This window comes from Bidens hawaiensis, unplaced genomic scaffold (genome assembly GCF_021521415.1).
Source record: "Bidens hawaiensis isolate Kalapana, Puna unplaced genomic scaffold, B.hawaiensis_p1.1 tig00006907_1, whole genome shotgun sequence".
NCBI classification, from domain to species: Eukaryota; Viridiplantae; Streptophyta; class Magnoliopsida; order Asterales; family Asteraceae; genus Bidens; species Bidens hawaiensis.
In genome coordinates this window covers 536,991-609,079 of record NW_027491473.1, presented here as the reverse complement: position 1 = coordinate 609,079, position 72,089 = coordinate 536,991, and the positions used below count along the sequence as shown (strand labels likewise).

The window sequence follows — 72,089 nt, the reverse complement described above, 5'->3', positions numbered from 1 at the left end:
CCCCCCCTAAACAGAAAGTTACCGCAAAATCACGGATGAGGAGGGGGTGTAAATGGCGACGTTGGGGCAATTTTCGTCCAAAATCACCCCATAATTTTATATTTACAATAAAAGTATAAAACCAATATCATTTTTAATTAAAAAAACAAACATTTTATTAACCAAAGTAAAATCAGCAAAAGACTGAAAGAGCGTGTTGAAGACACGTAATGTTTAATATGTGTGTCACGTGGCACTCTGTTTTGTTAACACGTGTAATATGTGTGCCACGTGGCGTGTTTATAAAGGAAGAGAGAGATTAAGCTATACATTCTCAATGCTTTGCTGGTGTCAGGGCTGTCACCGAGCAACTGACGGATCCTGACTTCTGAAGCACATCCGTTGCGAGCCAGCACTTTCAATATGGCTTCACACCGGCGGTGTAGATGAGCCGAGCTGTATAACAGATACGCCGGCGGCTTCAGCTTCTTCTTCTTCTGAGCTAACGACTTCTGCCTCCTCATCTTAGACATCCAGCTTCCCGAGCTGCTTGAGCCGACTGACAAGCACGACGAGTGTTCCGTCGTCAGTGACGAGCTTGATGAAGCCGTAACAAGCTTCTGTTCAGTGTTAGAGCTTCTACGGCTATCGGAGATCCATAACGTCTTCGATCTGCTCTTTCGCACCACCTGCAAATCGTATCGATCAAATCGATAGAAGGATAATAATATTAAGATGATTTTGCCGTGTGCGTGCGAGAAGTAATTACTAATTAGACATATTCAAGTAGATCTGAGATTGTAAATACATATCTGAATATAAACCTAGCATGTTATAGAAGAAGCTAAAGCAATCAATCGCATTAAAACATTGATTTAAACTCCGAATATCAAGTACGAACAGATCGAGAACGTAATTCATCAATAATGAATCGAATCGAACGAGAAAATCAAAGCATAACGCAATTTATATCTTAAAACAAGAATATAAGGCTTCGTATATCAACTAGAAATGGATCGAGAACGTAATCATCGATAATCAATCAAATTGAACGTGAAAATCAAAGCAGAACGCAAATATAAGGCTTCGTATAACAAATATAAACGGATCGAGAACGTAATTCATCAATAACAAATCGAATTCAACGTGAAAATTAAATTAGAACTATAATTTGATCCTAAATCTGTATATTCTATCAAATAAACAAATAACTGTACACGAGTAGACGGATACCTTAAGCTTCAATTCACGTTGAGAACGAGCAACAGCGTCAGCAACCATACGGAGACGACGTCCATGACCTTCATCAGACGACTCGTCATCGCTGCTGACAGTAGACGAAGCAGAAGATCTCGACAACGATTTACCGAACAGCAAACTCGGATCAACATTGCAGTAATTACCTGTAAACTCCTCAATGCTAAACACATCCAGAAACATCAAACGAATAAACTCTCAATTCAGCTTCAAATTGACGTGAAATTGATTATGATGATGATGATAGATTTAATTGAGTTAGTTACCTTGGAGAAGAAGAAAGCAGGAGAAGAGCTGAAGCAACTATACGTTCGTCGTAATTTGGAAAGCGTGATTCCATGTTATGTTACGTCTTAGTTTTTTTAAATCAATAGCAATAGGCGGGAGTATGAATTAATTTGAATTTATTGGAAGAGAGAGAAGACTTGATCTTAAATTCTGTTAGAAAACCACTTTGGTTGCTGTTTGGTAAGCGCGAGAGCGTGACCAATACAAGTATAGAACGATGGGGCTAAGTTTTGTGGACTCCCAGAGCCGCCGGGTGGGGCACAGGGTAACGTGGACGACCGACCGAGACACTTAATTTTTTAGGGCACTCCATTTTTTATATATATGCATAGTTTTATGAGTCAGCGTTATACTTTTTTTAATTTCAAACTATATAAAATAAACTCTATTTTATTCTTTAAAAATAAATAAAAATAGGCGACCAGCCGTTGACTTCTAAAACTAACAACGTTGGTAATAAGCAGGGGTGGACCTATGTATTAGGTTGGGGAGGGGGAGGGGGAGGGGGGCGCTCACATTAAAAAATAATTTAGTGTTATTTGTATGTGAAAATCCTGATCGTTCTCCTTAAAATTAGTGTTAAGTCCCGATGTCGCCTCCTAAGAAAATAATTTCTAGGCCCCCCACTTGTAATAAGTGGCACCGCTCAAAGAAACATGTTTATTAATCAATGTTAAAGTATTTTATTGTATGGTTTTATTATTTAAATTATGATGTTTACTGAAAAATAAATATTAAGTAAATAAGAAAATGATTGAGTATAACAATTATTTATTTTAAAACGTCAACTTTTTTGTATTTAGACTTCCGTACTCTTCGATTATGGAGAACCCTGATGTCCCACTCACCAGACTATGTTGTTTTATCCGGCCATATGTTAGCTTCAAAGTTTGGCTTGGACGTTTTTCAGAAATCCATTACACTTGATTTTAGAGAGGCTTTAGTGAATTCATATTTACTTATGTAACACTTACATGACATTTTAACGAAAAAATCAGTTAAAACCACTACACCTAGTCTAATAACGTTTTAATAATAGTTATAACTTTTATTTTTGTTGCTAATAATAAGCCCGCTTTAACTAAGAAATTAACTATGTAAGCCCCTAACTTTGAGTTTATAACGTTTAAAAGCCAACAAGTTCTCATGAGAAACATTCTGACCCTGATGACATGCACACACTCAGACCACCACACTCTGAAAAAATGCATAGCTCTGTTACACTCATGCGCCACTTCACTCCACAAACTCCACCAAATCCACGCCTTCTCCATCAGACATGGCGTCCCAGTCAGCAATCCCGACATGGGCAAACACCTTCTCTTCACTCTCGTGTCTCTATCCGCCGCACCCATGTCATACGCCCACAGTATCTTTACCCAAATCCACAACCCAAACATCTTCACATGGAACACAATAATCAGAGGCTACGCCGAGACCCAAAACCCAAAACCCGCCATGGATATTCACCGCCAAATGCGGCTGCTTTCGGTTGAACCGGATACACACACATACCCGTTTGTTTTGAAAGCAATTGCCAAATTGATTGATGTTAGAGAGGGTGAATTGGTCCATTCGGTTACTGTTAAAAATGGGTTTTCGTCGTTGTTGTTTGTGCAGAATGGGTTGGTTCATATGTATGCTGCGTGTGGTCGGGTCGAGTGTGCGCGTAAGGTGTTCGATGAAATGTCTGAGAGAAATCTTGTTACTTGGAATTCGGTGATTAATGGGTTTGTGTTGAATGGGAGGCCGGATGAGACTTTGACGCTTTATAGGGAGATGGTTGACGGCGGGATGGAGCCGGATGGGTTTACTTTGGTTAGCTTGCTTACGGCGTGTGCTGAGCTTGGTGCGTCGGCGTTAGGGAAACGGGTTCATTCGTACATGTTTAAAGTTGGATTGGCAGAGAATTTGCATGCTGCTAATGCCCTTTTGGATGTTTATGCGAAAACCGGAAACATTATTGAAGCGCAAAAGGTTTTTAGGGAGATGAAGGAGAATAGTGTTGTGTCGTGGACTGCGCTCATTGTTGGTTTGGCTATGAATGGATTTGGTGTCGAGGCGATTAATCTGTTTAAAGAACTTGAAAGTAAGCAACTAACACCGAGTGAAATCACGTTTGTAGGTGTACTGTATGCTTGTAGTCATTGTGGAATGGTGGATGAAGGGTTTGCTTATTTTAAACGAATGAAAGAAGAATATGGAATCGAGCCGAGAGTAGAACATCATGGATGTATGGTTGATTTGTTGGGGAGATCGGGCCTCGTGCAAAGAGCTTATGATTACATTCTCAACATGCCAATGCAGCCGAATGCAATAATATGGAGAACGTTACTTGGAGCATGCACGATTCATAAGCATTCAGATTTAGCAGAAGTTGCAAGAGCTCAACTGATTCAGCTAGAACCTAAACACAGTGGAAACTATGTGTTGCTATCAAATCTTTACGCTTCTGAAAGACGTTGGTTAGATGTGTCGAAAGTGAGAAACACAATGCAAGAACAAGGGGTGCAAAAGTCTCCTGGTCATAGTTTAGTTGAGTTAGGAAATCAGGTCTATCAGTTTACAATGGGAGATATGTCGCATCCAGAAAGTGAAGATATTTATGCGAAACTGATGGAGATTACAAGATTATTGAGGTTAGAAGGTTACGTGCCTCATGTGGCAAATGTGCTTGCGGATATAGAAGAAGAGGAAAAGGAGACTGCTTTATCGTTTCATAGTGAGAAGATCGCTATTGCGTTTATGCTTATTAAAGCGCCTTCTGGAGCACCTATAACGGTTGTGAAAAATTTGAGGGTTTGCGCGGACTGTCACCTTGCAATAAAGTTGATTTCAAAGGTTTATAAACGGGAAATTGTGGTGAGAGATCGAAGCCGGTTTCATCATTTTAAGGATGGGTTGTGTAGCTGTAAAGATTATTGGTGAGTAGAATGTATGAAACTTCAAGAAGTTGGTTGAGTTGATCAAGCTTCTGACTTTTGTCACAACTCACAAGTCTCATAGTTTCATGCATTAGTTTGATGATCTTTTGATAACTAGAACGACGATTGAGATTCTTTTGTTTGGTTGTAACAAATTTTGGACAGTGAACTCTGATTGTGAAGAACAGAAGTTTTAGACAGTTTCAAATTTGTTGGAAGTGTAAAGTCAGTTGCTTGACCATTTAATTATTTTGCAAGTATATGCAAGATATTAGAAGCTGCTATGATATCTAAAACATCTGCTGCTACTGCAAATTGCAATGACAAATGGTAATTTCTCTGTTGTTTTTACATCCAACTGTTATACAAGTGTGTCATGTTTTGCTGCATTTAACTTAGGTAGTTTTGGAAATATGGTAAAGAGTTGTTGATGTTAAAAATTATAGCAGTCTTTATTCAGCTTGTGCATTTGAGGTGTAGGGTTCAAGTGAACTAATAAGTACCAACTGAGATGAAAAATTATCATTTCGATCATATCGATTGAATAACTTTAGGGCATTAAGCCAGTTTTAACTATTTTAACTATTGCTTTCATTGTGTTTAGATAAATGAAACCTAACAACCTATTGACACTGGATTTGAACTTTTATTGAAAAAATAAGGAGTTAGCAAGAGAAATATATAGGTGTAAATATAAAATAACAACGTATCTCATACTATGTTGCACGGGAACTGGTACGGGAACGGGAAACGGGCATGGGTACGGGAACGGGAAACGGCAAAACTCAAAAAATCAAGAAACGGGTACAGCACGGGTACGACAATAAATACATATAAAAAATAAATATATATATATATATATACATAGGTAATTAATTACTAGTAATAAATACATAAATATATAATTTTTATTTATATATAACTAGTATTTTACCCCCCGTGTTGCGGGGTTGGGGGTAAAACCGTAACTGAAGGAATTATTTAGATGGCAGTATGGGGTTGACCGGTGTATGGATAATACCCATGAGTGAATCCTTCACCTCTTATAACCCAACTTGAAATTGACTTACCAACAACCACAAAATCCTATCATCTACGACTGCGACACCACCTCTAGCATCACAGGCAACCTTTCTTAGAACCAAATTTGAGACTATACAACTCAAGCCCAAATAAACTAATCTTTTTTAACAAAACCAACAGACTTCTCTCAGGCATTTCATCTAACACCTGGAGGGCAACACTACCACAAATGCAAATCCCCTTCAAAACCTTCCAAACACAACCTGTTACACAAATCAAAATTATGGGATTAACTCATATCAACCCGTTGCAAAGGGGTTTAACTCAGATTTTTATATTAAAATTACCTGATCGCCTGTTGCCTGAACCGTCTTCCCCAAAATCTTGATTGTTGGGTCTCTAACTTTCGACATTACTGTAACTTTACTCGATTATTGTGTCTTGATTGATTGATGAACGTTGAATGCTTTCTCATGGAATTGTAATTTTTAAACGAAGACAGTCGGTGAGTTCTTTTTCATATCTGGACCTCTACATATACATAAACAAAAAAAATACCAAAGATCCATTCTTTACAAAAGTGTAAAAATAAAATAATTGTGTGTTTGGGATTCCTTATTTCCACCTCCTTATGAGCTATGAATGTTTAATAAATTCCTTTTATGTTTATAAAGTGTTTGGAAACACGTAAGGACTTTTACTTTTCTTCTTATCAACAAGGCTAAAAAAAGGGGTTTCAATAAGTTGAGATTTGGTAACTTATCAACTTATAGGTTTGGAATTTCCATTCCACCCTTTCATTCCACCCATCCCTCTTTAACCATTACACTCTTACATCAATAAGCTAAACCAAACATTTTTTAAAAAACAACTTATTAACTTATTGATTTTTAAGTTAATCCAAACACTTTTTTGGAAACTCCTTTTTAAAAAGTCATAAGTCCTTTTCAACTTATCACAAATAGAACTTTTCAACTTAAATAAGGAATCCCAAACACACCCTAAACATATGAGAGAGATAATGGGGTACAACCACTAAAGGAAAGAATTACAAAAGAGTACTACACAATAAACTTGTTAGACCATTTCCAACAGTTTTTGCTTTAAACTAGCTACATCACTTCACGTCAGCTTTCTTAAAAACCACATTTTTTACTCCAACAATACACATCTCAAACCATCTTTACATTTCCACATCATCACTTACTTTTACATTTATTTTAAATAATAATTTCAAAATACTATAAGATATTTAATTGCTATTTAAATAAATAGCAATATAATAAAAAATTAGTACTCTTTACTTTAGTAGGCCATCTTGTAACTTTTTTTATATGACTTCTTGTAACGTTTTTTTAAGACTCTTTGTAATGTCTGTGACTTCTTGTAACGTTTTTTTTCTATGACTTCTTGTAATGTTTTTTTATTCGAATTAAGCGGCGTAAAATAAATAATAAAATCATTAAAAAATTAGCCATTAAAAAATTTAATCGTTAAACTTGCCATTACGTAAGACAAACAAAAAAAACATAATTTTTGAAATAAATATAAAAAAATATGTATATATGTATAATATTTTAATATGTTTATTAAATATAAATATTGGTATATATATATATATATGTGGGATGAAAGATGTAGTGATGGAGCCCATAATTGATGGTTTTTGATGGTTTGAAAAAACAAACTTGAAAATTGGTTTTTGGTTTAAACCAAGTTCTTCAATGGTTATTTGGTTTTTGAGTTGGTTTGAACCACACAAAAACCACCAATTGGAGATGGTCTTAAGCCGAAGGTACAATTGGTAATGCACACTTTTAATTGAAAATGTATATATATAAATGTCATTTAAACATTTTATGTATAAATTTATAAATTGATGATCAAATTTAAGCTAGTCTAGATAGTGAAAATTAAATGTTAAAATGCATAACCTAATTTAATACTATTTATGTAAATATTAACTAAATTTAGGGACTAAATACAAACAATTGAAAGATCAAGGGGGTTTGTTGGTTAAACCTAAACCTAATTTAATAAGAGCCGCCTCCTTCTTCTTCTTCCTTCATCCTCTTCATCCGTTTTCCGGCGCCGACGTTCAGGAAACGTTAAATAATGGTCCCCGACGTTCAGGAAACGTTTCTAAATAAGGTTTGAATTTTGGAAACGATCAATGTCCGTCCCCAACATCACGGAAACGGTCAAGAAACATTTTTAGGCGTCCTCGACCGCGTTTCCGTCCCCGGCGAGTTTCCGGGACGGGGTACGGGACCCTGGCGGCGTTTCCATGCCTCAGAGATCTCATAATTTAAATGTTTAATAATTTCGATAATTAAATCCATTTAAAAATTTTAACTAAGAACACAAACCAAATTTAGAACTATAATGCTAATTTTTTTTAAATAAATGCAATAACATATTTCTTTAATTCATTTTAAAATACCTTTCGTTCATACTCCATCGGTATTGGGGCCATCCTTCAATACTCAAGTTGGTACAATATTTAACGGGAATACATAGTGTCTGGGACCATCCTTCAATACTCAAGTTGGTTCAATATTTAACGGAAATACAGAATGCCAAGTATACTAATAACTACATGTTTTATATATATAGAGTGGATCAAAATACACAACATTTTGAGCTTAAGATGTGTTTGAAGCGATCTAAGTAGTTAATCAAATCAATTAAATGGTTTAAATTAACATGATAATAACTTTAATGCCTAGAAAGGGTTAAAAGATTTGAGTTGACATCCTTTTCATTTGATAGTAGTTTCACTAGGTTTTTAAACTCAAATAACTATTATACGGTTCATTGGTTTTTTAATTATAATATAAAATCAATAATTCTATAATCTTTAACATAATACGATATTGTAATATCTACTTCAAATGTGATTTTTTAAAGATGTAACGCAATACGAAATATAAGTGTGCAGTTATACCATTTACACATTTTGATTAATTTATTTTACATTATGTGTATATCTGCCTAACAAAATTATATGAACTAGATGTGTGTCTAGTAATGAAATGGACTTTGATGCAATTATGTTTTTGTTTTTTTGACCAATAAGACAAACAGCTATACACTCCCTATCCTATACAATAATCACCTGGTACAACTCAAGTGATCCCAATCTCAACAATTCAGATAATGTCCACTTTTAAATCCTTGTTAAACATGTGTTGATTAAAGATTTAAATCACCATTCAAATTCCATGTTATTATGTGTGTCGTAAACGTGTATACATTGTACATAAATGAACACCCGTTGCCATTTAAATCCACTCATGTACATCAAATGTACATGTGTCGTCTCCTCATTGCTTGTGAAGGAAAATACATATGTATATAGAGAGAGAAATTAAAGAAACCTCTTAAGATTAAAATTTTGTGTATGAAATATTTATGCGAGCCATACGAAGCACAACCGGTCGATTTTATCCTATTACCAGTTATTTGAATAATTATAAATATAAACTGTATTTAATGAAGTAAATATAAAATTTTAGTACTTTAAATGAGTATATTTATTTTTTCTTTTTCCGATCTAAATTGCATTTGAAATCTGAACTAGGCAGTTGGCGTATTATACTCGTTTAACTGTCAAAAGTCAAAACCCTAACGCCACCAGTCAATGGCTTGCAATGGCAGTGGCACGGGATGCCAATCAGGTTGCTACAAAGACGACACCGACGACAATTTAACCACGGAGAATAAGCTACCTGCAGATGTTAACGGCGATGATAATCACTGCCGCCACCGGACGAGGTGTCTCAAGTGTAAAGCAGTGGAAGCCACGGTGTTCACCGGCGGAGACGGTGGTGGCAGATTCTGTGCCGATTGCTTCCGGAGTAACCTCTATGGGAAGTTTAAACTTGCTGTCACTTCTAATGCTATGATTTCGCCCACTGATAAAGTCCTTGTGGCCTTCTCTGGTGGACCTTCATCTAGGTTAGTTTTCTTATTTTGATTAATATTATATATTATGTTTTTATGACAAAGTTATGCTGTTTTTGATTGTGTTATGATATGGAATTAGGTTTTTACTTCTGCTCACTTGAATTTGGTATGTAGATATTATTGGTAGTATGCAGTTAGATTGTTAAAAATTATTGAATTTGGGGGCTTTTAAATTTTAATATAGTTGAGATACTGTGTGGAAAACTATAAGAATATGTTCACTATGTGTTTCACACCTTGTGCAATTTAATTAAGAGAAAAGCATGAAAGTAGTCATATTTCTGACTCTGTTAAACCCTTATGGTCATTTCAGGCTAATTTCATGTATGTAGTATATTAGCATGAGATATGTGAATCTTTGGCCATGCATCTACTTTTACTCAAAACATGGCTATTCTATTAGCTGATAGTGATTCATATGCAAATCTATATGCGATATGGTGTCGTGTATCACATTAAGTCATTATTGACTGGAAAAAGTCTGATACTTGAGTAAAAGTCGATGCATGACTCTTAGTTGTGTATCTCATTCTCATGACTAAATGAGTGATTTGTTTTTGACAGGATATTTAGGTGTAACTTGTAAGTGTATAAGACATGAGACACCTAAGAAATGATTATTTTGTGATTTTGTTTTTAATTAATTGCTATTATTGTGCAACAAAACTGATATGTACCCAATTTTACCATATGCCATTTAACGGGTCAAGTGCCATGTCATCCATGGCATCTATACGTCCATGATATGCAAGCATAAAGAGAACGTGGGAGGCTATTGCATTAGTTATTATTTCTTTTATTTCCTCCATGTTTCAGTAGGTTAATTGTTAGTGTTTTAATGGCAGTAGTTACTTTATTTTAGTTACTCCTTTTTTGTTTTGCTATTTAAGCAGCCCTTAGTGTTTACTTATGATTAGGAATTGAATATGAATTGAGTCTTTTCTAAAATTCTCTGAATTCTCTTGTCTCCTTTATTTTTTTGTTCTAATCTGAACAATATTAGAAACGTAATGGCCAAGAAGGTAATTATATAAAACAATTGCTTTGTAGGGTGGCTCTTCAGTTTGTTTCTGAGATGCAACTCAAAGCCCAGAAAAACTATGATGCAACTGCAAACAGAGATAGATCTTTTCCAGTTTTTGGTGTTGGAGTTGCTTTCGTTGATGAGAGTGAAGTTCATTCAGTCATTTCTGCTGTTACTGACAAAGCAGTTGAGGACATTAAACAGATTGTGTCTAATTTACCACCACCAATAAAAGAATTGCATGTGGCTCCTATCAGTAACGTCTATTCAACAAAAACCAGTGATGGAAAAGAGATGTTAAAGAGTTTAATCAACGCGGTCGGTGATGCCACTGGAAAAGAAGACCTTTTGTCACATCTACGTATGCTTTCTTTGCAAAAGGTTTGATTTTTTTTTTGAATAACTATATATTGATCATCGTGTATAATCAATAATTTATATGTTGTATGTACTATGCAGATTGCTATTGATAATGGTTACACTAAACTTGTGTTGGGCTCATGCACGTCAAGAATAGCTTGTCATGTACTTGCTGCAACTGTTAAGGTTTGTTTCCTCTTCAATGGTTGTAGATTTTTGATTTTAGTTTTGACTGTTTTCTTTTATAAAAAATTTAGGGACAAGGGTACTCATTAGCAGCAGATATACAATATGCTGACGCAAGATGGGAAGTCCCGGTAGTACTTCCCCTACGTGATTGTCCATTGCAAGAACTTAGTATACTTTGTAATCTAGATAGGTTGGTACATTATTATTATTATTATTAATGTTATTATTATCATTTTTATTCATGGCTCAAACCATTTAAAGAAATAATATTATTTATTCCAAGTTGGACTAATTGTGTATTAGCATAACAGTTTAAAGACTGTGGAGACTTTCAATGAAACTAGTGCTGGGATTAACAGTCTGATCTCATCATTTGTGAAAATCTTGCAGGTAAATCAATTAACCATGTATTTTATTATTTAAATTTAAAATCCAAGTTTAAACTTTAATGGTCGTTGATTTTTCATTCAGGAAGAAAATCCTTCTCGAGAGTGTACAATTGTAAGGACTGCAGGGAAGCTTACCCCATTTCCTTTTAACAGGATTCCAGAAGCCAATGCAGATGATGCTGACCTGGCATCTCAACGCCGTCACAAGAAGTTTAATATAAAGCCTATTGAATCTCTTCCCCCCGAGTCATTTTGTCCAATTTGCAACAGCCCGATAAGCAGTTATAGTAATCCAGAATCAAGTCGTGAACTTTTTCGTGCTGCATGTTGTCCTAGTTGCCAATATCAGATTGTTCCAGATGAACCGTCATCTATGGACCAGTTTTATTCATATTTACCTGAATCTATCATTGCAAGAGCGAAACATGGGAACCAAAAATGGATAAGGTAAGAACTTTTAAAAAATAAAATGCTAATTCCTTGATACAAGTTTGTATTAATCACACAGTATATAAACGATCTTTTACAGGGAGAAGATACAAGATTGTCTGCTTTTGGACGATGAAGATGAAGTTTGAGTAGTTATAATTGCCCACTTTCAGAATATCATACAGAGTGCACCATTAGTAGCTGGTAATTTAATTTGTTTAAGAACCGGCATTTAGCTATGACAATGATTTTGTTCGACTTGTCAGAAGTGTCATTATACTCTTCATAGTTTCTTTTATACAAAACATAACAGCAGTGAAATTGTGACGTGTAACATTTTAATCAGATGAGCGAAAATATTGGTAGTGAACGGTAGATAGTCCTCTGGTAAGGATAGAGACAAAACACATCGAATGAGATACAATCATGTCATGTATAAAAAAATGTATTTCGTCTGTGCTGATAAAACACATGGTCGACAACAGGGTAGGTTTCCACTAAATGGCTCCACCATAAAGTGGTGAGCACAGAGCACCCAGCATGTATAGGAGGCTTGTGAAGATGAGATGAGTATTAAGTATTAACATTTAAGTGTTTGTGTCAAGGCATCATACTTTGCCAGTATTTTGGTCTTAGGTTGGTTCAAGTGTTTGATAGAACGTTGCTAAATGGTCATGTGGTTATTTAGAGCATGTTTGGGATTGAGTTTGAAAAGTGCTTATGGTTTTTCAAAAAGCCAAAGCCATTTTGAAAAGCCAGGACTTGGGGCTTTTGGAAAACTGTTTTTTAACCATTTTAAAAAGCTAAAATAAAAGGTTTTTTTGCGATTGCCAAACACTATTAAACTTATTGGCTTTTTGAAAAAGCCAATGACCTAATAAGATGTTTTCAAACTCAATCCCAAACATGCCCTTATTCTAAACCTTTTAACGTATTGTATGGTTTCGACCATGCTCATGTCAGGACCATTCATATTTTCTCATAAACTTTCTTGTGATATTGTTTGGTCAAATCTAGCTTTTAGCTTTCTGATATAAATACTGGACCAAAATCCATTGAAAATATCTAATCTTTCTTTAAAAAAAAACCCTTAGCTTAGATTGATAGATTTATTTGTTCAAAGCAAGAAAGATGTGTTCGGTGTTTTAAGTAGCTAGTCATTTACCCATATACGACACATTCTATAAGTTTGTCAAGTAGTTTAATATATCAAATCTCTTTAAAAAGGTTTTTTTAACATATCTCTACAAACTTTGACTTAAGAAAAAAATCTAATTTTCGTCAATGTGGTCTAGTATACTTTGTTATTTTCATCATGGAATTTTTTTACACGTGGTCATTCTTATGATTCCATTTCTATCATTTTAGTTTAAATTACTAACTTTGCTAGTTGTGTTCTGTTAAGTTAGTGTACCCTTACCCTTAAATTCAGTTTAAAATAATATAATACTTTGTGTGTGTATTGTTTTTGGATCATACAGAGGGTTTAAATCAATCCAAAACCATCTTCAACACTACCATCCTTCCATCCATTCAACCTAGAGAGAAAGATAGAGAGGTGGGTGGTGGCGGTGGTGGTAAGTAATAGAGAGCGTTGAAAGACTAAACTATCATTGTGTGACCTGATTAAACGAAATAAGTTAACTAGTTTAGGGTTAAAGGCCAAAGTGTGTAACATTTGGAAATATCAAGTACAAAAGTCATCAATGTTAAAGACAAATGACGGTCATTGAAATTTAGTATAAAGATTAAGGACAATTTTCGTAATTTACTTGAGTAATAATAATGGGATTTGGATGTTCTGTTATCTCATATGTTAAAGAGCATATTTGTAATATATGGTCTCTTGTACAACAAATATTGTTCGTTTTATCTACGATGGGCTCACAGATTTGTTTTTTGTTACATCGGTGGAGACTTCCTTGGATGTCGCATACTCACATGTGATGGTACTGCTCCCACCTGTGAAGTTTTCATCTTCTTGTCTAGAATGTTTACAATCTTTATTATATACACATGCTACTAGTGAGATTGTGTCATAAAAATAACCTACCAACTAACTCATAACAAACTAGAGATGACGTGAAGAAACAGAAACGTAACACACGATTCTATGGCATAAAAATATGAATAAAGAATATACTATATCAAATAAAAATACCATATGTCCTTTATTTTCCACATATATTAAATTCTGCGTTGCCTTGAGCCCTTGCTACATCCAAACATGGGCTTTAGTTAAACGTTGTTTATTTCAAATTGTCAAATAATAAATTGATAAGGATTTCGGATTTCTATTCATAATAAATAGTCAGGACTTTCCACAAGTCTTATATGAATTTGCTTTGCTGAACCGGAAAGAAACAAATGTTCTGTTTAATCAGATGTTACGTTTTTATTTGAAATATTTGGTGGCGTGATGATTGAACGCAGCAGCACATGTCAAAACAGCGGGTAGTTGTTGAAAATATTTTCTAAATTTTTCTTTCATTTTTACACCCATATCAAAATAAGGTGCACCCCTACAATGAAGTTCACTCAACTTTGTGCACGTGACAGCAATTTTTGGTAAAGCAATGGGGCTTGTTGGATAGTAAACCCCGGATAAACTAGTTGTGCAAGATTTAAAAATTTGAAGGACCTCCGTAACGATCTCAATCAATAACCAGTTTCTAGGATCGTACGGTGCACATTTACCCCTACTTGACATTATTTGATGAAACGCAATTAGTGATTCTTTTTGTTGGATGGCTTTCTCAAACATATCACAAGTCGAGTTCCATCTTGTTGGACAATCCCAATTGGGCCCCAACCATTGACAATTAGCTTCATCACAAAATTTTTTGTATCTTGAAAATGTTTTATTATTGCTAAAAACATCTCGTAACATTCTTTTAAAATTGTTTCTTTGCGTTTCGATCACGTTTAACCCATCTTGCACGGCCAAGTTGATAATATGTGCAATGCATCGGCTATGAAAAAACGCTCCATCACAAATAGGTTTATACTTTAATTTTAAATGGCCAACCGCGGCCGTATTGTTGGACGTGTTATCAAACGAAATTGAAAAGATTTTATGTTCAATCTTGTATTGTCGAATGACTTTATCCAAGAGTTTAAAAATATTTCTACCCGTGTGCGGGTAATCAAACAATTGAAACGCAACGGTTCGTTTCATCATTTGCCACGACCCGGGGTCAACCCAATGAGCCGTCACACAAATGTATGAGTCGGGCGAACCATTAGGTACCGACCACACATCCGTTGTTAAGTTTACACCAGTTTGTAAGTTTGAAAAGTATGAAATTAGTTCGGATTTAGCGTTTTTCCAAGCTTTAAGACAATCTCTTCTAAGGGTCGAACGACTTACGTGTTGGTAGCGTGGTTGAACATACTTTTGCATCATCTCCGTGAATTGAGGGTTGTCGAAGTGGTTGAAAGGAAGTGTATTTTGAATCACAAAGTTTGAAAACTGTTGACGTACCGCTTCAAGGTCGTATGTAAACACCGTTCCTTGATTCGTCATCTCCGGCTGCGAACTACTTCCCGATTCGTCCTTCAAGGCCTTGCAAAAGGGCCTTTGTACATGCGCTTTTAAAGTGGAGTTTGCATCTTTGCCATAAAACTTCAAACAATGTTTGCATCGAGCTTTTTGGGTACCGTTAGACATTTCGCATAGGTCGAAATGTTGCCAAACATCTTGGTTTCGTTTCGTGGGGATGACCCGAACGACCGTTTCTCCCGTGTTCGAGGCACCCATGTTGACGGATGAAGCAGCACTTTGGGAGGCCATGATAATCGACTACGAAATAAGAGCGTATGGAGTGGTAATGTGGTATAATTGAGCGTGAGATAACAAAATAATCGCGTATTTATTAAACGTTTAGAGCGTTTGGAGTTGTATAATCGAGTGTGATCTAACCAATACCCAACCTAAACTATATATAGATGTTTGTGGGGGTAAAATGGGGAAAAAAAAAAACGGTCAAAAATTATAAAAAACGGCTATATGGCCGTTACTCAACGGGAAAAAACCGGTTTTTAACCGGTTAACCGGTTTTTTTATAACGGTCAAAAATCGGTTTATAAAAAAACCGGTTAACCGGTTTTTTTAATAACCGGTTATTAAAAAAACCGGTTTTTTAATAACCGGTTATTAAAAAAAACCGGTTTTTTTTAAAACCGGTTATAAAACCGGTTTTGGCTCCAAGTTGTGTAACCGATATATAAACCGCCGGTTTGTAAACCGGTCAAACCGGTTTACAAAAAACCGGTTTTCTTAAAAACCGGTTTCCGGTTTAAACCGGCAAACCGGTTCGAAGACCGGTTTTTTTGACCACCTCTAGTTGAGATAAATATTGATGGTTACAAGTCCAAGAGAAGGGATCGGGTTTAGTTATTGGAACCAAGACCCTGCCACACATCAAAAGCAAAACCCCACTTTCCTTTTCAACATTCCTAAAGTAATTTGATTACAAAAGTATGCATATTCTTGTACATGTATTAAAACAAGTACATGATATTTTATACAAGTCACAAGTGTAATGATTTACCCATCACACTTTTGAATATTTAAAACTTTCTTAACGACTGTTTAAAAAAATCCATATAATAAAAACCGTCAAACCCCATCGATTTCCAACACCATTACACATGTTGGTGCATTTTTTAGTGTCATTATCTCTATACGGGCATATATGAAGACCAACTGAAAGCAAAGAGACAAATATTAAAGCTTAATGAACTCTAGCAATTGTCAAAAGAGAGTTTGTTATTATACTAAATGTGATAAATGTTGAGAGTTAAACCAACAGTTCGTTTAGTCTTTGTATTAGGTTATATTTGTGGTTTAAGTGAGAAAAGTAGGTCTATATGCTAGATAATGGTGGTTCATACACTTAAAATGAAAGAAACAAGGTCATACGCTTATTGGGAGGTCTATAAGCTTGGATGTGAGCAAATGAAAGACTCATTCGCTAGTTTATGCATGCATGTAAGCGTATGGCATGTGTCTTGTATAAATAGGTCCATTTTGTAAGCGTATGGAACTAAGAGAGCACACTTTTACTCATTTCGAATGTAACGAAACTCTGTCGAAATTTCAAATCGAGCTTCAACGCGTTAGTATTTACATCTTGTCTTTGTTATCAGTCGTTATCGTTCGTCCATTGCACTATAAACGCAATCCGCACGTTTACAGTTCGGTGAACACGTAGAATCGGATCGTGTACTCGAATCCGTATCGGGACCTACAACACCATATTCTTTAGTTGCGCTAGAAGGCCCAAAACCATCCTAGGGAACAACAAAGCTTAAAGGGTCTTTCGATCTAGGTGGAGACACCCCCACTATTTTGTTCCTAAATCCTAGGCGTGTTTATTTTCTTGTTCGGTTGGATTGCATCTGTTTACATCTTGTTTGATCAATCACTTAAATACACTTACGATTTAGGTCATAACCCAACATTTAAGCTTGATGGGTTCAACATCTGGTGGTTAGACCCATGTAAAAGGCGGGGACAATCAAAGATTTAAGCTTTTCAAGGTGTAACTAGGCAATTAGGGCCATCCGTCATTAGGAACGAGAATGAGACATATGCCATTAACCCCAATATATACTTGACTATATAACTGTATCTAATACTTATAAGGTATCCACTACTCGACACCTATCAAGGTTTGCCACTATTAGATATATCAATTTACACTCATATGTGGTTTTTCCCGTTACTTGAAATTTGACTTAACTTAACTCAATAAAAACTGTCTAAAAATATAAAACGTTGAAACAATTTTTAAATAAAAATATCGTCTCCATTGTTTTATTTATTAAGCACAATTATCAATCATATAATTGCTAAACTCAAAAACATTACAATAAAGTTACAGGTAAACATATAACAAGATAGGGTTTTAAGTTTGTATATTTGTGGAGTCAAATGAAATGAAAAGAGATATTACAAACTCAATTACACTCGTTGACCCCTAAGAAAATAAGGGAGAAAAAAAGCCCAAAAGAAAGGGGGCGGTGGCATTGTAACCGGATCTCTGCCTAAAATTCAACCTTTTCTTTTATTTTCTTCCATAATTATCCCATCCCACACGTATTATATTTATATACTACTACGTTACTTAGTTCCAATCACCATTTCTCTCTGTATTCATATTTCATACTTTCAAAAAAGCAAGACAGAGACACAGAAAAGAAAAATAAATAAAAAACAACCCATAAAACCCAATTATTATCTTTCTTTTCTTTTTCTTTTTCTTTTTCTTTTTCTTTTAGTAGTACAATTATATCTTTCTCTCTCTATAATATTGTTATTGTTAACTTTACTCTTGCCAGCTCCGTTTTGGTCTTCTTGTCCTTCCGTCCGTTTCTTCTTTCTACTTCATATTCATCACACACCTTTTGCTGTCACAGGCAATCGAGATCTGAACACAGGTACGTTAATCCACTGATTCTGCATATGTTTTCATTTCTTGTTGTTTCTAAACTTTATGTGAACTTAATTTGATTATCTGCGACTTCAATTGACACTTCGTTTACTTTCTTTTGACCATGGTATTACTTATTCTTTGAATTGGGAGATGGGTTTATTTCTTTCTTTGATCTAATTCAATTATCCTCTTTCTTCTTGTTATCAACGATTAAGATTTTTTTTTTATTTTTGATTGGTTGGATCTATTGATGAGTCCTTGATCTTGGATATAGTTAAATATAAGTTTTATGAAATTATGGCAAAATTGTTGGCTAAAAATCTGCAGGTATGAAGAGTGTGACATGAATTCAATCAATTTTTGGGGATAATTAACTGATTACTTTTGTTGGAGTAGATTCTTAATGTGACCCGTGTTGAAAAGTTTACAACTTGATGAGAGTTAATGGTTTCAAATTAACATAGTGTATAATTCTGCTCATGGAGACAGATTTGTGTGAATTCTTGTATGCTAATGCAGTTTTTGAATGATTGCTAGAATAATCATTAAGTTAATTGTATATAATTTGCAGTGACTCGCAATAACAATTGCATCGCAGGACTCTATATTTGTTTAAAGATATACAAGTTTACAACTTTACAGAATGTCGGGCGCTGCAAAAGCTTTGGAACCAGCATTTCAAGGAGTCTGTCAGAGGGTGTATCCTTGCTGAATTTTTTACTGTAAAATATATAAAATGCGTTCATATGTTAATATAATAATATTGTTAGTTTGTTGCAAGTGCATTTGGTGTATTGGACTTTTACTTAACGATTTTTAGAGGAACTGAAATATGGAGAATCGAAAACTTTCAGCCAGTACCATTGCCCAAATCTGATTATGGTAGATTCTACTCTGGTGATTCATACATTGTGTTACAGGTGCTAATGATATTAAACATTGTATTATGGCAGAGTAATACATTTTATTATTCCGCTGTTAGTTTTCTTGTATTATGTGCATCTTAACGGCTTTAATGTATTTGTAGACTACTTCTGGGAAAGGAGGTGCATACTTTTATGATATACATTTTTGGTTGGGAAAAGATACAAGCCAGGTAAAATAATGTTTATTTATTTATTTATTATTTTTTTAAAATTTCATGTGTTATATTTGCTTAAGTAATCTTGTTTCATGACATAAATCAGGATGAAGCTGGAACGGCAGCAATAAAAACAGTTGAACTTGATGCAATTCTTGGTGGGCGTGCGGTTCAATATAGGGAACCTCAGGGTTATGAATCTGATAAATTCTTGTCTTACTTCAAACCTTGTATCATACCACTTGAGGGAGGTGTTGCTTCTGGTTTTAAGGAAACCGAAGAAGAAGAATTTCAAACACGTCTATACACGTGCAAAGGAAAACGTGCTGTCAAATTGAAGCAGGTCTCTAAATCCTCCGCACACACATATAAAGATATAAAGTGTCTATACATATATGTGAATCTAAAGTTGTGATCTTTATTCAGGTCCCGTTTTCTCGATCCACATTGAATCATGATGATGTCTTTATCTTGGATACTAAAGACAAGATCTTTCAATTCAACGGGGCAAACTCGAATATACAAGAAAGAGCTAAAGCATTGGAAGTTATTCAGTTTTTGAAAGATAAGTATCACGAGGGTACATGTGATGTTGCAATTGTCGGTAAGACATGTGATATGTATATTTAGTTTAAACATTCAATTTTTATGTGTTTCTAATTCATACTATTTATCATTTTCTATAACAATGCTAGATGATGGGAAACTGCAAGCGGAGGGTGATTCGGGTGAATTTTGGGTGATCTTTGGTGGCTTTGCTCCTATTGGAAAAAAGGTTGCAAGTGAAGACGATATAATTCCAGAAAAGACTGCACCAAAACTTTATTGGTATATTCTATAAACCTTATGAAAACACCTCTAGGATGATTCTGATGCTAACATGCAAATGTTGTTTTTGTTTTTTGCAGCATTGTTGAAGGTCAAGTTAAGGATGTAGATGGTGAACTTTCAAAATCATTACTTGAAAACAACAAGTGCTATCTATTGGATTGTGGTTCAGAGGTGTTTGTTTGGGTCGGTCGGGTAACACAAGTGGACGAAAGAAAAGCTGCCATGCAGGCTGCTGAGGTAAGTCAATCGGGTTTGGTAACGGTTCAAAACTGGTCATGTTTTTCCTCATCTTATAATAAATTATTGCCATTTTTAGGAGTTTATTACCAGCCAAAGTCGGCCCAAGTCAACACGTGTAACTCGCCTTATTCAAGGCTATGAAACACATTCATTTAAGTCAAACTTTGACTCATGGCCATCTGGTTCAGCTCCTTCTGCTCCTGAAGAGGGTAGAGGAAAAGTAGCAGGTAATTTTTATTATTTTCTTTTTCAAAGCTACTTAAAGATTTTCAACCAGTATATAACTTATCAGGCTTGTTATTATGCTATTAGCTTTATTAAAGCAACAAGGTGTTGGCCTCAAAGGGCTTGCAAAAAGTTCTACTGCTACTGAAGAAGTCCCGCCGTTGCTTGAAGAGAATGGAAAAATCGAGGTTTGATACAGTTTACGTTGCTTGTTTTCTTAATTGGTATACGCGATTTTTTATTTTGTGCGTGTTTTAGGTGTGGCGGATTAATGGCAGTGCTAAAACACCAGTACCAAAGGAGGACATTGGTAAATTTTATAGTGGAGATTGCTACATTGTTCTTTACACATATCATTCTAATGAAAAGAAAGACGATTATTATCTTTGCTGTTGGATCGGTAAAGATAGCATCAAGGTACTAATGCTACATTGATTAATTTCTTATTTATTTTTATTTGTTTTTTTAGTTTTAATGATCTTGTGACATCAGGAGGACCAAAACATGGCTGCTCGGCTGGCTACAACAATGTTCAACTCACTAAAAGGAAGAGCGGTTCAGGGTCGTGTGTATCAAGGGAAAGAACCACCACAGTTCGTTGCTATTTTCCAACCAATGGTAGTGTTGAAGGTATTTTTTTATCATATTTATGTTATATTAAATTCAAATGTTATGAAAATGATAGTTTATTGGGATATTAGGGTGGATTGAGCTCTGGTTACAAGAACTACATTGCAGACAAAGGATTGAATGATGAAACCTACACTTCAGATGGTGTAGCCCTCATTCAGATATCGGGTAATTCGGTGCATAATAACAAAGCCGTTCAAGTAGAAACGGTATGCTCTACTTTCAAATAAGTTTTAAAATTATTATTGATAATGATATTATGTATGACATGTGTAATTTTGATAACTTTCAGGTGGCAACCTCATTAAACACTTATGATTGCTTTCTTCTTCAATCTGGTTCATCATTATTCACCTGGCATGGAAACCAGAGTACTGTTGAGCAGCACACCATAGCTGCTAAAATTGCTGAGTTTTTGAAGGTATGATTTTATTATAGACAAATAGAATGATCATGCAAGCATTATTTATGGTCCAATATTTTATTTTAAATCTTCCAGCCCGGTGCAAACGTGAAGTTTGCCAAAGAAGGAACCGAGAACTCAACTTTCTGGTTTGCACTTGGAGGGAAACAAGGTTACACCAGTAAAAAAGTAGCACCAGAAACCAACAGAGATCCTCATTTGTTTGCATTCTCATTCAATAAAGGTTTCATATTATTTATTTATTTATTCTAGTTTATTTACTGTTATTTTTAGTTCCCAATTATGGCATCTGACTAATTATAATTTGTGCTGGTTTGTTGTGGATTCATAGGAAAATTTGAGGTTGGTGCTTCATGTTAACTTACATACTTTATTATTTATTTCTCCGTTAAAAGATTGTTAAATTATGTTTTCCTATGACAGATAGAGGAAATCTACAATTTTTCACAAGATGACTTGTTGACCGAGGATATTTTAATATTAGATACACACGCTGAGGTGTTTGTGTGGGTTGGTCAGTCAGTAGACTCCAAGGAAAAGCAAAGTGCCTTTGAATATGGACAGGTACTTTTTTTAGCATAGTTTCGTACGTTATATTGCAAGCTTGTTTTATTTGTTTAATAATTATTTTTTTTTATTAAACTTTGTATCAGAAATACATAGAGTTGGCTGCATCTCTAGATGGGCTATCCCCATGTGTGCCTTTGTACCGTGTTACAGAAGGAAACGAACCGAACTTCTTCACAACATTTTTCACATGGGATCCTGCAAAAGCCAATGTATGTTATTTATACTTCATCTATAGTTTCCACTTTTATTGGTATTTGATTACTTATTTGGATTTTCTTGTCTTTTAAATGTGCCCAGGTTCAAGGAAACTCGTTCCAAAAGAAGGTTTTACTGCTATTTGGGTTTGGGGGAGGCTCCAATTCTGCAGAGGTAATTGAATCTAGGCCTGTAAATGAACTGAACCATCAGTGAAGCATTTTGTGGGAAGTTTGTTTATGTTCGATTAGTTAATAAACGAACAAACATGAACAAATGTTTCACTGGTTCATTTATGTCCGCGAACGCTCGTTTAAGTTTATTTATGTTCATTAGTTTGCTTTTGTTTTTTGTACGTCTGTTTACGTTCTTTAATACATTCATTTAAATTATTTTGACCCATCACAGCTTAGTATAGTTTTAATAACTTTTTAGGGCCAACACATCTCTTTACATTATTTTTGACTGGATTTAGCTCGGTTATCATTCATCGTTTGATTATTTTCGTGAACCGTTCGCTTATACTGTTAATGAACGAACATAGACGAACACGAAGATGCTCATTTTCTTAGCTAATGAACACGAACAAGAAAACCCTGTTCGTTTAATTGTTCGTGTTCAATCATTTGTTCAGTTAAATTTAAAATGAATGAACGCGAACACAAACATGCTTCGTTCGTGTTCGTTCGGTTCATTTACAAGCCTAATTAAATCCCAAATTAATACTTAAACCTATCGACAATTTCTTGGTTGTGGGATCTTTTTTTAAGATTTGTGACATTTTAACAGAGTCAAGATAAGTCAAACGGAAACCAGAGTGGGCCCACTCAAAGAGCTTCAGCATTGGCGGCCCTAAACTCTGCCTTTAAATCGTCCCCACCTACTAAATCCTCAGCTTCTCCAAAAGTACCAAGTCGAGGTTCACAAAGAGCAGCTGCAGTTGCTGCTTTATCTTCAGTTCTCACTGCTGAAAAGAAAGGCCCGTCTGATGCTTCTCCAGCCCGGCCCGTTAGAAGCCCATCAACTGAAAGTTTCTCACCTGGTATTCACTTGTTACTTATGATTCTGCATTTTGTTAACATGGTTAAAATAGTTGAAACTTGTATCCGCTTTGCAGCCGTAGCCAAAAGTGAAGAACCTTCTAATAGTGTCGACAGTAACGAGGGTTCAGAGGTTACTACTGAGTCATCTGACCCGGTTCAAGAGGTCAACGGAGATGGGTCAGCACCAAAGTCAACCACAGAGGAAGAATGTGCGAGTGTAGACAGTCAAAGCACTTTCAGTTATGATCAGCTCAGGGCTAAATCCGAGAACCCTGTTAAAGGAATCGACTTTAAGAGACGAGAGGTTTCTTTTCTTTTTATTAACTCCAATTAAATATTGTATAATAATGTCGTTTTATCTGTTCTTTAGGCTTATCTATCTGCTGAAGAATTTGAGACGGTGCTCGGGATGACAAAAGAAGCGTTCTACAAAATACCAAAGTGGAAGCAAGACATGATGAAGAAGAAAGTGGATCTGTTCTAGGAATTGAAATGCGGGTCAAGATAAGATTATTCTTTCAATTCTTAGTTTTTGGTTGTGTTTGTGCTTTGATGATTATAGGAGTTAGTCGAGTAAAGAGTGATTTTTTGCCTCTCTTTTGCTGCTGCTGCTGAATGTTTCATTTCAATTAAATTGTATGGGATGTATCTGGGTTTGAGTTTGTTTGTGATATTTATTATTGTTTAAAAAGACTGTAAATGGTTGATGTGATTGTATTTGAGAACTCAGATATTAAGGGTTAAAAGGGTATGATGTTTGGTATTTACGTTTCTCTTCTAATTTTGTGTTTATTTATTCAAGTTCGGTTTTTGATATGTAGAAAGATTAAAAGAGGTTCGCAGTTTCGGTCGGGTAAGCTCCTAGCATATCAGATTTGGTTTACAAATAACTAACATGGTGGAAATGTAATATATATTGGGTTGTGCATTATAAATTTGTGACTCATATTCATGTATGATTAGTTGTCGGTTGCAGCATTTTTAGTTTAGGGTGGGTAGGCATTACTAATGTCAAGTCATTCAATGCACAATCCTAAGTGAACTGCCACAAGAAGAGTTGAATATGACCATTTATGTGAACTTCTACTAAAGGCATCCTTGTAATCCAAAGTCCAAACCCTTCTTTCAGACTTTCAGTTAGGCCATGTGTCGTGGGGCTCCGGCTTGAGCGATTTTGGGCGTGAAGGGGCGCGAACACCGCCCCCGGGCGATTTTTGGGCGAAAATGGGTGGGGGCGGGGTTCTTTTATCGCCGTGAAGAGATGAAGTTTATTATTATTATATTACTATTGTATATATATGTGTATGTATATGTATATATGTTATGTGTGTGATATATATATATATATATACTAGTTTGAGGCCCGTATATTATACGGATAATTGATGAAAATTTTTAAACTTTAACTATTAAGTGAATTACAATCAACAAAATGATAATGTATTGTTAATACAATTACAATTTATATGAAAATTACATAACTAAGATTACATAAATATAGTACAAATAAGTAAAACATTCCTTGTACACTATATTTGTGATTGTATTGGTTGGTATACAATGTTTATCAAAAATCAAAATCTTTAGTTCATGTCTGCTTGTAACTCTTGATAAGGTAACATATATGTCTGCTTATAACTCTTGATATAGCCATGTATAGTTGTCTGTGTGACAAATAAGGTTATTCAAATATATATCCATGAAACTAACCAAAAAATATATTCATACACATAAAATATTATACATTTTGATCAAATAATATATATGATGTCATTTGAGATCATTTGCTCATATTTATAAAAAAACCATGATTATTCCAAACAGCAAATTATCTATACTTTAATGATATAATCATCCTTAGAATCTGTAGAATCTGAAATTGATTGATCATGATAAACTATTTGTTGTTATTAATATATGACAAATTTTAATTAATTTTAATTTTATATATTAAAATTAAAAATTGTATAATCAAAAAACATATAAAACCCAAAATTTAAATATAACAAAATGATTTATTCCATTTCACATGGGTGGAAAATGACAAAACATACTAACCTTAAAGCCATGTTCAAATAACGGTAACTTTAAAAAAAAAGAAATTTATGTATAACTTTATTATTTTAAATATAAACTATAATAGACACTTTAATTATGTACTATCTAACAGGTAACACTAACATAACCTCAAATCATTGTATTTGTATAAAATTAAAATTACTAAGTTAATATAATATTGAAATGATGTAAATAACTGATGAAAACGATATTCTAGGTTTCCATATCCTAAATGATTTTTGGAAAGCGAAAATAATGAAAAGGGATTGAAACATATTTTTTGGTTTTAAAATTTGAATATTTTTAATTAAGTAAGTTGTCTTATAAGACATATTAAATAAAATACATTTGAATGTATAGAAAAAGTATAAATCAAGTCATAAAATATATGTTTTAAAACATTTTTGTCTGAGTTATAAAATAAAATATTGAAAACTAAACTAAATCTTCTTGTTGCTCACCTTTTATACTACACAAAAAAGTCATATAAATAAATGATAGATAGTTCATATACTAAATCGTTATTCATATGGATTATAATTATAATATTCAATTTCAATTATTTAATGCAAAACACCAAGATATATATAATATGTATTCTTCCTGTTTGTAATATTTATATAAGATGTTTGGAGAAAATTACGAAAATACATATTTTCCTGAATTCATATGCATATGAGAAATTTTTAAATCGAAATTTGAAATCAATCTTATATAAGTTTTTTTTATCTGATATTCTCTTTTATATATTCATTATCTTTTAAGAAACATAGATATTACATCAACATAGCAGGTAGGCGGGCAACAAGCTGCGCCGCCACCCCTTTATGAATTGCAAACCCTAACCTGCTAAAGACATACCCCTGCCCCTTTGGAGTCGACACATTGCTATGCACAACCCGTTGGACCCCTGGTTAGGAAACAGATAGCTTCCGGTGCCAAGGAGCCAAAGGTATCAAAAGCCAGAGGGACAAAAACATGTTGGTTCTCTTCGCAGGCTTTAGCATGTTTCTGCACCTTCTTCGTTTCAGCCCTTTTCATTGCTTTCCCAGCTACAAACACATTATCCCTCAAACCAGCTAAAAGAGATACCCCTATGAGGTCAACACAAGCGTGTTTTCCCCCGGCCCAACCAAAGACGAGCAAATCTGCCGGTCGTAGAGTGGATCTCCCTTCCGTGGGGTCTGTAAGGAAGTTTACGGGGGCTTCCTTTTTAGCTGATATCCCAGCTCGCCTTAAGATGTCTCAAAGAACGTCCCACACCCAATCATGTCGGTATTTGAACCCAGGCATCTCCTTTCAATGAACCGCATGCTCTCCGAATTTATCCAGGCAAGCCTTATGGCCGATCGGACATGTTTCGTCTTCTGGGTACATTGGGACCATCAAACGGTACTTAAGAATGGCCCTATACTCGACCGCAGACATGCTTTGGCCCAAGCCATCAATCGGGATAACGATCAGAAAATCTTGGGCATGAGGACCTTGTAAGCATTCAATAACCGCCTTCTGTCGAGGGGACAATCCAAAAACTTCTCCCAGGCTCTGAGCGATTTTGCCAAAAAGGGCATTCGCCAAAGTTTTTTGAGGCTTTGGTGGGGCGGTGTCCTTATTAGAGAAACCGCCAATGTCAAAGTCTGGGAGAGCGCCATTTAGGTGTTCCAGGGCATGCACGTAGTCTGAGTCCAGGTCGACAACTCCGTTATTCCTTAAGATGTGATTATGTAGCTTCCAAGACTGAGCCCTCGACGCTACAAAAGCGTAAACCCCAACATCATGAGCCGAAAGAAGGCCTAAACCCCCCAAGCGCATCGGTAAAGATGCAAGTCGCCACTGAAGATCACCAAAGAACGGGCCTCCACATTATATAACAAATTACACATTGTTGCTCAAATCTTAGTTTAAAAACAAGTTATAGCTTACCATGTTTTAATTACCTATGATTTAAAATTTTATTTTAAGCCAACTTCAATTTTGATATTTGCTTATTTTCTTATCTTTCATCATTAATGTTAATGAATGAATCGAACATGATTTAAATGTAATCAAAATAAACTTGAATTCATATATTAAAATGACTTAAAATATAAGGATCATATATTGAACTGTTGAAAAAAGGTGAAGAGAGCTATGAGATTGACAAGTGGCAAAAGTGGATAGTCATTTATTAGAATAGATAGATGTATATGTATATATGTTGTGTGTGTGATATATATATATATATATATATATAAATGTATATGTATATGTGTTGTGTGTATATATATATAGAGGAGGGTTATCCTAAAAATAAGTAGTTTCCTAGGAAGACTAAGAATAAATCATAGCCATTGGATCATATCAATCAATGGTTGAGATTTAAAATTACCAAAAACCGTCATAGTTTCCTAGAATTATTCTTTCACCATTATAACCGACATAGTCTCCTAGAATTATTCTTTCATCATAGGTTTTAACGCCAAATGTCAAAATTCTATTGGTTTTTACCATTCCTAGGAAACAATTTCTTTTTATTTGAACCATTTTCTATATATATATATATGTGTGTGTGTGTGTGTGTGTGTGTGTGTGTATGTATATATGTTGTGTGTGTGTGTATGTATATATGTTAAACAACCCGAACCAACCGAACCACCCATTCCCTCCTTTCGGTTAACACCATGGTTCGCAAAACCAACCGAACGTGAACTTACAATGGAACCCGATAAACCTAAATCAACCGAGCTATCCGTTTCAATTTCCCGACCCGAACTTAAACATGTACGCCAACCGAGCTATATGTTTTTTTGTATATTTTTAGTTATGTATTTTTTTTAGTTATGTATTTTTTGTATTTCTTTTTAATTTTAATGCGTTTTTATTTAATTATTTAAATAAATTGGTTTTTATTTGTTTAGTTTAGTTATAAAAAGAAAATAATAAAAAAAGATACTGTGGGCCCAACTTGTAGCCCCTACACCATTACACCCCAAAAACAAATTCTCACTCATTGCTGACTGGGCGCCACGTGTCACAATTCGCCCCCAATTGTAGCCCCTCCACTACACATGGCCTTAAAAGACCCCTAAACATTTTGTAATTTTCTATGTGGTGTAAGCGGCCCATTTTTCTATAGTAGAAGTCTTAGTTTCTGAATCTTCTTGGTTTCACTGGCTTTCTCTCATAAGTCATAACCTTTTAAAGGTAACCTATATAGTACAAGCTATGTTTTACTTGATTATGTTTGTTAGCATGACATTGTAGTATTGTTAGCAAAGGTAAAATAAAAAAAATCAAGCCATCTCCAATGTTTGTAGGCATTAATAAAGTATGTCGTTTAACTATGATATCAATGTTGATAAACAATGTGGGTTTGGGAGTAAACTAGGATAACTAAGAGATGGCCAGTAGGAGTGTCAGTCGTATCAGGTTGGCTGATTGAATCATTCAATCAATCTTAACACGGCTTATATTAAAGAATTTCAACACCAAAACCAACTCTGTCAAATTCAATTCCTTTACTCTCTTTATTAACGTCGCAACCAATTTTTTAAAGATGCATCATTTCTCGAAAACAAACCTTAGCAATATAATTTTCATAATTTTTTAATTGGGTTTCACTTAACTTAATATATCATAACTAATTTATTTATTTATATAGACTATATCTTTAATATGATATAAATAGAAATCATATACTAAATTTAAATACATTACACAATTTGAGATTTGATAAAGTCAAGTAAAAATATTATCATAAAGTTTAGCAAACTATATTTTATAAAAATAGAGAAAACATGATAAAAAGTTATAAGAAGTTGATTACTTTCAAAACTTCAAACTAAACAAACAAATTTATAATTAAGTTTTATTCACTCGGGCACACATCATCTAGAGACATCTATGAGCAATGATGACGTCCTAAAAAAACATATTTAAAACAATCTAGGTTTAGAGGTTTACCACATGCATCCTTATGTTTCTAAATGATTAATCATCTTGAAGAGGTAGGTCCCAGCAGAGCCCAGTTGGACCCGCTTTTAGACCCGTTTCTAAATGTTTCTAAATGATTATCGCTTTTGGAAAGGGATAATGTAAAGCTGCACCGGAACTCCAGATGGACGCCACTTACCAAAAGCGTCACTGACATATTTGCTACTGAAGAGCTCCCATGGCCAAAGCCTCCAGTAATCCGACATCGTCACGATGCTGATCGGAGCAAGTACTGTGACTATCACAGAACAAAAGGCCACAACACTGAAGAATGCATAGACGTAAAAGACATGGTCGAAACATTCGTCAGAGATGGGACGCTCGCACACCTCGTGGCGAAATAAAAGCTAAGCAGGCAGGTGCGTGTGGAACCATGGCTGGGGTAAACATGAATAAAAAATCAGCTTCAATATGGAGACTACATGCTGCGTAAAGAACGAGATCCCGAAACAGGTGCGTGTCGGCTCGATGGCACTCCTGTCCCAACATGGAAGGGAGTTCAATTACACAGTTTGCATGTAATCAATTCCAATTTGTACAGAAAAGGCCAAGAGCCACTTCTAATGGAAATGATTCTCTTTCAAACGTCGAAGCTGATGATTTACATTTATACTTTTGTACACACTAATATGCCGGTTTTCACCGCATAATTACAAAAAACGTCATTGCATGGGAAGGCGGTCCTACCCGCACGAACCCAAAAAGCATGATAAACCTTCACGCAGGTCAGTTGAAGGAGAAAAAAGTTACCATATGAAAGTGCTGGTCTATCCGCATGAATCATTCGAGGGAACTGCACCAACCTATCAACAACCGCGCGTGGGACAGTTCAAAATTCTTAAGAGGAAAAGGTAAACCTATACGCAGGTCAGATATGGGTAAAGTTATGCCATCCTACTAAGTGCAAGTGACGGGTCTACCCGCACAATCACGAAAGAGGAAGCAAAACTTCACACCTATTATCAGCCACGTTCAAAGGTTAACTTATCCTCAACAGGCAAACCTTCACGCAGGTCAGTTGAAGGAGTTCAATTATTCCATTAAATGAAAGTGCCGGTCTATCCGCACGAATCATGAAAGGAAGATGAACACTAACCTATCAACAACCGCGCGTCGAACGGTTAAAACTATCCAACACTGGTGACGGCATTCACATTACGTGAAGTCGTTGCATGGGAAGGCGGTCTTACCCGCACGAACCCAATAACGTGGCAAACCTTCACGCAGGTCAGTTGAAGGAGAAGAGTTCAATTATTCCATTAAATGAAAGTGCCGGTCTATCCGCACGAATCATGAAAGGAAGATGAACACTAACCTATCGACAGCCGCGCGTCGAACGGTTCAAAACAAAATTCTTAAAAAGGTAAGAAAAACCTACACGCAGGTCAGGTATGGGTAAAAGTTTTGCCATCCTACCAAGTGCAAGTGACGGTTCTACCCGCGCTATCACGAAAGAGGAAGCAAAACTTCACACCTATTATCAACCACGTTCAAAGGTTAACTTATCCTCAAAAAGTAAGAAAAACCTACACGCAGGTTAGATAAAAGTTAAAGTTTAGTCATCCTACCAAGTGCAAGTGACGGTTCTACCCGCACAATCACGAAGGAGGAAGCGAAACTTTAACCCACTATCAACCACGTTCAAAGGTTCTTATTCTAAACACTTGGAAAATTGCTATTTTAAACTAAGTATGCAAGTCATAAGTTTATAAAGCAAAGAATCCAATGAAAGGAATAACAATCGTATATTTCAATGATATATTACAACAGTGGCCGGGTAACTACCCGCCTAAAAGAAATCTATACAAAGCTAAGTCTATCCTAGCAGTGGGAAGGGATCTTCAGGATCAGGCTTCAGGGCCACCTCCGCTTGGACCAGCACCGTCAGAGCGCGGCTGCCCAAGGAAAGCCTTAAGGATGTTTAGCCCATCATCAGCAGCAGCAGCTTCGTTCACCTTCTCCACCACTGGATGCGGGAAGGCAGCGTACTGGTTCACAGCTTGGTCATAAGCAGCTTCAGTATTAACATTGAATAAAGGGAAGTTGGAGGGCGGAAAGCCTCTCTCAGCAAACCCTAGACCAAGCAGGAAGCCAGTCTTCTCCCCATCCTCATGAGAAGCGTTGAGGGCTGTGCTCATCGCATCGTCATAAGAGGTCTCTGAAAGGACCCGACGCACAACCTACAAGAGAATACAAGTTAGAACATTTTCTAATTACGAGCGGAAAGCGTAAAGAAAAAGTTAAAGATACCTGAGGCAACGCTTCTCGAAGCAGCCATTGGAGGGTAGCTTGACTTTCTTTGTAAGCACGTTCGGCTCCGCTCTTATCAAGGTTGGCAAGTTGAACTTCCTTGGCGGCAGCCTCTTCGACGCTTTTGAGTTTCCTTTCAGTGCGGTCAAGCACCCCCCTCTGGTCAAGGATCTCCTGCAGCTTCTTGGCATCTTCCATTGCCAAGGCGTCATGAGCATGCTGAAGAGCCTTTAATTTGCATTTAAGCTGCTCATTCTCTTCGCGAAGCGGCTCAGCAACAGCTTCAGCCTTGGCAGCCCTCTCAGTTGAGTTTCGCGCAGTCTCCTTGGCCAGCCGAAGCTGTTCATTCACAGCTTGGGCAGCCTTGGAGCGGGCCTCGAGTCGCGCCTGGACTTCAACCTCGAGGGCCTTGAATGCCTTCTTCTTCTCGGCTGCGGCAGCGGCCAACTGCCGGTTCTCCTCCCGAAGAGCCCGCGCTTCAGATACATCTTTGGCGCGAGCTGCTTTTAACTTGTCGTTTTCACGACAAAGCAGCTCGACGCGGGGCTGCGTCCGGGCCTGGAGAACCCGAAGCTCATTGGTTAGCCTACCCTCTTGGTAGCTAGCCATGGCTTCCCCCAACGCACCATGAGGAGCAGCGTGGCGAGCCCAGTCCACGCACTCCACAGGGGTGCGAAGGGTTGTTCCTCGGCGTATGTTCCATCGTGGAACATACACTTCATTGGAATCCGACACTGCAAAAGAAACAAAGGCAGTTAGGAAAAGATGATAAAAATATACAAAGGAAAAAGAACCCTACGTACCTGTAGGGTCAATAACAGGCCGATAGCCGCCAAACCCATCACCTGAACCTAAAGGAAATCCATCCAACAGGTCAGGTAGACGGGAAGGTGGCATAGATCGGCGGGAAACCCGGCGCGTACCTGATGGTCCGGCCATCGGTGCCGGTGGCGCAGGTATAGTGGCTGCCGCTGTGGTAGCCATTGTTGGCGCCACCTCCTCAGCAACAGTAACCGCCGGCTCCGTGAAAGATGCTGTAAAAATTGCACTCACGGCCGGCGGAGACAACTTCTCAGCTGGAACAGCCTCAGGAAGGCTGGAACCAGCGGAAGCAGGCACAGACGCCTGGGTCGACGCCTCGGGAAGGCTGACCGAGCCTTCCCTCATTGGCGGGGGAATACTTGCTCCAACTCCACCCTGGAATGCGTCAACATCCACACCTGCACAAGCAAAAGTGTTAGAAAAATTTATTTGAAACAACAAATCTAGACAAGAATTATGGGGGCACTTACGGGGTTTCTTGAGCTTGAACGTACGGACGAGCGGGGGCGAACCCGATGGAGCCGGCCTCTTGACACCGGTAACCGTCGTCGTCGCTGCCTCCCCGGAGGTAACAGCTACAGCCTCCGGAGCGGTGGTCTCCTCACCACCGGGCTCCCCCGCCACCTCTGCACTATCTGACTCCGAGTCAGATAGGACTACCGGGTCGGCCGTAGAGGCCACCTTCTCCTTGCCTTTCCCGACGGCAGCCTTTTTCTTCCGCACCAGCGGAGGACCTTCTGCGGATTCCTCAGAAGAAGAAATGTCAACTCCAGCAGCAGGCACAGCATTGAGAGGTTCAGGGTAGAAGATAGGCTTACCTGGCCGTTGGTGGCTCAGGATCTCTTGGCCTGGCGGGTAAACCTCCACGAACCGACCCGCGGTCTGCTCTAAGATGGGCAACTCGTTCTCGTCCAGAGCACGAGTACCCATCCGCGCGGGACCATCTTCCTCCCGCGGGTTCAGGAGCGACTGAAGATCGTTCCCCTCTGAAATCAACAAGAAAGTTAGAAAAAATCGAAGTCAGCAAAATGAAACAAGACGTACCATAAGGGACAGAGTTCGAACCATATTCAAGGACGATCGGAACCTTATCCGCATTCGCCGCCTTCCACACCCGGCTCATCCCCTGCATCACCATCGCCGACTCCGGAAAACGGAAAACCGGGGACTGGACCCGGGATATCTTCGAGAACCATTCCGCCTCCTCGTAGTTGAGGGCGGGAAGGTTCGGAAGCGCCTGGCCATTCTTGAACTTCATGGCGATGGGGATGGCGCGAGCGGATATGAAGAAGAACTCTCTTCTCCACGAGCGAAGACTCCGCTCGGTGGTACAAATCTTTAAACCCTTGATACGGGTTGTAAGAGTGTACCACCCCTGGATGCACCTCCAAGTGTAGAAGGTCATCAGACGGTCAACGAGGGGCTTAAGGCCCAGTATCCGGCACACCCACTCAAAGTGCCGGACCTTGGCAATGGCCATGGGGTGCACCTCTGTCAGGTGCACACCGTGCCTCTCCAGAACACGGTACACAAACTTTGTCAACGGAAACCTAAGGTTTCCGTAGACAAAGAATGCAGCATAAACCCCGATCTTGCCACTAGGGGCATCGTACACAGTATGGTGGGGTTCAGGAAACTCAGGCTCGAGAGACTCGAGCATGAACTTCCTGACGATATACTGGTACAGATCGACAGGAAGAGAGCACTGGCATTCGCCAGCAGTCTTCTGGTCATCAGCATCATGAGAAGGCATGGTGGAAGAAAGATGAAAAGAGATTTCAGGGTAATGCTTTACTGAACAGAAAAATTCGCCGGAAATTACTTGAGAAGAAGAGATGAAAGTGAAAAGTGTGAATTGCAAATAACCCTCTCCCCCTTTATATACTAATCGCAATTAATGCGGTGAATTTAATGCGAAGGAGAGAGAATTCGAAGGTGCAATGAAACTATGACACGTGGCAAAAAGCAGACTGGCAACAGCTGTTGACAGGACGTGTGCCAGTAATTTCGCGGCCACGCGCCCGAAAAATCGCGCCCACGCGCCTGAAAAAGCGTCTGGAATGACCATATAATGTCACGTCACCATAACTTCCTGCACGTCCTGACACAGTCAGAAGAAACCGTCGCGCGACGTTTCAGAGGTTTGGACTGTTCCTATCTTTCCACCAACCTTTCGAATTTCAAAATTCAAAATTTAAAAAGAAGCGGGAAAATACCCCCTTACCTTGGCGAACAAGTAACCATAAGACGGATGCGGGTACAGTGTTAAGACAAAACCCTTCACATACCTAGCACCCGCAGGGAATTGAAGCCAAGAAAACCTTGGCGAACAAGTAACCATAAGACGGATGCGGGTACAGTGTTAAGGCAAAACCCTTCACATACCTAGCACCCGCAGGGAATTGAAGCCAAGTACCTCGGCAACCAAGTAACTATAAGACAGGTGCGGGTACAGTGTAAAGGCAAAACCCTTCACATACCTAGCACCCGCAGGGAATTGACGCCAGGAATACCTTGGAAGTAAAGTAACCATAAGACGAGCGCATGTACAGTGTTAAGGCAAAACCCTTCACATACCTAGCGCTCCGCTGGGAATTGAAACCAAGAAGGATCTTCTGGGCAATGCTTGCGGAAAAGGAAATAACATCCCCGCATAGCGGGAACGTCGAGAACTACGTTGTTTGAAGCTCCAGGATGGAATTGGTGGTTTTAACATAATTGATCACTATGTTCAAAACTACCAAAACCTCATGGAGAATCCACACAACTGGGACTCAATGCTCCTGACTTGCAAGGAGGTTACAGACCTACCCGCATCATACCCAAAGACCAAGCAGGAAACTCGGGCATTTCTGCAAGTGACAAGGACTTCCCATGGAAAACCTTACAAAACCCTTTTCAAAACCCTTTTAAGTCCAAAAGTTCACCTCACTTTATTAAACACGCATGAGAAGAACATTGGACTGGGGGGACTTGAAGAGGTAGGTCCCAGCAGAGCCCAGTTGGACCCGCAAGACTCACCTTAAACAGGGACGTCTGCGCAGAGACCAACTGGATCCGCAGGACCAACCATGCTCAGAGAAGTGACGTCCTTACGCGCAGTATGCAAGCTGGTCCCGCAGGAAATGCCTCCCATGGTGAAGGACTCCGCCTGTTCCCGCAGCCTCGGATACAAGCCATGAGGGAAGGCCACCCGCGCAGCATGGCTACACGCACTAGGCACTTAACTCTCCCCAGTGTCACCTGAAGGAATGAGCAAAGGCGGGAGGGGGAAAACTCCCGCCTAAATGAGCCAGTCCGTATGATGGAGGATCTTTTGTGTGATACCTGACGAGGTACAGACAAAAGATCTGACCAAGAATGCGACAGCTCACTGACAGCAGCATGGCAGACAGCACGCCACAGCACTGTGACCAATAGCCGCCGCCTACCCACCAACTCCTGCCATACCACGTGCCTAGCCTGTAGTTGGCAGAAGAGGAAGAGTGCACGACACGCCTGCTCTGTGTCAGCCGCTACCTATCCACCACTCACAGGCAGGGCACGTGCATAGGTTACAGTTGGTAGCGTGTTGGGCCGGCTAAACCCCTTGGAAACCTACCTTCGGCTATAAATACCCCAATGGTATGATCATCTTACAACATCATATTATCATCATATATACCTGATATCTGCTCTAGCAATCTCTTAATATACTTTTATATTTAAAGAGCAATCTAGTCTGATTCTCACGCCGGAGGGTGGTCACAAGGAGGAACCCCCCCCTTCTCAGTGACGAGCTCACGGTGTCTGTTTTGCAGGTTATCAGAAGAACCATCTTTGCCGGGTCTAACCCCTCGTGGGAAACAGCTCTCCAACCCCCAGGTTACCAGTAATCTGTCGGGGTTCGACAGGTGTTTCTTCACATCTGGTTCCATCTTAGGTGATCAAGAATCAAGATTTTGGGAGGATTTGATATTAAATTATATAAGGTTTCTTATCATTTCCTAGATGTTGTTTTTTAATATAATAATGTGGATGCTAGAGTTCAAGGTCACTTACCATTTCCTAGTTTTTTTTATTTCAACCATAAATCGAACCTTATGCACCCTTTTAAATTTAAAATTTGCCTCTATATTACAGAATATTAGAATTCATATTTGTAATAACTTTTCCCTGATGTCTCTCTATGTTTTGTTAATTTATTTTGTTAACAAATTTTTTGAAATTTTAATGGATCGACAAATGCTGATCTTAAAGGTCGTCTCTCTCGTCGTTTCATTTGGAACCCTAATTAAACTTAAAATTTTTAGCAAACACTAAAATGGCTTATGATTGGATATGCAAATATTTTATCAAGTGGAGGCTAAGGTGATGCCTAATGTAAATTCGCCATACATAATAAAAAGAGAATTTTGTCGCTAGGATCCAATCATCCAATTATGGGTCTACAACTCTACATGCCAGTACATAGAAGTTTTTACTACTAGACTACAACCGCGTTGTGCTTAAAACTAATGAAAGTGTTATTAATATTCACATTATATAATACATACAATTTTTAAAATTGGACCCTAAGAATTTAAGACCCAAAACCCAAGCTTATTTTTAAACTAGCCGAGTGCCCGCACAATGCAGCGGGGTGTGCACGTAACTCGACATTGAACGTATAGTATGTCTTAATACATACGTCATCTGATGACAGTATGCACGTAGCCCGAAATTTGACACGTAACTCGTGCAAAGCAAGTTGCGTGTAATCGAAGATTAAACACGCGCAATCTGCCCGAAATGCATGTTACTGCCATTAAAACATGCTTAACCAACACCACACGTGTAATTCATAACGATTACCGGTCTAGGGCGCTATGTTGAGCACGCGTTTATCGGCCCCGATACATGTAAACAACGGCATTTGCGTAAACGGTGACGAAAATCAAGAAGCAAACCCGAAATATACAGTAATTTCAAATAAATCACTTTTGTAAACCAACCCGTTTTGGCTCTAAACCCGTTCCGACTCGACATCGGTCTAACCTGGCCCCTATCTACTCGAACCCGAACCAAATTAACCATTTTTCTTGTATCAACTTGTTCTGACCCTAATCCACTTTTACAAATGACCCAAGCTCACCCGACTCGACCTATTACCAGTTCTACACGGTAATCGCGTAACATATTAACTTTTTAAAACTAAAAAACTATAGTAATACAATACTCAAATTAAAGAGAATAAAATACTCGTTTTTATTGATAATTATATATATTAATTTAGAAGTTACGGTTCACTCACATTCAGTCACTGTTGTAGTGCTATCATTTTTAAAGCGCCAAGTACAAGCTCTTAAAGCCTCTCACGTGATTTCCACATTCCTCCTGTTCTTCTTCTTCTTCCTCTCCTCTGAATTATGATATTCTTCAGCCTGTGCTCCACCTTTCCGAGTTCAATTCGTGAAGAACTCCATATCGATCAGCCCCTTAATATGCGAAATCAAACCCTAATTTGCGATATGAACGATGCTTGTTGTAGTTTTAGGGTTCATTCGTCAAATCCCTCACTTTTCTATCTCGGACAACATGCATCGGGTGATAATGGTGAAGCGATCAAAGGTTCCAAAGAGCAATAAGAAAACCCCTAAAAATTCACTATTTTACTTCATGTTCTCTCCGATTCCGATATGGACGACCGAATAGATGTTTGTAAGTTTATCAATTTATTCTCTTATTGATATTTGTTTTGTATATGTATAAGTGATATATACATTTATCATATTTTTTTGTTATTATTTTCGTTTTAAGTTCATGAGCAAAGAGATGTATTTCTTCTGGAATTAGATAATGATATCGGAGATTCTAATGATGAAGGTAATGACTAACATGCCTTCGAAATCGAGGTTTTCGTTCTTTTAGGCATGGCTGATTGTTCATAACTAGCAATATATACTGATTGCATTTTGTATTTCGATTTGTAGAATGATAGTGATTATGATAAACATGACTATGAGGAGGACACAAGCATTGTTGATGCTAAAAGTAATATCAATTTGCTAACTTAACTTTATAACTTTTCTATAGTCATAGCTTTTATGTTAATCTTGAGGAGTCTGTTTTTACATATAGCTTATAATTTACATTAGAGGTAACTGCTTGAAACATCTATTAGCGTTCGATCGAAAGGTTGTTTATTAACAGAACTAAGAAAGTGCAAAGCTTTTAGTTAGTTTAGTTAAGTGAGCAAACGTAAACACATGTTCCGGTCATATATGTTTTCGTTTACGGTTGTTCGTTTACATATTCATATACTTGATTTGTAAGAGGTATTAATTGGCCTGCCCCTAATTTACTAATGATAGTTTTTGTTCATTTAGATAAGGTTAGTTTAGTAAATTCACTATTTTTTATATATTTCCTTACTATTAAAAGTCGATGGCCTCATCTCTATTTTGGTTTTTTGATGCAGATTAGAACTATAACTGCTTAAAATCCAGCAACTACATGCATGCTACTCAGGTTGAAGTTACAATTCTTGATCCTTCCACTTTGTTGATTAATATATTTTGACTTATAGTTTTATGTTTAATTGTTAAGATAAACTTTGACACAGTAGAGAGAGAGGCTTATTTGATGAACTAGATCATCTTCAATTCTTCATGAACGATATATACATTTCTTATTTGTATAAGCAGTTGGTAAACATAATTGATAAATTGTTGGGTTAATATTGCACATTGTCCATTGGTCTGCATTGTTTTTCTTTATATGCTTTAACATGTGCCTATTTTTGGGCACAACTCAAACTAAATGTTTTGGTTATTTTGTAAAACACGGGTCACAACTCTGATACAACTTCAAACTATGTTCTTGCTAAACTAAAAGTAGATCATTCAGGTCACAAACCACCCAAAACCGTCCAAATAAAAACATGCCATGCTAAAAACATTTTAAAACAAAGCTATTTAGGCTTCAGTTGCAATGTATGCATGTAAGAACAAAAAAAAGACCATATGCATGCTTCGAGTACTGTGCAGCTATGTAAGTTCATCAAACAATTTCAAATCGAAACTTATAAATATTTCTGATACTACAACTCGCAACTACATGCCCGAGCCGTGAAGCGTGGGTACATATCCTAGTTAATATGATTTGATTATAACAACAATGATAATCAAGATTCTGGCAATGTTATGGTTTATAATATATGAAGAAATAAATAACATTTTGACTATACCAAAATACAAATAATGTTTACGAAATTGTTAAAAACTTGTAAATTGACAACAATGACCTTAAGCTTTGAATTTCTATAGAACAAGTATTAAACCATAATGTTTTACCAGCATTTTGAGAATGGCAGCAAAGTATCTAGAAAACAATAGTATAATTGTAGAATATTCAAAATATATTTTACATCATACTAATTGTACACTACAAAACCAAAGTCTTTAAAACAAAACATAACCCAATACAAGGAAAGACTAAAAATAAGGAATAGTCTAAGGCTTAAAACATGGAGAGAATAATGCCTAATTTTGACCAAGAATATGTTATCAAAACATAATAAAAAATTTTCAAAACAATGTTTTAAAAACCGGTATTTTACTTGTACCGGATTTGACTAAAATATGGTACAACCAGTTGAACCGAGTTATACCGGAAGGTTCAATCGGTTGAATAAAATACCTTATAATTTCCTATAAATGTAACTTTAATCCAAAAATAAACTAAAGTAAATGATTCCATAACAAAAAATAATCTAAAAGTTAACTCATATTAAAAAAATAATGCTAAAACACTCAATTTTTAAAATACAGTACTAAAGTTTACACGTTTGAATGGTAACTGTTGGGTTATAAGTAATTTTGAAAAAGTATGGGCCACAAATATCAATAATTTCTCAGACATAAAACCGGTTTGCTGGTAAAAACCGGTATTTAAGACAAAAACTGCCGGTACGATGTTCTAGCAAACCTGTCAAAAATACCGATCTGTTGTGCGAAATCCGGTTTAATCGGTTCAACCGGTCGGTTTGACCCGGTTTTTAAAACACTGCTTCAAAGTATGTATGCACTATGATGTATGCATGTATTATTAAGAAAGAAGCATAAATTCTAATCATGTGCATGTTAACTATCAACTAGATCGAGTTGCGATCAAAAAAACTACTCTCTAACCCCCTTTGCACCTCAGTATTTCAACGGACTCTGGACCAAATGCCTTTGTTGCAAGACCACAACCGCTGGATGCTTCGTTTTCCGGACATGAGAAATCGGGCACCCCATAAACTTACTTCTTCTTGGTCCAGCCATTGGTGTTGACTCACCTATCAATGCCCGAGTCGTTGATGTTTGACCCAAAGGAGGCTACACGGTTTAAAACATTTTCTTTGTCCTTGCTTGAGAAACGAGATGTAGTAAACGACTAAACGTTCTCGAGTTTTGTGAAGTACCGGGTGTTGATGGGATGAAATTGTTGATTCTTCATTTCTTCTGAGAGAAAGTATCATCTTTGAATGTGGGCCCGGGCTTGGACCCAATGTCCCTCTTTTCCAAAAAAGTACCCGAACTTTGTTTCACTATAGAAAATAAAGGGCGTGAAGAAGCCACAACAAAAGCTCTGTTCTCTTGAGTCTGCCTTGTTTTTCGCACCTCCGCTAATTGGTTTTCAAGATGCCGAACCTACACATAAACGAGACGTTTTTAGTAATGTTTTAATTATCTCTAATGGGTTAATGAAAGATTTAATTCAAAGTCTCAAATGTGCCAAAACTCATTTATAGTGTAATCAAATGCATAAAACCTTAAATGTTCACTTTACACACTAACTGATCATTAGGGGTTGGTTTTGAGCTAAAACCGAAATGTATCCCTTATGAATTTTTAGAAACCGTTCGGTTTTGATTTTTCCGCTTTTAATTATCTGGGTTGAAACTTTTGGGCCAAAGTAAATGGTTCAAAGATATAAATGTGGACCTAAAGAATTTGTTGAATAATAAATATATTCATGATTTTATAATTCTACAGTATAAGAATGCTTCAAATTGATTTCTCTAATTTTCTTAGTATCATGAACACAAACCTCCATATATATTTACTACTTAACACATTCATTTAACAAGTAAAGATATTAATCTGTAACAAATTTACAAACACAATATAAAAACCAAACTCATTTAACTACCATAACTATATCCTAAGCAGAAATATACTGAGTTCAGGCCCTCCAGTACTCCCATCCGGGTTCATCATATAAAACGCTTCTGAGTCACGACTCCCCACAACTCGCTCAAACCTCGCCCGCATATACAACAACTCCCCTAACCCTTCATCACCCTTACTCCTCTTCCCGCCATCTTCAACCACGGGTATCACACCCGCCCCAACCGATATCGTCTGGACCGTACTCAAAACATGCCAATCACTCTCGTTACACGCCCGTGTCAACGCGTACCCACACTTCCTCCCGTTACAATACATACTCCACATAGGCTCGTTAAACAACTTATTGTTGTTCACTCGACCCGACCGCACGTATTGTTTTTCGCACTCCAACGCGATCCTAACCAACCCGGACGACATTTCCTTAACTAGTCCCGCTGTCGTTATTGCCAGCTCGACTACTAGTATTGGTTCCGATTTTGTGTCGTGTTGTACTGCGAAGCTGACGTGGCCTCTTCGGTATCCGAATAACGTACCCGTGACCCTGCGGCTATGTGATGGGGATAACGAAAGCTGTGCGGGTAAGAGCCAGCGGCAAGTGGGAATGGATACTAAGTTAATAATGGAGCGAATAAAGCGGGAAGTGAAGAACCCGGGGCTGCAGCCTACAGAGGGTCTTGTGGCGGATGTTATGTCAATGTCGTTGGTGGTGGATGATGGGTCGAGGATGAAGGAGGTTGAGGAGATGTAAGGGGATGGGATGATGGCGGTTGAGCTGTTGCAGCTGCTGGTTCGACGGAGAAGGTGGACGTTGTTGTTCATGATGGATAACGAAGGTGTGAATATTATTAATGAAGATGAAACTGAAAGTGTGTGATGATGGTGTTGGAATGGGATGGAGGAGTGAATTTAAAGGGGGTGATGAAGGTTATTCGTGAGTCAGTGGTTAGTTTTTGATTTGGTTTCTTTGATGATGTTATTGAATCATTTTTTATTAAATGTCTACGTTCTAAGTTGATAATATTGTTTAATAAGGTCATTTTAATCATTTAGTTCATAATATATGTGTTAATATGGTAATTATGTCATAGGTGGTCTTTATATTAATTAATCATGAAGATGTATGTATGTATGTATGTACGTTCTTTAATTCATATATTGTTTATTATTTTTTTTTGTTTAATTATGTGATTATAAGTATATTGGAATATTTGTAAAAGTTGTATTTAATTGTTTGATTTGGTTAACTTAGATTTTCTGATGTGTCTTCCTCGGTGATAACATGGTATCTTGGTTGTCCAAACATTAGCATGTCGTCTCTCAATCTATCCCAAAAACTAAATATCATGTCATAGCCAATGTTGTTGTTAAACGTTGTTACATTGTTTCGTCTCCTGTGTCTCATGCCATAGTTATGTTTTGTGACAACGGTTGGTGCCATGTATTTAGCCTCAAATCATGTAAGCAACAATGGGCCAAACATATGGAAATAGATTTATACTTTGTGAGGAAACATGTACCATTGCCCAGGTTCGTGTGTTACATACTTACATGTATATGTAGCTCATATATTTTCCAAAAGGTTTACCTTCACAGTTCCTACTTTGCTTTGTCTCAATATACGCGACCCTACCGCTCAGGTTGTCCGGAAAGAGTAGGGGGGTGGGGGGTGTTACATAAGAAAATAATTACTAACATATTGTATACATTGTAATTATATTTTCTCATGTATTGTACATTTATAAATGAATTAACAATACACTGAAACCCTAATATCAGATTTCCACAACAATCAACGTTGAGATAACAAGGGTAGTGAGTATCCTATTCAGGGCCGTCTTTGAGGCATGGTAGGGTAGTCGACGGCCACAGGCCCGGCACCCCGCTATGCCTGAAATATATTTTTTTTCAAAAAAAAATTATATGTATTTTTATCAAAAATATGTGTATAATCAATGTTTCAACACAATTACATAACCACTAGCTTGGTCTAATGGTAAAGGGTATATCTAACCAAAAGGTTGTGCGTTATAGTCTTGTTTGAGACAATTTTAAGCTTATTTTATACAAAAGTTTTTTACACAACTTAAATCATAGTCAAATAAGCTCATTTATAATTAAATTGTTTAAACTCAATAAAATATTTCTTTTACTTAATGCCCAATAAAAAGTTCACCTTTGGCCTGAAAATTTTTTCATCTTTTCGGAGCCGGCCCTGATCCTATTATGGCCATGGAATTAGTCATTAGGCTTCAAAGTAAGTTGACAAGCCACAAAGTAAATCATACGATGATATATATCTACATATGGCTACAACTTTTTATAGTGGATGCTTTTATATGCAAATGTTTAGAGTTTTCTTGTGGGAGACGTTTCATGCATTCTAGTGCTCTTGTTTGTAGTTATATTTAAACGAAATTATCTAGACACAAATCATAAACATACCAACATTACATAGAGACTTTTAGCAAGCATCTTGGGACCGTCGAAAGTTTTTTTCCTTTTTTTTTGGTACATTATTTTTCCTTACACAAATGGTCCTTTTGATATTTTAGACTTCCCTATGTAAAGTTTTCATTTACATGTGTATATATCTTACTTGGACAATGTAATAAATGGCAACTTAGTAAAGGTGTGTTGTGACCTCGCACTTATAAAAGTCTTAACATATTAATGCTTGCGACGATTCAGTAGGTCTTAGTTAATTAGCCTTTATGGCTGGTTTCTCATGATAACCAACACCAAACACCTTTTCTACACGTGTTTGATGCGTAGCAATCAAAGCTTCACGAAAGCCTAAACAAGAATTCTGTAGATTCATTAGTGTAAGGCGTGTATCCCTGCTTTCGATTAACCTCGTCATGATTAAAAAAGTAAGGGCAATGAAGAGGTAGGTCCCAGTAGAGCCCAGTTGGACCCGCAAGACTCACCTCAAAGAGGGACGTCTGCGCAGTTGAACCCGCAAGACTCACCTTCAACGGGGACGTCTGCGCAAAGGCTAAACTCGCAAGACTCACCTTGAAGAGAGACGTCTGCGCAGAAACCAACTGGATCTGCAGGACCCACCATGCTCAGAGACGTGACGTCCTTACGCGCAGTATGCAAGCTGTTCCCGCAGGAAAAGCCTCCCAATGGTCGACGTACTCCGCCTGTTCCCGCAGCAACGGATACTAGCCATCAGGGAAGGCTACCCGCGCAGCAAGGCTACACGCACAAGGCACTTAACTCTTAAATAATTCAGTAATGTCACCTGAAGAAGGAGTGAGCAAGCCGGGAATACTCCCGCACAAAGCCGGGAAAACTCCTGCCCAAATGAGCCAGTCTTAACATATTAATGCTTGCGACGATTCAGTAGGTCTTAGTTAATTAGCCTTTATGGCCGGTTTCTCATGATAACCAACGCCAAACACCTTTTCTACACGTGTTTGATGCGTAGCAATCAAAGCTTCACGGAAGCCTAAACAAAAATTCTGTAGATTCATTAGTGTAAGGCGTGTATCCCTGCTTTCGATTAACCTCGTCATGATTAAAAAAGTAAGGGCAAGTAACTAAGTTATACAAGTGCATGTCTAGTGATGGAAAAAGATAATGATACCACAAAAAGATAAAGATGCTTAAATCCATAGTTTGAGCCCCATCATACCCAACATAATCATTGAACTCCCAACTTGAAATTCCTCTAAAGATTTGATGTAACACTGATGAATGAGTGAGATAATATCTTAATGCACATTTTTTAAAATATCAGCCTAGGTGCATAAGAGAATTTACAAAATGTTATTAACAAATTCAAGATAATAACGTTTTCTTTTCTTTTTTAAAAAAATGGGACCGATGATGTAAAGGGAGATGCATTATTGATATAAAAAAATCGAAGGCGGTTCCAAACCGCTATGTAATACTAAACCGCCAATCAATTTTGGTCGCCTACTAATGTCCACGTGGAGTTTATTACGACCACTACCTAAGGCTGAGGGGTGTGGGGCGCTAACCTGGGCGCGTGAGCCCCTCCGCTCGCGCCCCCAGGCGCTAACCCCACACCACCGGGGCGCGAACGGGGCGCGAGCGCGAGCCCCCAGGCAGGCGTGAGTGTGGTCGCGGGAGAAGAGAGAGAAAAAGGTGATGTGGAGGCAGCAAAGAGCCGTTGAGCTCGGATAAAATAAAAAAAAAACATTAAAAACCCCTATATAATACCCCAAAATCAACCCATTTCAACCATATCAAAACACAACTTCAATCTCCAAACTCATATATAATACCCCAAACTCCTATATAATACCCCAAAAATGTCTGGAAATTGGTACCCAAACCTAGATTCAGATTATATTGACGACGATTTATGGTCGTCACCAGACCAACCGATGTTTTATTCGGGGCCGCAAGAAACATCCGGCTTTCAACCATCCAACATACAACCGTCTCCTAACTTTGTTGTTCCAGAGACACAAGAATCACACGGTGATGCTACCGGAGCAAGAAGACGCGTCCACCGGAAAAAACAACTTGCAACGGACGGGCCGGGACCGGCTTCGACCCCGAGGACGAAACGGAAAACCACTCCGTGGTCATCGGATGAGAAGGAAGCCTTGTGTCAGGCTTGGATAGTCATTTCTGAGGATCGGCGTTGCGGTAATTGTTTTAACGTTTTTAAAAATGATTTTTAATAAAAAAGTTAAATAAAAAAGTTAACTGGAAATCTAATTTAATTACTCATTTTGCAGCCGACTACCAAAAAAGCAAGGTTTTTTGGACAAAGGTTAGGGAGACGTTCTATACGCTCGTTGGGAGTACAGAGCGAAACGCCGATATGATTTCGGGTCGGTGGTCCGAAATCAGAAAATTTGTCGGCTTGTTTACTAATCTTTTCAACAGGAACGCCGGTCGTATGAGACCAAGTGGCAGTGATGATTTGGCGGTTTACAATTTCACTGTCGAAGAGTGGAGGCAGGAGTGTTTGCGGAGGTATGGGACGGTGAAGACGTGGGACGATTTAAAGTTGTGGGAGAGGTTGAAAAGGTGTTCCAAGTGGGTTGAGCTTGTGGCGCCGGACCATGATGCGGAAGTAGGGCCGAAACGGACTAAAACTAGTTCGTCTGGAGTGTATAGCACTTCTGCCGGGTCGATTGCCGCGTTGGATTCGACCTAAACATTGCGGGGGAGGAAACGTCTTCACCGCCGAGGAGGCGGCCATTGGGACGGGACGCCAAGGGGAAAAAACCGGCTGAGGGGGGAGCCGTAAACATCGTCGATCTTGTTGAATCCCTCAATAAATTCAACAAAACCATGGAGGTGGTCTCTAATGACAAAAAGGAAAAAAGTCGAATGAGAGATTTGGACTTCCTTACAAGAGACTTCAGTAACCTAAATCCGGTCGATCAAATGCTGATGGAAAAGCAAAAGGAACGTATCCGAAAGAGGTTGATCGAAGAAGACCAAGCCGAAGAATAAGAATAATGTTTTTTTAGTACTTTAATTTTTATTTTATTTTTAGATATTAATGTGTTTTTTTTTAATGTGTGTTTTTTTTAATAATTTATGAGTTTTTTTAATAATACGTTTTTTGAATATATTTATAAAAAAATAAAAAAAAAATCCGCTGGAGCCCCTGCTGGAGCCCCTCCACACCAGGGCCAGGGGCTCCAGCGGGGGCTCCAACACCCACCTTATCCAGTTTCTCTCTCTGCCACATGTCACAATATTATTGGCTGGAGCCCCCACTCGCGCCCCCGTTAGAGCCCCCCACACCCCTCAGCCTAATACAAGTCTTGTCTTGCTTATGTATCTTGTCAATATTTACATTTTAATTTGCTATCCGAATCAAATAATTTTACACAGATTAATCTGAGCCAAACAAAATTACGTTGACCGGCCTGTTTCTATTGAAATATTAATTATTTGCTTATATGATGTTTGCATTGAATTAAAAAAATTTCTTTATTTAAGAGTTAGTATCATATCATTAGTAAATGGCCTATAAATTTAAGTTGTCGGTTTAGTGAATATAAAATATATTAAAAGTAGGTTAGCATGGATCATCAGGTATACTTCATTGAAGAGGTAGGTCCCCGCAAAGCCCAGTTGGACCCGCAAGACTCACCTTGAAGAGGTACGTCTGCGCAAAGACCAACTAGATCCGCAGGACCCACCATGCTCAGCGAGATGAAGACCTTACGCGCAGTAAGCCAGCTGTCCCCGCAGGAAAGCCTCCCTTGGTACAGTACCCTGCCTGTCCCCGCAGCTATGGGTACAAGCCAAGAAGGAAGGCTATCTGCACTAAGAGTAAGGCTACACGCATAAGGCACTAACTCTTATACTTCAGCAATGTCACCTGAAGAAGGAATGAGCAGGGCGGGAATATTCCCGCCCAAAAGAGCCAGTCCGTACGCTTCTAGAAGATCTTTTGTACTATACCTACCAAGGTATGGACAAATAGACAAGATCTGACAAAAGCAACCCATGAACCAATCACAGGGTGACAGCTCACTGACAATAGTACGATGAGGAGCACGCTCCAGTACAAAATGTCACTATCAGCCGCTGCCTACCCACCAACTCCCATCGTGGCACGAATGTAGCCCATAGTTGGTGGAAAAGGAATATTATATACAGCTGGCCGTACCTGCTTGGAAACCTACCTTCGGCTATAAATACTCCAACACCTTGGAACGGTATCATCATCTTCTATCTAGCTATTTCTCTCTATATACACTTATATTCAGAGCAACCTAGTTTGATTCTCACGCCGGAGGGTGGTCACAAGGAGGAACCCCCCCCCTTCTCAGTGACGAGCTTACGGTGTCTGTTTTGCAGGTTGAGAAGAATAACCATCTTTGCCGGACCTAACCCTCATGGGAAACATCTACTTAACCCTAAGATTATCCTTAATCTGTCGGGGTCACTTAGTGTTTCTTCATTGGCGCCATCCGTGCATTAAGCTAGAACTTACTTTTCTTTCAGTTTTTTTTTTCAAACTTCTGGAAAGATGGTTAAGGTTACTCCGATGCCAAAGCCACCGTGTAACCAAGAAACTCCGGTAACCACAACCCCAGCTACTGGGGGGAACACCGGTGAATACACGATTGTTACGAACACTACCCCGGTTACCCAAGCCGGAGCAAGTGCAGTAAACAATCCTCTCCTGGGACTCATTGATACCCAGTTGGGGAGACAACAGACGAGACTTCCCCGACAAACACCAGAACAAGTTAAAGCTTGGGCGGAAGCACGTCAGAAAGAATTCCAAGCCAAGTTGGACGAACGTTTACGTTCACTCCAACAGGCCAATGACCAATTCGGAAGCACTCGACAACAGCTCAACATGAGCAATGATTGCGAGTATGTGGATGAAGATTGGGAAGAATCTGACAGTGACGCAAACCCACGTCATAAGGCGAAAGGGAAGCGTAAAGAAACAGACTTTCACTCGAGAAGAAATTTCGAAGAAACTTTTGAACCAAAGAACACGGGGGGTAACCCACGTGACTTCTCCAAAACTTTCAGACCAACTGTTGCGAATGCGGGAACGTCCAAATTTGCAAGGGACATTGCGGAAGCAATCGCTCCAAAGAGTGCCAAACAGATGTCCAACATAGGCACTTACGATGGCATATCTGACCCGGACGATCACATGAACAGATTTATAGCGGGGGCAACCGTCAGTAATTGGACGGAACCCACATGGTGTTACATGTTCCAAATGACGCTCGTCGGGGCAGCCAGAGCGTGGTTTGATCGTCTACCGGTCCACCACATCTACGATTGGGCATACTTCCAGCACAAGTTCAGCCAGCACTTCAGTCAACAAAGAAAATATACTGAAGAGCAATGGACGATCCTCAACTGCATCCGAGAGGAAGACGAATCTTTGCTAGACTTCATCACTCGCTTCAACTCAAAGAAGCTAAGTCTGGGCACCATTAGCGAAGATCTTGTTCGCGCCGCTTTCATCCAGGGCGCTGAGTACCCAGAGCTCATCCGCACGTTGACAGGTAAAGACGGCATGCCATCCACGTGGGATGCCATCATGACGGCAGCTAAACGCTTTGCCGAAACGGAGAAGCAATTGGGTAGAAATCTTCCCCAGAGCACAAACCTCTACACTCAGAGAACAAGAGAAAATAACGTCCGTACCGCCCGACATAACAAAAAGAGGAAGCTTGGTATTTGGCAGTCAAGGGTTAACTTTGACACCTTATCCAGCTCTCGCCCTCTCTTAGGCGGAAGGGACAACATGCAGTCGTCGAACCGGAATCCCAGATGGACGCCACTCATCAAAAGCGTCACCGAGATATTTGCCACCGAGAAACTCCCATGGCCAAAGGCTCCAATAATCCGACAGCGTCATAACGCTGATAAGAGCAAATCCTGTGACTTCCACGTGACAAAAGGCCACACCACTGAAGAATGCACATCCTTGAAGGATGTCGTCGAAACATTCGTCAAAGATGGGAAACTCACGCACCTCGTGGCGTCAATCAGAAACGGAGGGAGGAAAGACAATCGGTACAAGGGCAATGGACGGAAGCCCGTCGACATCAGCATTCACATGGTTCACGGCAACATCAGAGAAAGAAAACGACGAACAACAGAGCCAAGTGCGTGGAAGGAAGCAGAAGTGCGCTTCCCGCGTGTGCCAGGGGGGCCTAACAAAGAAGGCCCCATAGTCATCAAAAGCCAGCTGGGGCACAACATCACCTCCCGCACCCTTGCTGATAATGGCGCTTCATCAACGGTCATGTATAGGCAGTTCTTCGATAAGCTAGACGACGAAGACAAAGAACACCTAGAAACAGTTTACGCCTCGATGGAAGGGTTTGACGGCAGCACAAACACCCACTTGGGAATCCTATCTTTCCCCGTCACTCTTACGGACGGGAAGTACTCCCGCACAGAAGACGTGGACTTCGTTGTAATGAGGAAGCCACACCACACATACAACATTCTCTTCGGGAGAGATGGGATGGCAAGATTTAATGCCGTGGTATCTTCGGTCCATGGGATGATGGGATAGCCAACAGCCAAGGGCGTTGCTATGATCACGGGCATTCCTCAGGTATGCATCGCATCTGTCTCATCTAAACCCAAACCAAAAATGGCTAAACCAACCACCTCTGAGCCAGAAGAATGGGCCTTCAATGGCAAATACCCTGACCAGGCCATTACCATTGGCCCAACGATCACTAATCCCACACGCACCTTACTCAAACGCTTGTTGCAAAAAAATACCGACATCTTCGCGTGGACACCAGCTGACATGACTGGTGTACCTCGAAGTAAGGCGGAGCATAAGCTCAAGTGTGACCCGGCGTTTGCGCCGGTCATATAAAAGCGTCGCGTAATGGGTACTGAGCAGGCTAACGCGTGTAGAACCCAAGTCAAGGAACTCTTTGACGCAGGCATCGTACGCGTTAGTAAATATCAAACATGGGTTGCAAATCCCGTCATGGTACCAAAATCCAACAAACAATGGCGCATGTGCATAGATTTCAAAGACTTAAACAAAGCATGCCCTAAGGATTGTTACCCGTTACCCGAAATTGACCTTAAGGTAGATTCATTAGCACCGTTTCGCCTTAAATGCTTCCTTGATGCGTATAAAGGGTACCATCAAATCCACATGGCTGTTGACGATCAGGATAAAACCACATTTCGGACGCCCGATGGCACATTTTGTTACCAAATGATGTCATTCAGACTAAAGAACGCCGGATCTACATACCAACGCCTGATGGACAAAGAGTTTCATACCCAAATCGGGAGGAACTTGGAAGTTTACATGGATGACTTGGTCATCAAAAGCCTCGAGCCAGAGGCGATGTTGAAAGACATCGAAGAAACTTTCAACACGCTCAGAAAGATAAACATGAAGCTCAACCCGAGCAAGTGTTCCTTTGGGATGGAAGATGGGAAGTTCTTAGGAGTCATCGTTACCAAAGATGGCTTCAGAGCGAACCCTGACAAGGTTGAAGCCATTATGAAAATGGAATCACCTACTACCATCAAACAGGCTCAGACACTGAATGGACGACTAGTCGCACTCAACCGGTTTTTGGCAAACCATGCGGATAGGTCGTTCCCATTCGTGTCAACATTGAGAAATTGTTTGAAGAAAACGCACTTCCGCTGGACACCAGAAGCGGAAGCAGCTTTTCAAGAGATTCGGTCACGCTTGGTCGAACTCCCAACACTCACAGCACCAGAAGTGGGGGAGGAATTAATTCTCTACCTCTCCGCCACAGACAGAGCAACCGGGGCAGTCCTACTAGTAGAACGAAAGGGCATCCAGATGCCCATCTACTATGTAAGCCGCGTCTTAACGGACGTGGAAACCCGGTACTCCATCCTGGAAAAATTAGTCTTAGCGCCTGTACAGGCTTCACGCAGGATAAGACAATATTTCCAAGGCCACCCAATCATCATTCTCACCAACTTCAAACTTGCAAACGTTCTTGGCAAACCCGAGTTGTCAGGGCGCCTAGCCAAATGGGCAATTGAGTTGGAAGAATACGCGATAAAGTACAAGCCAAGACCAGCCATAAAAGGCCAGGTCTTGGCCGACTTTATTGCAGAAGTCCCCGCTTCGCGGGAAAAAGAGTGCCAGGAAGAGGCTCAAACCTCTCCAGTACAAGACATTAACGATCTCTGGCGACTCTATACTGATGGAGCAGCCAACAACGAAGGTTCAGGCGCAGGGTTGAAACTAACTAACCCAGCAGGCCAAGAGTACACTTACGCTATTCGGCTGGATTTCCCAAGTACGAATAACGAAGCGGAGTACGAAGCATTCTTGGCCGGATTAAGAATTGCGCGTAAGATGGGGGTGAAAAACTTGGAAGCCCATGTGGATTCCATGCTAGTAGCCAACCAGATAAACGGGACGTACACGGCCGTGAACGACACAATGACCCTGTACCTCGCACAAGCAAAAACCCTTATGCGCGATTTCAACGATTGCAAAGTTGTGCACATCAAGCGAAGAGAAAACAAATCTGCGGATGCGTTAAGCAAGCTTGCATCGTTAGCCTTCACCCACTTGGGAAAGGACATCCGCGTTGAACTTCTTGGAGCACCATCAGTCCCGCACAAGGAAATTTGTGTCATCCAAACCGGCACGGAAACATGGATGACGCCAATCATAAATTACCTTGCGACGGGTGTATTACCAGAGTCAAAGACACAGGCAAGAAAGATACGCTGTAAATCACTGAACTATCAACTTGTTGATGACATACTTTACAGGCATAATTTTCTTGGCCCACTCCTCAGATGCGTGGACGACCAAGATGCCGACAACCTCCTAAGGGAAGTACACGAAGGCATCTGTGGAGTACACGCAGGTCCACGCGCAGTTGTAGCTAAGCTAAACAACGCTGGATACTTTTGGCCGGGGATGCACACGGATGCGTTGGCCTACATCAGAAAATGTAGGTCCTGCCAGCTCTACGCACCCAACACGCATCGCCCGAAGAACGAACTTGTTCCAGTCACGTCTTCATGGCCATTCCAGAAGTGGGCCATCGATGTTATAGGCTCATTTCCCACAGCAGCAGGGAACGTTCAGTTCCTAGTGGTAGCCATCGACTACTTCACCAAGTGGATAGAAGCAAAACCCCTAGCCCAAACAACCGCAAAACATATCAAAAAATTTATTTGGGAATTTATTATTTGTCGTTTTGGACTTCCACAGAATTTGGTGAGCGATAACGGCACCAACTTTGCTGACCAGAAGCTACAAAAGTGGCTGAAAGAGCTTCAAATCACCCACACCTTTACCTCAGTGGCACACCCGCAGGGTAATGGTGAGGTGGAAAGAGCAAACAAGAGCATCGTCGATGGCATAAAGAAAAGACTCTTGGAGCATAGATCCGGCTGGGTGGACGAAGTTCCACATGTCCTTTGGGCAAACAGAACGCTGAAAAAAGTAAGCACGGGCGAAACCCCGTTCAGCCTCGCCTATGGCACTGAAGCCATGGTTCCAATCGAGATTGGTCTACTCTCACCAAGAGTCATAACTCAACCAGAAGACAATGATGCGGAAAGACGGTTAGACCTTATACTAACCGAAGAGCGCAGAGACTTAGCCGCATCGCGTGAAGAGAACTACAAGCGACAAATGCAAAAGTACTACAACACGCGGGTGAAACTCTGCAACTTCAATGTCGGAGACTACATACTGCGTAACAACGAGGCTTCGAACCAGGAGCGCCCAGGAAAGCTGGCCCCGGTCTGGGAAGGGCCATACATTATTAAAGAATTTCTGGGAAAGGGCGCATACCGGCTCGAAAGGCTCGATGGCACCCCCATCTCAAGAACATGGAATGGAGCTCAATTACGCAGATGCTACATGTAGATCAATTCCAAACTTGTAACGAACAGGCCTAGAGCCACTTCTAATGGAAATGATTCTCCTTATCACATTGATGTTGATAGCCTTACCTTTATACTTATGAACTGACCACACTGATATGCCGGTATTCACCGCATAAATAAGTGAGGGAGGAAGTAAGTCGTTGCGTGTGGAAAGCGGCACAACCCGCATAAACACAAAAACAGTAAAAATTTCTAAGGGGAAGATGAGGAAAACCTTCACGCAGGTCAGATATAGATGAAGTTTGGTCATCCTACTAAGTGAAAGTGACGGTCCTACCCGCACAATCATGATAGAGGAAACAGAACATTAACCTATTAAATAGACATGAGTCGAAAGGTTAACTTATTCAAAACACTTAGAAAATTGCTAAGTTAAACTAAAATATGCATGAGCAAATCATATAATGTTTACAAGACAAGGCATTAACCAAACATTTATATTCACGATAAAAGCTGTTCAAACATTACAAAATGGCTAAGGTATCTACTCGCCTACAAAAAGTACAAATCTATCCTAACGGCTGGAGGAATCAAGATTCAGGCTTCGGGACCACTCCCTCCAAACCCACTTGAACCCGCACCATCAGTTGGCTGCGGCTGTTCAAGGAAAGCTTTGAGAACAGCTAGCCCGTCATCAGCAGCAGCAACTTCATTCACCTTCTCCACGACCGGATGAGAGAAAGCAGCATACTGGTTCACAGCTTGGTCGTAGGCAGCCTCAGTATCAACATCATGTAGAGGAAATTTGGAAGGCGAGATGCCTTTCTCTGCAAATCCTAAGCCAAGTAGGAAACTGTTAGTGCACGGTTTTGCGTCTAGAGTCTTTGTATTTATCATTAATGTTTATTTGATATTTAAATGTAATATTTAATGTTTATATTAGACTAGTTCGTTATGATTAGTCTAGTTCGCTAGGGAATGTTAGCGAACTAAGACTAATTCTTTAAGTTTAAGTCTGGTTCGCTAGGAATGTTAACGAACTAGGACACTTTAATGTATTATCTCCTGATTCGTTAGGGGATGTTAACGAATCAGGGGGTGGTTCGTTAAGTTAACTTATTTAACGAAGGGGATGCTGGTTCGCTAGGGGATGTTAGCGAACCAGATCGTCTTCTATATATAGTAAACAAATGTTCACTTGTAAGATGTCGAAGTTTTGAGAGAAATAATATTATTAAGAAAAGTTTAAAGTATTTACTCTCCCTCAAGCTTCAATTAACATTATAATTACATACATACATACTGATAATATATACTACATACTAATAGCAATCGAACTAAGGTATTAGAGAATTAGATCCGTATAATTAATATTAACATATAGATCTAGATTAGAACTAAGCATTAGATATTGATTAGAACGAGTTCAACGGGATCAAACAAGTGGTATCAGAGCTTTCGGGGCTCAATTCGCTTGGTTTGATTGTTATTGTTATAGTTTTTGTGTTTATTTTCTGTTTGGATTGATTTTGAATCGATTTGAGCTGATTTGGATTGAATCTGGATGGATTAGAGTGAATCTGTTTTGGTTAAGGTATTATTAGTGTTTAGGTAAGTGGAATTGGATTGTGGATTGGATTTGTGATGTTTATTATGGTTTCGGTTTGAGTTTGAAAACAGAGGATTAGTTTTTGTCGAAATTGGTTAGTGTATTGTGATAATCGGTTACGAGATGTGTTGAGCTGAATTCGCGTTGTGATTACGAAGATTTTGGTATATTATTTGTTAGATTTGGTTGACAATTGAGTGTGTATTACGGATCTGGCATTACTAAGTTTCTGGGTTTGATCTTCTTAAATCTGGAAAAACACGTTGAATGTTTGAAGATATGAAGATGCATGCGATTCGCTATAAAGTTCCAGGCGATTCGTTATGTTTTTAACTTGATTCGCTATCAATTCTTTCCATTTATTAATCAGTTCGCTAACTGATTCGTGTGAGTTAATTAATTCGTGTTATCTAGTTCGCTAAACTAGATAACTGATTCGTTTGATACGTGTCTGTCTTGGGATTTGTGCTCTAACAACTTTTTGCCACGTGGCAGAAAGGAATCAAGTTTGTTATAAACGGTTGTAACTAACTGATTCGATACCTTGTGTGATTCGCTAAATCACTGTAGCTGATTCGCTAAGTATTCCTTAGTGATTCGTTAAAGAGTATTTGGGCGATTCGTTAAGATTGATTCGTTAATATTAACTTTTGATTCGCTGACACTGTTCATCTCATTCGTTAAGTGATTCGTTAAATATCTGATTTAACTTTGTTAAAATCTGATTCGTTAAAACACTGTTCACAGCTCGCTACAATTGTTCACAGTTCGCCACACCTGTTCACAGTTCGTTAAACACTGTTCACAGTTCGTTTAAACGTTTACACTGTTCACTGTTCACTTTTCAAAATGGCCGGGATGTATGCATTGGCGTCTCAAAACATGTTGATGCAACAAATGTTGCATCTTGATACTGAAATCAGTTCACATTCAATATGCCCTAGGTTGATGAAATTTAGTGATTTTTTCTAATGGGAACCACGGTTTCGTGCTCATTTAGAATCCGTGCATCCTGATTGTTCCTATTGTTTAGATGAAGTCTATACTGTACCTATGATTGGAGATGAAACTACGGGTTTTACACCAAAGGCTATCTCACAATACTCTGTTGAAGAAAAGAAAGCATTAGAGATATAAATAAAAGCTTATTCTATTCTAACCATGGCTTTGCCTGATACTATCTTTCATCAAGTGGGTAGTATAAAAAGATGTGCTGCTTTATTTCAACATCTTCGCATGAGAAGTATGGGTAACACAGCAGAGAGTAAAAAGGTAATGCTTAAGTTTCAGTTTCAAAACTTTAATTTATTGAAAGGTGAGACAGTTGAAGAAATGACGACAAGATTCAATCACTTGATCGCTGAGATGGACAAGATGCAGATTGAAGTTCCTGAAAGTGATAAAATTGATACTATCAAGAGTATACTTCCAAGTTCTTATTCCACATTCTTGATGGTTTTGAAGGAAAATAATTATTTTGCAAATGAAGATCTGACTGCTATTGAATTTATGCAAAAGATTGAAGCCAGAGAATATGATCTGAAATGTCAGAAGTCTTCAAAGGATAGTCATGATCCTTCATTCTATGGTGGAAGTATGCCTCTTAGCTCAACCATATTTCCATTAACCGCTTTTCTTACTCAAGCTGCTGCAAGTGAAAATACAAATGCTTCGTTTAAAGATCCACAAGCTTGTTTCTACACTGCTGGAAATATATCTGGTAATTCTTGTTCAGCTGGCACATCGGGAAATTCATCTTCTACTAAACAATTCTCATTTCAACCTAATGTAAACATAAAGGAGGCTGAACAGAATTTCGCATTCTTGTCTGCTTTTATGTCTTCCTATGAGAATCTGGTGAGTAGTAAGGTTGCTACTAGTGATTTAACCGATGAAGATTATGATCAGATTGATTTCGATGATTTGGAACTCATGGATCTAAAGTGGAATATGGTGATGATTGTTAGAAAAGTGAAGAAGTTTATCCAAAGAACCGGCAAAGATCTTCCTTCATTAAGCAAGAAGCTTGGGTTTGATAAATTAAAGGTGAAATGCTATAATTGTCAAGAATTTGGGCACTTTGCAAAGGAATGTGATAAACCTAAGAAACACTACAATGGTTCAAGAAATCAAGATCAAAATGATACTGAAAAGAAATCATCTTCTTCTGGATCACATGCTGTGTTAGCTGATGGAAGTGATTGGTCACAACGACTACTGTGCAATGATAATCAAGCTAATCTAGCTATGTTTGGTTTGTCTGAATACACACAAGATGTAAGTGGAAGTGAAGTTTCTTCTGACGCCGAAACTGAGTCTGAATCTGATATTCAAAGTGAAAAGCTTCCAACTAACTTTGCTTGTATGGCGAAGATCAGTGATTCTTCTTCATCTGCTTGCATGGTTAAACAAAGCGAGGTTAGTAATTCTAATTCTAACTCATCATGTGTTGTTTGTGATTATAACAAGTCTAAAATTGATTCATTAAAACTTCAAAATGACAACTTGCTGAAAGAGATTGTATCATTGAAAGATACGTATAGACAATCCTTGAATTCTCAAGTTAACTCAAGAGAAAAGATTGAGACTTTGACTATAAGTAATCATGATTTGAAAGCCGAATTATCTGTGAAAATGACAATAAATGACCAAAAGTTTCAAGAAATCTTGAAACATCGCTCTAAGATAACTGAACTTGAGAATGAGGTTCTTGAGTTGAAGAACAAGTTGGGTAAATTTCGAAATTCTTCATTTTTGTTGAATGAAATTATTGAAGTTTCTGGGAAACAAAAGGACTCTAAAAAGGGTATAGGTTTTGTAGAAATTCCTCCACCATTTCACAACGACTATAAAATGAATCCTTTTGCTAGAAAGGAAGAAGGGGTAATTTTGAAAGAATCTGTAATTTCAAAAAATGTTGAATCTGTTAAATCTAAAGATGTTAAAACCCAATCTGTTCCTCAAAAATCTCATGTCCAAAGCAAAAAGGTGTTTGTTGAACACAATGACGAGGTCATTATCGAGGATGTGTTTGAACCAGAGATTATACACAAGAATAAGAACATTCCCAGTTCTAATCATATTCTGTGCGAACCTCACGAATTTGAGAAAGCAGTGTATGGTTCACACAAACCTCAAGAGAAAAAGGAAAATTCAAAGAAAGTGAACTCTATGAAGGCAAAGAAGTCAGTTAAACCGAAAATTTCTGATGAGGATTTAATGCGTTTCATTAATCTTTCTAGTTCTAAGCCATCTGCTGCTAGAGTTTTTGAGTTAAAGGGAATGGACACAATGTTCACTGAAAAAGATATTCCAATTAGTATCATTAAGCCTGAGCTAATTGAGAGTGTGTTTTACAATGAAACTTCCAAGGTTCGTGAAATTGAACGTGTGTATGCTCAAGCGAAAACATCAGTCTCATCTGATCCATTGACTAAGGCAAAACAATTTTTAACACAAGAAAAGAAGATTAATTTTGTGAAATCAACTGGAACAGATACACTAAAAGGCTTTTCAAACTGTTCTAACTTAGATTTCTATTTAAAGAAGAAAGCTGAATTGACTGATGAGTTTGCTAACTGCATGACTAAAAGTGTGAGTCATCATCAATCATCTATTCCAATTTCTTCTAAACATCATCACGTGGACATGCGAACGTGTTTTTTATGCGGTCAACAAGGTCATGTTGTGAGGAATTGTAGTCAGCAAAACTTTCAGAATCTTCATCATTTTATCAAGGACAAATCTAAGCCAATTCCAGTGGTTAAGGAGATTCTGAAACGACCTGTGTCATATGCTGATGATACTCATATTTTATTCTCTGATGTGAATCCTCGGAAGGTGTTTCATATCAATGAGACACACGGTCAAGTGCAACCAAAATTCATTCCAACTGAACCTATATGTCAAAACAGGAATTCAAACATTGTTCAGGAAGCATACTTAAGACGAAAGTCTAAGAAACCAGTAACTTATTCACAAGTGGCTGAACAACAATTGAAAACTGTTAAAGTTAATGATCAAAGAGAAAACCAAAAGGTGCCCAAGACTGAGGCCTGGGCTGCCTTTTTGAACTAATCACTTTTGTTTATGTGTAGGGTCCATCCAAGACCATTTCTGGTGAAAACTGGATCATGGATAGCGGATGTTCTTGTCATATCACCGGAAATTTCGACCTATTAACCAACGTAAGAAATATTCAAGGGGGTTATGTAGCGTTTGCTGGGAATTCTGGGGGCATGATCACACAAGAGAGTGACGTTTCAAATGGTCATATTACATTTGAAAAAGTAAATTATTATGACAAGGTTGATCATAACTTATTGAGTGTATCGCAGATTTGTGATAAAAAGTACACTACAATATTTACTGACAAAGAGTGTCTTATCTTGAAACCGGGTTTTATTATTCCCGAGGACTTGGTTGTCATGCGATCACCACGATCAAATGATATTTATGTCTTAAACATGAGTTCTAAGATATCAACATCGATCGAAACATGTTTTGTCTCGAAAGCAACTGAGAAAGACTCGATTCTATGGCATCGAAGAATGGGTCACATTCATGTTAGAAAGATGAATTATTTAATGGCAAATAATTTAGTTGAGGGTGTTTCGTTAAAGAACTTTAAGTTATCTGATCACTGTGTTGCATGGAAAAAGGGCAAGCAGAAGAAGAAGACACATCTTTCTAAGTTATTGAATTCCATTAATACTCCTCTTGAACGACTTCATATGGATTTGTTTGGTCCAGTGAATCGTGCGAGTATATCTGGAGACTGGTATTGTCTGGTAGTGACAGATGATTATTCAAGATATTCATGGGTGTTATTTATGAGTTCAAAAGATCAAACACCTATTTTGGTACAAAACCTTATTACTAAGATAGAATCATTGTACAAACAAAAGGTGAGGAGAATCCGAAGTGATAATGGTACTGAATTTAAAAACACTATTTTGGATTTCTTTTGTATTCAAAAGGGAATTCATCGAGAATATAGTGCACCTTATGTACCACAACAAAATGGTGTTGCTGAAAGGAAAAATAGAACTCTGATTGAAGCTGCACGTACAATGCTTGCTGACTCAAAGCTTCCTATTCAATTTTGGAATGAAGCAGTGAACACAGCTTGTTATACACTTAATCGGGTTCTAACAGTAAAACGACTCAAGAAGACAAGCTATGAAATATTAAATAACTGAAAACCTAATTTAAAGTACCCGGAACCATTTGGGTGTCCGTGTACAATGTTGAAGAAGGAATCGGGTAAATTTGATGAAAAGGCTATCGAAGGATATTTCTTGGGATATGCGTCTTCAAAGAAAAGAGTATTTAATTTTACATCTGGCTGTGTTGAAGAATGGTACCATGTGACTGTCAAAAGTACACAACTCCTCCTCAAGGGAAAGATCCAGACTGGATGTTTGACTACGATAGTTTATTTAATTCTTTTACTCCTTCGGCTGAACACATCGATGAAGATCTGGTTAGAGCATACTTTGAAGAACATTTGAACATTCCAAGCTCTTCAATTTCAAATGCAGTTGAAGTTCACCCAGATGCTCCAACTGAAGACTCCCAAGTTGTTCCTCCAGTTGTTATTGACAGTGCTTCTACTTCTTCCGATGATGATCAAGCTGAGATTCAAGTTATTGATCTTGATAGTGATAATGCTTCATTTCCCGAATTGGGTGAACATTACACTAATTTATTTGATAATGTTGTTGTTCCTGAAAATCCTCCTCTTCGGATTCATGGATATCATCCACAGGACAATATCATTGGAGAACTTGATGTGGGCGTCCGTACACGTCATCAAATTGCTTCGTCAAGCGACAATAACGTATTGTGTGCTTACACTAATTTACACTCTTCGGGAATTGTGAATATTGCTAAATTCCATTGCTTTCTATCTCAAGTTGAGCCAACGACAGCTCGTAAGGCACTTGATGATCCTTCTTGGGTAGAAGCTATGCAAGATGAATTACAGCAATTTGCACGATTGGGTGTTTGGGATTTACTAGATAAGCCTGCTAGAGTCAAGAAAGCTATTCCGACTAAGTGGGTATTTAAATGTAAAAAGGACGATCGAGGGGTGATTGTCAGAAACAAAGCACGTCTAGTGGTGCAAGGTTTTCATCAGCAAGAGGGTATTGATTCTACTGAGATATATGCTCCAGTTGCAAGATTAGAGTCGATTCGAATCTTCCTGGCTTATGCTGCTTACAGGAATATCAAGGTCTATCAAATGGATGTTAAAAGTGCTTTTCTCAATGGTGAACTACATGAGGAAGTGTTTGTTCAACAACCACCTGGTTTTGAAGATCCTGATTATCCAGACCGTGTTTACCGTTTAAACAAGGCCCTGTATGGTCTACATCAAGCCCCGAGAGCTTGGTATGGCACACTCGCCGACCATCTGACTGATAATGGATTCAAACGAGGAACTGTTGACTGCACTTTATTTCATAAAACTGTTGGTGATGATCTTCTTCTAGTCCGATTTATGTTGATGATATTATTTTTGGGTCTACAAACGACACTTTATGTAAGGAGTTCGAGAAGTCCATCCAACCAAGTTCGAAATGAGCTCGATGGGAGAGATGAATTTCTTTTTAGGGCTGCAGGTTCATCAGTCTGATAAGGGAATCTTCATTCATCAGACTAAATATGTGAACGACGTCTTGAGCCGATTCAAGATAACTGCCGGAAAAATCCCTTCAACTCCTCTTCCAGTGGGTCACAATTTATCACCGGATGAATTGGAGGATACCGTTGATCCGACCCTTTATCGTGCTATTATTGGTTCTCTAATGTATTTAACTGCTTCTCGACCCGACATAATGTTTGTTGTTTGTGTGTGTGCTAGGTACCAAGCTAGTCCCCGAGTGACTCATCTGGCAGCGGTCAAGCGTATTTTGCAATATCTACGGGGAAATCCTAACATCGGGTTATGGTACCCCAAGATTTTACCGCCTACTAAGACTCAGATTATGGAGGATGCATGATCAACTTCAAATCAACGACTGCAGGATGTCAATTCTTAGGAAACCGGCTTGTTTCCTGGCAGTGTAAGAAGCAGACAACGGTCTCTACTTCAACCGCCGAAGCTGAATATGTTGCAGCCTCGAGTTGCTGTTCCCAGGTTCTGTGGATACAACAACATCTTCGCGACTACGGTTTGAAGTTTCTTACTACTCCCATCTTGATTGATAATTCTGCTGCTATTAGTATCACCAAAAATCATGTACAACATTCTAAAACAAAACATATCGAGATTCGATATCATTTTATACGGGATTGTTATGAAAAGAAATTAATTGATCTTGAGAAAGTACACACAGATTTTCAAAAAGCCGATCTATTTACCAAAGCGTTTGATAAAACACGTTTTACTTTTTTGCTTGGTTTAAATGGATTCAAGACCCTTGCTGAGATCCTAAAATTAGGATAATTATCTTTTAATTGCTTTATAGATTTAGTCTTATTTTTTATGTTTTAGGTTTTAGGGGGTGAAAATTCTAGAAAATACAAAAAGAATGTGTTTTTAGCTTGTATAGATAAAATCCAAAAACATTAAAAAAATTTCAAAATTCAAAAATATTGTGATATCTGTTCTTTAATGTTTTTCCTTTCTTTCTTTAATGTTTTTCCTATTTGTTCTTTAATAAATCTAAAACATTTTAAAATTTTGAAAAACCAAAAAGAATGTGATTTATATTTTGTACAGAAAAATACGAAAAACCAAAAAGATTTTAGATTATTTTCTCGCTGAAAATCACGTCGGTTATTTAAGTTTATGAAGCATGCTTGCATGTCTTGGTCCTATGATTCACTCGTGAATTGTTGGTTAGCCATTTATTTATACTCTTAAGTTAACTGGGGCGATTAAATTTATCTTTTCTTTATTTTTTATGCTCCTCAAAATTTTGAGTTTTTGAAGCAAAAAGGGAACATGATAGTACATTGATTATCTTGACCCCAAATTCAGTAAAAAGTAAGCTTAAAAGACTGCGTGTTTAATTGCATCGGTGCATTGGTAGGTCTTAAAACAACCCAGTAGAGTAAAGTATGTGATATAAACATAAAGAAATGCCAAATTGAAAGGGGTGTTAGTCTCTAGCAAAAGTCTTGGTGAGGATGGCAGAAATGTAATAACCAGTCATACTCAAGCCTTATATTTGTTGATCACCCAAAAATCAAATAAAGCAAATAACAAGCGTTAAGATTCTGGACACTGTGAGTCTTTATGCGGCTTAACCATCTGGGTATTCATATGCATGAATATTTCACTCGCTTTCTAGAGCAAACCCAAAGTCATTAAACTTGATCACCGCTGTACTTCGTACAATTTAAATTACTGACTTGATCAAAATCCGCTGTTAGTCATACAATTTTTCCTCCCTTGCGTGCGTCTTAATACCATTAAGAAACGGACCCCAGGGGATACAATGTATGTAAGCCGACAGATGGACTCGTGCATACTCACCCACAGTAAAGGAAACTTGATGCATTGCTCAAAATTTCTACAATTGGTATCAAAATTTTTAGTCAACAATATAATGGTTTAAGTCAAGTTGGGGTGATTTGGCAAAAATCAAATTAAGCTTGAACCGAGATTAGAGGCTGATAATTTCTGTATTCTGTGCTCTAACTGAACTATTTAATCATATCACAAAAATACTTGAATGTGTGTTCTTCGACTTATGTGGACAACAATACCAATGACCGACTTATCACCAGTCATAATATCGCTGAAATATAAAACTGTGATGGAAGGGCAATTTGGTCAATATGATTCTCTGCTCAAACTCAACAAAATTACAAAAATATGTACTGCTTTTGATAAAATCATTGAAAAATACAAAAAGATTGTCTATTTTTTTAATAGTTCGGATATTCTTCTGTAAATACAATCTTTAATTCTCTAAATTTTTACAAAATACCAAAAATATTTTCGTCTTCTTTATACAAAATATTTAAATAAATTTTTAAGTTAAGTTTCGGAAATCTGAAACAAGTTTAATGTATTTGGTTGTCGGAATATAAGGGTTTCTCGATAATTTACTTAATTCATTTATTTAATTTTTATTATTTAATTCCTTAATTTATTCTTTTAATTATTTAATTTAAAATTAAATAAAAGAGTTTAATTCGCTAAACTCCCATTCGTTATTTATGGATAACGAACTAGGTGATTCTTTAGCGAACTAGATTCTGGTTCGCTAACCTAATTCGCTTCCGCACTCTGTAACGAATCATCCCTTCGTTATACATATTTAACGAACCATGACACGAATTATGTCTTGATTCGCTACCTTTAATTTAACGAATCACGTAGCGATTCGCCAACATAAGGTAACGAATTGAGTTAACGAATGGGCTACTTCGCTAACTTTAAGTTAAACGAATCGTCTGATTCGTGCAAGTTGTGCCTAGGGCTTCGTGCACTGATATATAAGACAAGAAAACGAATAGTATTCCACTGTTCGCCTTCTTTCTTCATCTTTAAGAAACTATTCAAATTCTCTCTGAAATTTTTGATCTTTTCGTTTGGATAATTCAAAGATCAATTTGAGTTTCTAAGGTATAACTGATCTTGGCGATATCAATTTCGTCAAAAATGGTCATGTATTGACTGCTAAATTATGAAATTTTAGGGGTTTAAGGGTTTTGAACCTTTGAAACTCTTTTGTGTATAATTTATGTTATTAATTGTATGATTTTGATATCATTATGATCGGAATCATTTTCCGATACCCTTGGTGGACTCTAATCAATATTTGATTATTGTTTGCTGGGTTAATTATTGTTGTGTGTTCTTGATGTTCACTGTTGGTTCGTTTGATTATTAGCACATTTGGGTATTGAGTCTCAATCTCATTCACCTACATTCACTAGTGTGTTTCTGAGCTCAACGAGCTGATTATCTTGATGGTTCAACGATGGTTATGGCCTAATTGAATCTGGGTTTAAGATGTTGACTATTATTGTCTTGTTAATTTTGACCTTGACTTTGTGAAGTCAAAGAAAAAGTCTTAATTATGACCATTCGTTAGTCTTGGCGAATTGGAACTGTTTCGTGTCCAATTCGTTAAGATTTTACACGAACTAGCTTAGCGAATAAGATGTCACACGAATCAGAGTTTGATTCGTTTAAAATATGACGAACTAGAGTTTAGTTCGTTAAAATTAATTAGTGATTCGCTAGGTCCAGTTCGTTAAGATATTTACTTGATAGCGAATCGCCTGATTCGTTATCTTTGTATAACGAATCAGTGTGATTCTTAACGAATGACATTAAAAAAAATTAAATTAATAATTTTAATATTCATTTAATTTAATTAAAGGATTTAAATCATCTAATTACACGTATTTTTTTGGTTATATTGTGTGTTATCTATTCTTAGATTCAGTTTTATTTTATACAGTAAAACATGGCTGATCAAGAACACCAAAATCAACCGTCACAGGAACAACCGTCACAGGAACAACCTCCACAAGGACAACCACGACAACAAGCTCAACAAGTCGAAATGATTCTATTACCGTTCGATAAAAAGCACAACATCTGTGCTTATGTCGATCAAGATGTGGCTGATTTAAGAACGTTTGGAGCTATGTTGAACTTCTTACGCCATTCAAAGATACACTTTGCAATCACAGCTAAACCTAAGGTGTATCTTAGTATAATCAGATAATTTTGGAACACGGCGGAATATGTTGAGGGAGATAACTGGGTTCGAGCTTCAATTAATCAGATTCCTATTACGATTGATGTTGAGGTCATTCGTCGGGTACTTCAATTTGACGATACTGATGATTACCCGAGTGAATTTGACAGGTCGTTGGTTAGGGGTTTATTTACACGATTAAATTATGGGGGTGATATTCGTCGGTCTATGTTGAACAAGAATGGTTTGTGTCCACCTTACAAGTATTTGCTGCATGTCTTGCTTCACTGTATGAGTGGACGTCGCGGTGGTTTCGATGAATGCAGACTAAGCTTGCAATCGGCATTTGTAGCTTTAATCCTGAACAAGCACTTCAACTATTCAGAACTCATCTTTGATCATCTGAAAGAGCAAGTTCAGCAAACTCTACCGTCAAAGAAGTTCTTAATGTATCCTCGCTTTCTACAACTAATCATTTAGGATTTGATACCGAATTTGGTGATTGATCGATCATTGGTGAACGATGTTCTTGATATGGAACATATGAAAGCTGAAACGGTGCGTCGGATGTTGGTTTATCAAAAGGATAAGCCACAGGACAAACGGATGATTGGTCATATAATCAATCCGGATTATGTATGTCCTCCTAATGAGCGCTGGATCCATGATGATTCGGATTCCGAGCGTGAAGGGGGAGTAGGTGGGAACAATGATGATGGAGATGATGATGTTGACAATGGTGATGGTGATGCTGGAGCTGGTGATCGAGCTCTGAAAGAACAACAAGATGCAGTTGAGGCTGCTCTAGCTGCTACCTTGAAAGCTCAGCAAGAAAGAAAACGAAAGGGTAAGGGTGTAGCTACTGGTGAGCCACCAAAGAAGCCCCGTGTGTCTTCTGGGGCTGGTGTAGTTATTGGAACACCACCACCTCGTCAATCAACTACTCAAAGCTCGGCGGTGCCGCTGACTACTAGCACTCCGATGCTTACCTTGACCACGACGATGGTGTCACATGAGAGGCTCGGTTTAATTCCTCAAATGGCGTTGACCGAGATACCGAGGCCTCCTGCTGTGCTGTCGACTGTTTCTTCCACCACTTCAATGAGACCTCCTCCTCTGCCAACAACTACTCTTCCTCCGCCTCCGCCTAGTGATGTCTCTTTCATGAGAATCACTCGGCCTCAAGGACCTATTCAACCAGTTCATCCATCTGTATACAATTTGTCACCTGGACGTCAAACGGAAATGTTGCTTAATCTGCTACATTTATATGAAAATCAAATGGCAGCTGACCGACTCAATCAAGAACGACTCATGAAGAATCAACGAAAAATGATGAGTTATATTTCGTTCTGTCAGAAGGAGACCAAGTCGTTGCGTACGATTGTTGAGTCTCAGGGGGTGAAATTAAAAGAACAAGATGAGTTAATTTTACAATTAACTTGTAAAGAAGGTGCCCTCAGGAAACTCAAAAATGATGATGATGATCCTGACGAGCCTGATGCAGGAGGTGAGCCTAAACAATCGCACGGTTCATCCTCAGGTGCTGGTGTTAGTGGTGCTGATGATTCAAACAAGCAGATAATTTCATATCAAGATCCAACAGCTGCCAAGCCAATAGAAATGATTGAGGCTAACACGGTGATATTTATTGATGAATTGAGGATGGTTAGAAGTATGGTGAACAAAGATGAGATACAGATCGGTGAGTTTGTGGTTAGATCTTTGACACGGAAGCAGATTTCGATTCTACTTGGGCTGAATGACGATCAGTTGACTGATTTAGAGACTGAGCCCGATGTCGAAGTGATCAATGAGGAAGAAATGGATGTTGATCCATTATTTATGAATACATATTTTATTTATGAGAACGAGGAGATTGAGATGGAGGATGTTACAGCTGATGAGTACCCGGACTTGTATCAACACGTAAATGTTGATCAAGGTGCTCCGGTATTTCATGAAGACGTAATTAAGGAGACTGAGAATGAACTGGAGAAGATTGTGCAACGGACTATTCCTTCACTCAAAGAAGTGACTGATGATGACATTGAAAGATGGTTCAAACGCCAGAAAGTGGGTAAGATCATCAGTGCTTATCGGTATGTAGATAAAGAAAGAAAGGATACCGCTGCTGCTTGGATTGAGGCAAATCAGATGACTACCTTCAAGACTGTTTCTAAGGTACATGGTGATATTGTCTCCTGGCTCTATGATTCAGACCTTAAGGTATGTATTGTTAAATGGGAAAAAGGTGTCCAATATTACGAGAGGATAATGGATGTTTTAACACTACCGCGTTGGGATGTACGCACCCTCGCGAGACGTCCGTTTATCAATCGTGGGGGTAACCGAACTGCTGAGTGGTTTCATCAACACTTACTGTTCGAGGTCAATCATGGCTTCAAATTCTTCAAGCCCTAGGTCCCAAGACGTAAACGTACTGATGAGATTGATCCAAGGACCGGCTGGAAGAAACTTGTCTTGAAAGTAAAGCCACCAAAGACAATGAAAAGGGTTCCTGTGAAGACAATGCCTCAAGATATTTATCTGTCTTTCAGCCGTTGGTACTATGACAATCGTACTGGCGAGGCCGTTATTGTTCGTGGTCGAGGACTACAGACTGAGCTCATCAAGATAATCGATCCGATGTGGTTGGTTAATTTATCAGAGACAAACAATGACGTGCTACACAGGAAGCATATTTTGTTTGAACGCCAAGAAGATTACGACCTGGCTATGCAATTCCAACGTGTCGTTCGTGTATGCCATGAACATGGGATTCATAGTTGCAGAGATTGGCAGACAAAGCGTTTCAAATAAGTTAAAGACAAAGAGCTCAAGACGAGGGGGTGTCTGTTAGTGCACGGTTTTGCGTCTAGAGTCTTTGTATTTATCATTAATGTTTATTTGATATTTAAATGTAATATTTAATGTTTATATTAGACTAGTTCGTTATGATTAGTCTAGTTCGCTAGGGAATGTTAGCGAACTAAGACTAATTCTTTAAGTTTAAGTCTGGTTCGCTAGGAATGTTAACGAACTAGGACACTTTAATGTATTCTCTCCTGATTCGTTAGGGGATGTTAACGAATCAGGGGGTGGTTCGTTAAGTTAACTTATTTAACGAAGGGGATGCTGGTTCGCTAGGGGATGTTAGCGAACCAGATCATCTTCTATATATAGTGAACAAATGTTCACTTGTAAGATGTCGAAGTTTTGAGAGAAATAATATTATTAAGAAAAGTTTAAAGTATTTACTCTCCCTCAAGCTTCAATTAACATTATAATTACATACATGCATACTGATAATATATACTACATACTAATAGCAATCGAACTAAGGTATTAGAGAATTAGATCCGTATAATTAATATTAACATATAGATCTAGATTAGATCTAAGCATTAGATATTGATTAGAACGAGTTCAACGGGATCAAACAGAAACCAACTTTCTCTCCATCCTCATGAGAAGCGTTGAGGGCTGCGCTCATGGCATCATCATAGGATGTGTTCGCAAAAATCCGATGCACAACCTACAAAAAAAAAACTTTTCTAAGTATAAAGAAAAAAAAAGCAAAAAGCAAAGAATAATTGAGCTATGCGTACCTGCGGCAACGCTTTCGTAGAAGCCAATCCTTATTGGACAGAGCCTCTTGAAGGGTAGCGTGAGCTTGATCGCGTGCGCGTTCGGCCTCATTCTTGTTTAAGTTGGCAAGCAACACTTCCTTGGCAGCAGCCTCCTCAACGCTTTTAAGCTTGCGCTCAGTGCGATCAAGCACACCCTTCTGATCCAAAAGCTCATGTAGCTTCTTGGCGTCCTCCAAAGCCAAAGCCTCATGAGCCTGCTGAAGCTTCTCCAGTTTAGCTTTCAGTTCTTCATTTTCAGCGCGTAGAGGCTCAGCAACAGCTTCAGCTTTTGAGGCCCTTTCAGTCGCATTGCGCGCAGTTTCCTTGGCCAACCTAAGCTGTTCGTTAATAGCTTGAGTAGCCTTGGAACGGGCCTCATGCCTGGCTTGCATTTCGGCCTCAAGGTCCTTGAAGGCCTTTTCCCTCTCAGCAGCGGTGGCGGCAAGCTTTTTGTTTTCTTCCCTCAGCGATCGCACCTGAGCCCCCTCCAAGCTACGCGCAGTCCTTAACTTATCGTTTTCACGACAAAGTAATTCGACACGCGGCTGCATCCGGGCAAGTAGAATTCGGAGCTCAGTGGACAACCGGCCTTCCTGGTAACTAACCATTGCCTCCCCCAATGCACCACTTGGAGCGGCATGGCGCGCCCAGTCGACGCAGTCTGCAGCCGTCCTGAGAGTCGTTCCTCGGCGGATATTCCACCTTGGGGCATAGACCTCATTGGAATCTGAAACTGCAACAACAAAAAACAGTTAAGAAAAAATGACTAAGGATGGATAACAGGCCAAAGTAACCCCACGCACCTGTAGGGTCGATAACAGGCTGATAGCCGCTAAACCCATCACCCGAACCTAAAGGATATCCATCCAAGAGGTCAAGGAGATGGGAAGGAGGCAAAGATTGGACTACCTCATTAACAGAGGTAAGTCTAGAGGTCCCAACTATGACAAACTGAAAATTTTTCTTACTTTTTCAGACACTCGTCACGACTTGACTCAAATTTTCGGGACGAAAATTCTTTAACATGGGAATGATGTGACAATCGTCAATTTCAGGTTAACTCCGTTAACTCAACTCCGTCAATTCAAACTTAAAGATCACTGAATCTATAACGCACACCTCATTACATTTAAACTAGGGTTTAAATGACGCTTAACACTTACTACATGTGTAGTCTTTCGGGAATTGCACCGAAACGCAAACGAGTTGACGCAAACGATTGGTGAATAAACGAAAAACGTCAAAACAATAATTATGTGATAATTATGTGTTAGACTTATGTGTTATGTGATAACTATAAACGTTAACTCAATGTGCTAGAACTAGTTAATTAAGCTAGAAAAGTAACATTTGGAAGTTGAGGGACTAAAGTGTAACATGTTATTATTATTAATAACAATAAACCCTAACTCTCTCTTCTCCCTTTCACTCTACCCGACGGCAGCCCTCCCCCTCCCCTCTCTCGCGATCGGCAGCCTCACACACACACATATACACAAGATCTTTCAAGTTTGATCGAAGATTAAGGTGCTAGGAAGGTATAAACAACTATCCTATGCATTCTTCTTGCTTAATTTCGATTTTTAATGGGTTAATTGTGAACCCTAGGTTCCGAAAATTTTCATATATGGTGCTCATATGATTTGTTTGATTAGATGATGTATTGATTGTGATTTGATAACTAGAATTGATGTTATCACATGTTAATTGTTTGTGTCTTTGATTTGAGTTCAAGCAAAAACCCTAATCATGTATGTAATGTGTAATTGATGTGCATGGATAGTGATTATGGAGTCTAGAGTGTTATATGAACGGATTATAGTCTATAGATGGTTAATATGTTGAGTTTTGTTGCAAACAGTTTCTGGACAGATTGTGTTGTTGATGTTCAATTGACTGTAACGGGGTGTAAATGTGAAAATTGGTTGAGATTATTGATACTACAGTAAACTAGGTTGAGTCTAGTTTCTAAAGAATATAAATTTGCAATTTTTGAACGTGTAAAAGTTAACTTTTATGATTTTACAAAAACGTTGTGCAAAGCTGAGTTGTTAGACCTGCTGTTAGGTTGTTTTGTAAATATTATATCTCATGAACTACAAGGCCAAATGGGTTGGTTC

At 38.4% G+C, this 72,089-nt stretch overlaps 3 protein-coding genes and 2 pseudogenes across 3 annotated transcripts in view; 3 read left to right on the top strand and 2 right to left on the bottom strand.

Moving 5' to 3' along the window:
* Positions 1-1,576, bottom strand: part of LOC143633790 (uncharacterized) — a 1,979-nt gene extending 403 nt beyond the window's left edge. Inside the window, exons 1-3 of the mRNA XM_077102034.1 lie at positions 1,503-1,576; positions 1,213-1,399; positions 310-668 (exon numbers count right to left, since the gene is read on the bottom strand). Coding sequence (XP_076958149.1) covers positions 310-668; positions 1,213-1,399; positions 1,503-1,576 — 620 coding nt within the window. The remainder of the gene's footprint in view (positions 1-309; positions 669-1,212; positions 1,400-1,502) is intronic.
* A 1,074-nt stretch (positions 1,577-2,650) lies between these two features.
* LOC143633808 (pentatricopeptide repeat-containing protein At4g21065 pseudogene) lies at positions 2,651-4,567 on the top strand (annotated as a pseudogene).
* A 4,495-nt stretch (positions 4,568-9,062) lies between these two features.
* LOC143633823 (cytoplasmic tRNA 2-thiolation protein 2-like) lies at positions 9,063-12,173 on the top strand. The gene is made up of 7 exons (XM_077102058.1): positions 9,063-9,431; positions 10,491-10,845; positions 10,924-11,010; positions 11,082-11,203; positions 11,325-11,403; positions 11,485-11,849; positions 11,932-12,173. The coding sequence occupies exons 1-7, from the start codon at positions 9,115-9,117 to the stop codon at positions 11,978-11,980; spliced, it is 1,374 nt and encodes a 457-aa protein (XP_076958173.1). The 5' UTR covers positions 9,063-9,114; the 3' UTR covers positions 11,981-12,173.
* A 5,953-nt stretch (positions 12,174-18,126) lies between these two features.
* On the top strand, positions 18,127-24,273 carry LOC143633822 (villin-2-like). Its single transcript, XM_077102056.1, has 22 exons — positions 18,127-18,275; positions 18,843-18,970; positions 19,092-19,191; positions 19,299-19,367; positions 19,459-19,695; positions 19,779-19,956; positions 20,048-20,180; positions 20,261-20,420; positions 20,500-20,650; positions 20,736-20,836; positions 20,907-21,065; positions 21,141-21,278; positions 21,350-21,487; positions 21,571-21,699; positions 21,778-21,925; positions 22,034-22,044; positions 22,126-22,266; positions 22,356-22,481; positions 22,570-22,641; positions 23,257-23,509; positions 23,585-23,814; positions 23,881-24,273. The coding sequence occupies exons 2-22, from the start codon at positions 18,915-18,917 to the stop codon at positions 23,992-23,994; spliced, it is 2,844 nt and encodes a 947-aa protein (XP_076958171.1). The 5' UTR covers positions 18,127-18,275; positions 18,843-18,914; the 3' UTR covers positions 23,995-24,273.
* A 17,362-nt stretch (positions 24,274-41,635) lies between these two features.
* On the bottom strand, positions 41,636-42,579 carry LOC143633807 (protein MIZU-KUSSEI 1 pseudogene; annotated as a pseudogene).
* Between the last annotated feature and the right edge of the window lie 29,510 nt (positions 42,580-72,089).

Excerpts from the sequence above, each read along its gene's own strand:
- LOC143633823 (XM_077102058.1), top strand. The coding sequence starts at position 9,115 with ATGGCTTGCAATGGCAGTGGCACGGGATGCCAATCAGGTTGCTACAAA. Across the intron at positions 11,204-11,324 it reads ATACTTTGTAATCTAGATAG|TTTAAAGACTGTGGAGACTT; the intron begins GTTGGTACATTA and ends TTAGCATAACAG. Across the intron at positions 11,850-11,931 it reads GGGAACCAAAAATGGATAAG|GGAGAAGATACAAGATTGTC; the intron begins GTAAGAACTTTT and ends GATCTTTTACAG.
- LOC143633822 (XM_077102056.1), top strand. The coding sequence starts at position 18,915 with ATGTCGGGCGCTGCAAAAGCTTTGGAACCAGCATTTCAAGGAGTCTGT. Across the intron at positions 23,510-23,584 it reads AACTGAAAGTTTCTCACCTG|CCGTAGCCAAAAGTGAAGAA; the intron begins GTATTCACTTGT and ends TCCGCTTTGCAG. Across the intron at positions 23,815-23,880 it reads TCGACTTTAAGAGACGAGAG|GCTTATCTATCTGCTGAAGA; the intron begins GTTTCTTTTCTT and ends TCTGTTCTTTAG.